A 72089-nucleotide genomic window follows, 5' to 3' on the forward strand; every position below is an offset into this window, starting at 1 on the left:
AGTCTTCTCTTGTGTTGTTGGAAGAGGGTGTTTGCTATGACCAGTGCATTTTCTTGGCAAAACTCTATTAGTCTTTGACCTGCTTCATTCCACATTCCAAGGTCAAATTTGCCTGTTACTCCAGGTGTTTCTTGACTTCCTACTTTTGCATTTTAGTCCCCATAATGAAAAGGACATCTTTTTTGGGTGTTAGTTCTAAAAGGTCTTGTAGGTCTTCATAGAACCATTCAACTTCAGCTTCTTCAGCATTACAGGTTGGGGCATAGACTTGGATTACCGTGATATTGAATGGTTTGCCTTGGAAACGGACAGGGATCATTCTGTTGTTTATGAGATTGCACCCAAGTACTGCATTTCAGACTCTTTTGTTGACCATGATGGCTACTCCATTTCTTCTGAGGGATTCCTGCCCGCAGTAGTAAATATAATGGTCATCTGAGTTAAACTCACCCATTCCAGTCCATTTTAGTTCGTTGATTCCTAGAATGTCAACGTTCACTCTTGCCATCTCTTGTTTGATCACTTCCAATTTGCCTTGATTCATGGACCTGACATTCCAGGTTCCTATGCAATATTGCTCTTTACAGCATTGGACCTTGCTTCTATCACCAGTTCACATCCACAACTGGGTATTGTTTTTGCTTTGGCTCCATCCCTTCATTCTTTATCCAGAGTTATTTCTCCACTGATCTCCAGTAGAATATTGGGCACCTACTGACCTGGGGAGTTCCTCTTTCAGTATCTTATCATTTTGCCCAGGATGGCGGCCAGGAGGAGCTACCCTGCGTCCGAGGCCAGGGACGGTGGCTGTGAGGAGCCATCTCGCATCCGAGACCAGGGGTGGCGGCCGGGAGGAGCCACCCCAGGTCCAAGGAGCGGTGGCTACGCAGGCGCAGGAGGGCCTAGAGGAGCCATCCCACATTGAAGGTCAGAAAGGGCGGCGGTGATGAGATACCACTCATCCAAGGTAAGGAACAGGGCTGCGCCTTGCTGTAGCAGTCGTGAAGAGATACCCCATGCCCAAGGTAAGAGAAACCCAAGTAAGATGGTAGGTGATGCAAGAGGGCATCAGAGGGCAGACACACTGAAACCATACTCACAGAAAACTAGTCAATCTAATCACACTAGGACCACAGCCTTGTCTAACTCAATAAAACTAAGCCATGCCTGCAGGGCAACCCAAGACGGGCAGGTCATGGTGGAGAGGTCTGACAGAGTGTGGTCCACTGGAGAAGGGAATGGCAAACCACTTCAGTATTCTTGCCTTGAGAACCCCATGAACAGTATGAAAAGAGTGAAATTAGTGTATAATAAAAATAATTACCCCTGAATCTTCATGCCTTTGATGCTGGCATGAACCTCTAACATTCATGGAGACACATGGTATTGCTTTTGGTTCACTGTTTCAGGAAGGAGGTGATCGATATTTAAGGGCTTTGACTTGGGCCTTTAATCCATATTAGCCCTAATTCCATGCAGGGAACCAATGTTGAGATTCAGCCTAAGACTGAGAATGACTAATCCACTGTACATTCAGGAGCCAAAGAGCGTAGGTTTGGGGATCCATGAGGCCACTGTGAGATGGACTAAGGCCAAAATTACCTTTATCCCCCAGCCTCTTTAAGCCTCGGTTTTGACTGATGGTCACAGTAGCAGTTTGGGTGCCTGACGATCAGCATCAGCTCAGTGACCCAGTAATTCCTCTAAAGTCTGCTTATTTCCCTTCCCTTTGGGTGAAAGCTAGTAGAATTTATACTGCATTCTTGTGACAATGTCACAGGGAATTTTCTCAAGGGAACTCCACATTCCTTTCATTTAGGAAGTCCTGGGTCTATGAAATGATTCAAGTATAGAAACTGGTGTGGGGGCTGTGTCTCTCTGTTGTGGAGACTCAAGCCACACCTGTGCTCACTAAGTTTAGAGTGAGAGATAGAAATCAAGTAGGTTGCCTATCTGTTTCAGTCCTAGGGACATAAGTTAATAGCCACCATTAATACTTGGGTTTCCCAGGTGGTGCAGCTGGTAAAGAAGACTCCTGCCAATGCAGGATATGCAAGAGATGAGGGTTTGATCCCTGAGTCAGGAAGATCCCCTGGAGGAGGAAATGGCAATGTACTCCAGCATTCTTGCCTGGAAAATTCCATGGACAAAGGAGCCTGGTGGGCTACAGTCCACGGGGTCATAATGAGTCGGGCATGACTGAGCATGCGCGCGCACACACACACACACACACACACACACACACACACAAATACAGATGAAGCTATTCTAATAACGACTCAGGGGAATTCCCCAGCAGTCCTGTGGTTAAGACTCCATGCTTCCATGCAGAGGGCACAGGTTCAATCCCTGGTCAGGGAAATAAGTTCCTGCAAGCCATGTGGCATGGCCTAATAATAATAAATGTCAGACTCAGCTGCCCATTACTATAACCATGTCCATTTTGGCATTTAAGTACTGGCATTTGGCTTCTCAGTTCAGTTCAGTCGCTCAGTCGTGTCTGACTCCTTGTGACCCCATGAATCGCAGCACGCCAGGCCTCCCTGTCCATCACCAACTCCTGGAGTTCACTCAGACTCATGTCCATCAAGTCCGTGATGCCATCCAGCCATCTCATCCTCTGTCGTCCCCTTCTCCTCCTGTCCCCAAATCCCTCCCAGCATCAGAGTCTTTACCAATGAGTCAACTGTTTGCATGAGGTGGCCAAAGTACTGGAGTTTCAGCTTTAGCATCATTCCTTCCAAAGAAATCCCAGGGCTGATTGCCTTCAGAATGGACTGGTTGGATCTCCTTGCAGTCCAAGGGACTCTCAAGAGTCTTCTCCAACACCACAGTTCAAAAGCATCAATTCTAGCAATCAGCAATACCATCATTCCTACTGAAGTCAGAGAATGTATTTCAGAAATGGCACTTTCCCTCCATCGTCCTGAAGGATCAACGTATGTTACCCCAAAGCACTTCACTTTGACAACAAGGATTATTTTGAGCTGCGGGCAATTGAGAAAAAGAAGACACAGAAAGAGCTCTTTGCCCTCCCTCTGACTGCCTAATAGCAGGGAATAAATTTTCCCTGTGAGGCTGTTCCCTCTACTCCTGTATCAGAAAAGGGAGAACAACCCTTATCCCTGAAAACAAAGAAGGAACAGAGATGAGTCTGCATTAGGAAAAAACAAAACAAAAAAACCACCTTATGAAATAACCCTTATCTCTCCCATGAGTTTCTCCCATATGCTTCCTAGTTACTTTCCCACAAAGTATGAGCCCTAGAATCTGAGATTCCCTTTCCTTTGTCCAGTCACTTCTCTACAATTTGTTGTCTTTTGTTAAAATGGTATATAACTCTGAAGGCTAACCATTTCTTCAGGTTTTTTATTTCTTCACCTGTGCATATAAAATTGAAAATATTAACATCAATAAACGCTATAAAGCTCTTCTCTTGATATCTGTCTCTTGTCAGTTTAATTCACAGGTAAAGTCGGCTTAAAACTCAACATTCAGAAAACTAAGATCACGGCATCCGATCCCATCACTTCAGGGCAAATAGATGGGGAAGCAATGGAAACAGTGACAGACTTTGTTTTTTGGGCTCCAAAATCACTGCAGATGGTGACTGCAGCCATGAAATTAAAAGACGCTTGCTCCTTGGAAAAGTTATGACCAACCTAGACAGCATATTATAAAGCAGAGACATTACTTTGCCAACAAAGGTCTGTCTAGTCAAAGCTACGGTTTTTCCAGTAATCATGTATAGATGCGAGAGTTGGACTATAAAGAAAGCTGAGCCCTGAAGAGTTGATGCTTTTGAACAGTGACGTTGGAGAAGACTCTTAAGAGATACTTGGACTGCAAGGAGATCCAACCAGTCAGTCCTAAAGGAAATCAGTCTTGAATATTTATTGGAAGGACTGATGCTGAAGCTAAAACTCCAATACTTTGGCCATCTGACGTGAAGAACTGACTCACTTGAAAAGACCCTGATGCTGGGAAAAATTGATGGTGGGAGGAGAAGGGGATGACAGTGGATGAGACGGTTGGATGGCATCCCTGACTCGATGGACAGAAGTTTGAGTAAACTCTGGGAGTTGGTGATGGACAGGGAAGCCTGGTGTGCTGCAGTCCAAGGGGTCTCAAAGAGTCGGACACGACTGAGCAACTGAACTGAACCAAACAGTCATGAACCTAAGAGGGTAGACGTTTTCCTCCTTACAGTCCACAGCCTACAGAAAACAGCCACTACAGAAATTTTCAAGGATAGATGACCAATGTACACTTAACACTGTATTTCTCAAATATGATGAGACAGTGGTCAAGGGGAGTCACATGTAATAAATAACCTGCATCATTCCTAACACCCTTAGGCTTTGGAGTCTCTCCTCTGTTAATGCAATGGATTTCTAACATATGTCTCACTCTGATGCAGGCCATCAGTGATTCCAGGTTTTCCTAATTTCAGGTTAAACATTTGACAGATTATTAAAGCTACTCCTCACTGTTATGTCCTCAAATTAAAATTTTCTGATAAGTACATATATATTAATAATTTCAATCCCTTCAAATTCTTTAAAAATAATTTCAGGCTAACCCTAAGATATGTTTCTTTCTGCTTGCTTAGCATTCACAGAATCAGGGCAGGGAAAAATTAGCTAAGTCCTATAATCCTAGGCTATCTCATCCCAGGATGGATTCTGTGTTTTCTCCCTGGAGCATGCTCTAATTTTTCTGACAGATCTGATGACACTGAAAGAGTAGAAAGCAGACACAAGGAAGATCAGCACTGCTTTAGAAGGTCTCCACCTTGGGTGAGACAGTGACTGCAGCCACGAAATTAAAAGACGCTTCTCCTTGAAAGAAACGCTATGACAAACCTTGACAATATATTAAAAAGCAGAGACATCACTTGGCCGACAAACGTCTGTATAGTCTAAAGCTATGGTTTTTCCAGTAGTCATGTATGGATGTGAGAGTTGGACCATAAAGAAGGCTGATGCTTTTGAACTGGGTGTTGGAGAAGACTCTTGAGAGTCCCTTGGACTGCAAGGAGATGAAACCAGTCAGTCCTAAAGGAGATCAACCCTGGATATTCATTGGAAGGACTGCTGCTGAAACTGAGGCTCTGATACTTTGGCCACCTGATGTGAATAGCTGACTCGTTGGAAAAGACCCTGATGCTGGGAAAGATTGAAGGCAAGAAGAGAAAGGGGCAACAGAGATGGCTGGATGACTCAATGGACATGAGTTTGAGCAAGCTCCAGGAGACTGTGAAGGACAAGGAAGCCTGGCAAGCTGCAGTTCATGGGGTCGCAAAGTCGGACAGGACTTAGGGACTGAACAACAACAACCTTGGTTGAAGTCATTACAGGATCTCAAGTAACCAAGGACTAATATCTGACCAGGAAGAAAGTGCTGCTTTTCTTGGCTAGAGATATTCAATGGGATTGAGAGATTCAGGTTCTCGGATTCATCCAAATCCATCCAAATGTCTCCATTCCAATTCTTTGGTTCCCACTCTTTCCCAATTAACACCACAATTTTCACTTATTGAGGCTGTGAACTTCAGTGGTAATTCTGCCACGACTTTGGACCAAACGTTGGGCCTCATTTTAAGGTGAGATCTCCCACTACAAGATGTTAAGAGGGCCTCTTAGGGCAGCTAGGAATGAGCGATTTTTCTTTCTGATAGCTCTGCAGGGCAATCAGAAACATCCGTCTCACTCAAGTCTTTGTATTCCTCATTTCTATCACAATACTTCAATAATGCCGCCCCTAGGTCTGCCAAAGACTTTGCTTTCAGTAGTTATTTTGTTCTAGGTGACCACGGTGAAATGTCAGCTCTCTGCTACATGGAAAATAGTATCTCATTTCCCACTGGTCATGAAATTGTCACTGCCTATAAACTCAACTAGGTCAGATAACCAATGCCACATTCTTATCTCAAGCAGCCTGTTTCCTGATTACATTTTGGTACTGAGTACTTCATTTGAAAGATTCACTGCATGCAATAGATACCACTCAACATATTCAGGCAGAAAGAGCTTTAATTCAAAGGATTATACGCTTATACTATTACTGGTAACTTGGAGGCATAAAAGTCAGGAGGCCACCCCCTAAGTCTTTGACTTCAAATTCCCATGACCACATCTGCCATGACTGTTATCACCATTACCACTGCCTGCCTTCACCAACTTGGTGCCAAGATAGAACACGCAGTTCAGCTATTGCCAACATGTATGTCAGTAAGGAGCCTATTCATACAACTGCATTACTACAGAAAGATGGCATCCACCTCCCTTCTGCCTCTCAAAAGTTTCTTACGTGCCTCCCTGAGGGCTTCCCTGGTGGCTGAGATGGTGAAGAATCCACCTGCAACGCAGGAGTCCCCAGTTTGATTCCTGAGTTGGGAAGATCCCTGGAGAAGGGCATGGCAACTCACTCCAGTGTTCTTGCCTGGAGAATTCCAAATACAGAGGAGCCTGAAGGGCTAAGTTCATGGGGTTGCAAAGAGTCAGACACGACTAAGCAACTAGCTCACCTGAATTTGTGAGGGAGTCTGAGAAATGTAATCTTTCATCCCCCAGACACAAAGGGAGGAAAGGACGGAAGGAGATCAGTTCAAAGGGTTAGGAATGGATTCATAGAGTTGTTAACATCTTAGCACACAAACCTAAAGATGGGGCTGGATTTCCAAAGTAGTTAATATGTACGGAAGACTCTGGGATGTAAACTCCAAATTTCAACTCTGAGGATAAATTAGAAATTTGTTCCCCAAATTCAAGTCCCATACTCCCATATGGAACTAGCTCCCATACTCCTTTTCTTTCTGACAAAAAGACCAGACACCACTTTTACAAGGGCTGGTGATAATAGTTCAAGTCTAACGTAAACATGTAAACGTTGTCGAATAAATATATCTTTAATGAGCAACTATCTTTGTGACTGAATAACATCTTGAATTTTCACTATGTGAATTGAACGTGGAAAATATCTGAAATTCACCTATATGTATACAGTTGATAAACCCTAACTCTATATAATCTGCTTAGAAAAATGTTAAAGTTGTGTTTGGTTCCCAGATTTATTGAGGAAATTAGAACATAATCATATTCAAAGGTGAGGTGCGAATGTCGCTAACATAATACTATGCAAGGCTAATAAGCTACCCACCCTTTCATTACCAAATAGCTTGGCAATCATTATTCTTGAAAGACTGGTTCTTAAGATAGCTACCTCACAGGGAGGAGAATCTTAGTCTAAGCCTACAGCATCAGGGATGACAAAGAATGAATCTCAACTGGATGCTTTCCTTTCTCTTCATGGCAAATGAAAAAAGGAAGAAAAAAAAATTAAACGGAGGAAAGGAACTACCTGACTGGATTCTCTAAAATTGAAAGAAGAGGATTCAAGGGTATGTGGAGACTGACAGTGTATAACAGAACACGCCTGTGGGCTGACAAATACTCTTTACAATGCACAGTCTTGTATTTAAAGTGGGATATCCAGTAATTTCAAGATCTTGTCTTTTTAGAAATGGTTGTATTATTTAAACCTTCCCAGAGTTTTTCATCTTAGAATACCTTTTAATGTGGACATATTCTTTGTGGAGATGTTCAGTTACAATGTGACTTTCTGATAGCTGCATTAGGTTATTATAATTAGGTAGATAGACATCAAATGATGTGTTTCAGCATGCATTTATTCTTAAAGAAGATACTGCTTTAAGGACACATTCTTCAGGGAAACCTCACCTATGAGGGTGAGGCTAGTGGTAAAGAGCCCGCCTGCCAATGCAGGAGATGCAAGAAACGTGGGTTCTATCCCTGGGTCAGGAAGATCCCCTGGAGGAGGGCATGGCAACCCCCTCCAGTATTCTTGCCTGGAGAATCCCCATGCACAGAGGAGCCTGGTGGGCTACATACAGTTCATAGGGTTGCAAAGAGTCAGACATGACTGAAGCGACTGACATGCATACACATACTTCTGCGAATGGAAAAAATAAAAAATTGCTAGTTGAATCTCAATTTAAGATCCGATGGATCTCCAAGGAATAAAAGTATGAAGGGAACTTTGGTCACACGTGGACATGTAAACATGTCTCTATGTTGTAAAATGAAAAAGACAAAGAAAAAAGGAGACCTAAGTTCTGGGGTTTCTTTTAAACAGGTAGAAAAATGTTTAATCTCTCAAAAGATAAGCAGAATTTAGACCTGTAAGTGTAAAAGGACATCAAGAGATAATTCAGATCATCCCCCTGCCAGGATGGTAATTACTCACCATCCAAACAAAGCTATTACCATCTTTTCATACGTCACAGTCCTCGCCTGGTATTTGTTCTGTATGTCAATTATAACTTTTAATTTAGACCTCTGAATCTTCAGGAACACAGAATTTTGTTACAGGCTCCTATTATAAATAACTTAAGAAAAAAAGCTGTGCCTTTCAATTGACACTTGTCCCTCTATAAGTTACATCAGGAAAACTGACCTGAAAAATACTTGCGTGATCTGCAGTGTTTTGACACAAGGAATCGGTTTCTACATTTCTTGCTTTTCACAAAGATTCTTCTGGTTCAGATGTCCTCCACCTAAAATTGTTGTCGCTCTTCACTCACTAAGTCGTGTCCGACTCTTTCGCTACCCCATGGACTATATAGCCCACCAGGCTCCTCTGTCCATGGGATTTTTCAGGCAACAGTCCTGAAATAGGTTGTCATTTCCTCCTCCAGGGTATCTTCCTGACCCAGGGATCGAACTCACACCTCCTACATTGGTTCTTTTACCGCTGAGCTACCAGGGAAGTCTCTGCCTAAAGTACCTAAGCTTAATTTAAGGATGGATTGTAAAACCCAGTAGTAAGAACTTGCTTTCTGGGGTTGCCTGTCAAAACTGCTTACATGCTGAGTGGCAGATGACTGATCTCATCAAGCAGGTTTTGTGTGTCCTGCTCAGATGCTGTGTGCCTGGGCGGGTTGCTGAGCCTCTCAGCAATTCGACCCTATTGATCATCCAGCAAAATCCTAACTCTGAGTCACGCAGGTCTGTAGTGAGGATGCCACTTACAGCCTATACATCCCCAGTCATCTTTTTCTCAGTAAGGACACTGTTACAAATACGGCTGGCTGAGGTTAAGGTGAGAACAAGGAAAGAGCGGAGAGACTGTGAACAGTTCAGCATGCTGCCACATTCTAATGGAGGTGAGATTCAAAAGCTCTGCCCCAACAGTCAATACCCAAGGCTTCAATTACATTACTAACAGATATGACAGCAAAATCACCTCCATCTCTAGGTTCTCTTTCTCATTTACAGGGTATCCCTCTATGAAGCCCTTCTCTGGTGACTCAGATGGGAAAGAATGTAATGTAATGTAAATATCTGTAACGTGGGAGACCCTGGTTCAATCCCTGGGTCAGGAAGAACTGGAGGAGAGAATTGCAGCCCACTCCTGTATTTTTGCCTGGAGAATTCCATGGACAAGAGGAGCCTGGTGGGCTACAGTCCATGGGGTCGCAAAAATTCGGACATGGCTGAGCAACTAACCTATATGAAGCAAGCTTTCAAATTAAAATATTCCTGACAAATAAAAAAGCATTGCTAGATTTCATGTTCTAAAATGTGAATATAATTATCTATAGGAAAATATTTTTGAATGCCTCAGAGTATGTGTGGAAAGAGTGAAAAAGAGAATAACTAAATTAATAATGCTAAAACTGGGACTAGTCAGCATCCACCAGCAAAACAGAGCCAGGAGGAACACAGAGAAGAGAAGGAAGAGAGCCACAGTTATCAGTTCAATGGGAAAACGCACTGCTAACATGTCTCAGCTATTCCTAGTCAATGCAGATATTTCAGAAATTCCCTATTTTCTGTGTTAGAAAACTTTTCTTAAGTTAATGACAAACTTTTACCAGAAAGAGGATGCAATCCTCCTCACTGATTTTTACATATGAGGCATGTATATTTAGTGGGGTGACAGAGAAATTATGAAAGCAATCATAAAAGGCTGTATTTATTACATCTTAAAATCATCTTTGGTTAAAGAAAAAAAGCTTAAAGTATAGTAAGGACTGGAGGATTTAAATATCAGAACAGGAGAACTTGCTAACTTTATTTTTAGAACAAAAAACAGCACACCATTAAATAGCGTTACCATGTAAACACTGCTGTATTTAAAATGGAAAACCAACAAGGACCTACTACTGCATAGCACACGGAGCTCTGCTCAATATTATGTAACAACTTAAATGGGAACAGAATTTGGTAAATAATAGATACATGGATATGCGTAACTGAATCTCTTCACTGTACACCTGAAATCAATACATTGTTAGTCAACTACACTCCAATATCAAATTAAAAGCTTCTTCAAAAAAAAAAAAAAAAAGCTTACATTTGAAACGACAAATGTAAGAATTCACAACAAAATATGTCAGAATCCAAAAATTCTTTCAAAGAAACACCTAAGTTTTAAAGTAAAAACATGCTACCATAAAAAAATAAGCTTTTTGCCAGAAATTATTGACACCCAAGTTCTAGTTTCGTTTCTTTTCTACGTTAGAAATTGGCAGCAGGGAATAATTTAGAATATTAACAACTGGATTAAATAAATAAATATCTAGCAGATTTATATTATAATAAACTGAGTAGCCAAAAAAATCATTTTTCCCACAGCAGTAGTATATTTATTGTGCTGAAATCAGGGAGCAGGGAATGAATAGCTCTAGGGAACCAGTACAGAATGTTCACAAAGATTTACAAATCTCTAGTCATTACAAACTGAGCGGTAAAGACAAAAGTATTGAATCCTCCTAGATCAAACTATACGTGCTGCAAATTTTCTGTAGTTCCCATGTCTGCATGCCTTGAAGCGGAGGTGGGGGGGGAGTGTGTAATTTGAATGCACAATAAATATTTCATAGTTTACAAAGTATTCTGAAATAGTCTGCACAAACAGCATTACATCCTGCACATGCAGTTCTGATATGTTAAAGATACGTAGAAATACTCATGCCTTTTAAATTTTGGTCACAAGATCCCTGTGCAATACCCTCTACCAATTTAACCTATGTAATAAGACACAGCACAAGTTCTTTCCTAGTGAATTTCCAGTTGTGTTTTTACATTACATGAAATACTTCATTGGTAAAGAGCAAATTTAATTTTCTGGTTCTGACTACTCTCACTTTGACTCACTTTATGTCTTAGCAATTAACACCGTGTAACAATCAAGCATTGAATTTAATGATCTTTAGCACCAAGGAGTCAAGAATATTGCACCAAAACGGGTCTATACTTCATATCTAGTTACAAATAAGATCTTGCAACTCTGTCACAGAAAAATATCACTCCAAAATTAAACACATTGAAAGAGAAGGATAATTTCACAAAAAAGCTTGCTGTACGGTATTTGTAAAAAAAGAAAAAAAAAAAGAAAGTTAGTGAATTTGAAAGTTAGTATTAAAATTTACATTAGAGGACTCCTTGATTTTTTAATTAAAATTTATTTAATTTTAAATGTTCTTTCCAACAGAAGAGGTAGGTATATTTCCACATATGAAAAATCAGTAACAGCCACAAATCAAAACAAGGAAAGCCTGATAAAATCAACATACTCTCTTCTAACAGCACATAAATGTAACTATTTTATGATGTTACTAGTAGACACATGAGTTGTTTCATGTTCCAATCAGACAGTAATCTTAATTTTCATAATATATACCTAGTAGTAACAGGAGTATTGAAAGGCTGCCTTTTCATCACAAAATTGTTTCCCACAGTGATTTGTGCTGCAGGTCACAGTGAACTTTGAGCCACTGGACAGGATTTCACTGTAAATCTATTTTCACCAACACCATCATCATAAAGCCTCTAAGCGTCTACAAAGATCATCAGATTTTTAAAATTTAATTCCAACCAAAAGGGTATCTTCGGACTACGGGTGGAGAGATTTGATCATTCCAGTCAGCAAATGAATTCAAATGTGCACGTTTTAAAATATCTGCATTTCCAGTTTGGGACCAGAAAAGATAAGGGAACTGATTTTCATCAGTATATAAGTTGCAAATTAGCTAAAAAAAAAAAAAATGCATAAAGACCGTGTTTCTGTGATCATCAAACTGAAGGATGAAGAGAAATGAAAAATCTCATGCACTGCTGGACGTGAATGCAGGGGAGGGGCGCAGGGGAAGGGCCTCCAAAGTCACGTGATGATTGCTTTGGTCTGACAACATCAAGGCTAATAGAAAAAATGTTTAAAATAAAAACTTCATAAATAAAACATCTGGGTGTTGTATTTAACACTTTACTCAATCTAAAGGTTACTAATAATACATAGAGCACATTTGCCTTTTTGCTCCCCACCCTCAAACCCTCATTTGCTTCTGTTTTCCCTGAAATCTTAAACGAAGTGGGAACTTCCTCACTGTCAACACCAGGTAAGGCCCAGCTCGTTTTACTCTCCTTTCGCTTTTCCATTTTTCTGCTTCTTGCCATTTTCTACCACTAGGTGGTTTTCGGATTTGTTCACACCATTTGCTGAAATACCATTCGCCGCTGTTTTTCCAGGTTTTGCTTTCTTAGGCTCTTTGTACGTCCGCACATAGAAGTTAAGGAAGAGGAATATGAAGCTGATCGCGTAGGCAATGAGAGCCCAGTGCATCCATTTGGGGAAGGGGCAATCGGTGTAAAGGGACAGCGCTGTGTGCCCGATGGTCACGTGGAACTGCACCTGGAAAACACAACAGCACAGGCGCTCACTGTGGGCAGCAAGCAGCTTGCAGGCCCTGGCCCCTTCCTGGCTCCTTCTCACGCGGGCCGCTTCTCAAAACCACGTCCTCAACGGGGTCTTCCTGCTAAGACCCAAGTACCCCCACCCAATGGGGCCCTCCATCCCTTTAACCAAAGGGGTCTGGCTTGTGCTGGTTTTCTGTTTCATAGGAATTATGTCTTTTGCATCTGCTGACTTCTGGACTGTCCATCTCTCCCCTCGAGTACCACCTGAGGGCAAAGCTCCGCACTGATCCCCATGATTAATACCAGACCACCTAACCTGCCTCTTGGGAAATCTGTATGCAGGTCAGGAAGCAACAGTTAAAAGTGGACATGGCAACAGTTAGAAGTGGACATGGAACAACAGACTGGTTCCAAATAGGAAAAGGAGTACGTCAAGGCTGTATATTGTCACCCTGCTTATTTAACTTATATGCAGAGTACATCATGAGAAACGCTGGACTGGAAGAAACACAAGCTGGAATCAAGATTGCCGGGAGAAATATCAATAACCTCAGATATGCAGATGACACCACCCTTATGGCAGAAAGTGAGGAAGAACTCAAAAGCCTCTTGATGAAAGTGAAAGAGGAGAGCGAAAAAGTTGGCTTAAAGCTCAACATTCAGAAAATGAAGATCATGGCCTCTGGTCCTATCACTTCATGGGAAATAGATGGGGAAACAGTAGAAACAGTGTCAGACTTTATTTTTGGGGGCTCCAAAATCACTGCAGATGGTGACTTGCAGCCATGAAATTAAAAGACGATTACTCCTTGGAAGAAAAGTTATGACCAACCTAGATAGCATATTCAAAATCAGAGACATTACTTTGCCGACTAACGACCATCTAGTCAAGGCTACGGTTTTTCCTGTGGTCATGTATGGATGTGAGAGTTGGACCGTGAAGAAGGCTGAGTGCCGAAGAATTGATGCTTCTGAAGTGTGGTGTTGGAGAAGACTCTTGAGGGTCCCTTGGACTGCAAGGAGATCCAACCAGTCTATTCTGAAGGAGATCAATCCTGGGATTTCTTTGGAAGGAACGATGCTAAAGCTGAAGCTCCAGTACTTTGGCCACCTCATGCGAAGAGTTGACTCATTGGAAAAGACTCTGATGCTGGGAGGGACTGGGAGCATGAGGAGAAGGGGACGAGAGGATGAGATGCCTGGATGGCATCACGGACTCGACGGACGTGAATCTGAGTGAACTCTGGGAGATGGTGATGGACAGGGAGGCCTGGCGTGCTGCAATTCATGGGGTCGCAAAGAGTCAGACACGACTGAGTGACTGAACTGACTGACTGACCTGGTATCTGGACCCTGAGGATTATTTTTTGGATAATGCTGAATAACACTGTCTAATGAGAGGGAATTAGTGAAGGCTCTTCAGTTTTTGTTTTCCTCCCAAATATATTGATTTCTTTCCACAAAGTTGTTAGCAAGCTGGTACATATACTTTTAAAAATGAGTTTATCAAAATGGTTCATTATCTGTTGCTTATAGGAGACAGGTAAATATGCATTTTAAAATTAATTAAAAATTTAAAAATTGAATTAACACATCCTTTAAAAACTAAGATTCTTGGTAAAACTTAGTAGATATTTGATAATAAGTATAAAAGGAGAGGATGGTTCTCAGTATAAGAATTCATGAATTTCATGGGGTTAAACAACACTTAATTTTTTACAGGGTTAACATACAAGATTTACTGCTGTGAGAACTTCTTCCTTGGAAATACACTACCCTTCACAAAATTAACACCCTATTTAAAATGGGCAATTGCAGCTTCTCCTTTAAGGATAGCATTATCAGTATTATATTAAATATTATTTTTAAAGTTTACCCCATGTTTGGCTCCAAATTTGTATCACACTAAAAAACTTTAAAAGTTTCCCATGGCAAAATCCAAGTTTTAGGGACTTTTGATTTCACAATGATTCTTGGAACCTGCATCGCTGGAAAAGGGTGTGTCTGGGGGGTGACTGAGCGGGGCATCGCTCGAGGAGAATCAGGTGCAGTCTTCCCACAATGTAGATGACAAGAGTTCACATGATCTCTGTCTTCTTCTCATTTTCCTGGGCCCATTTACTAATAACTGAGAGGAACAAATCACACAAACTGTGTAAACAGGTCACACAAGAACTGGAGGAAGCTTCCTGTAGCATTTTACTTACAGATGAATCCTGCACACCCAGCACTCCCCAAAAGCTGTGCTTCCCGTTTGGGTAGCCTGTTGTTTGGCAACTTAAAACAGAGGCGAATGGTATTTCCAAATGTGATTCCACTGATAAAATTGCGCACATGCTATGATTAAAGCAAATTATAATAAATTCCAAGGCTTGAAGAATAGCTACCAGGTTGGTTTTGGATTTCCGGTTTGATTACTGGGCTGGTGCTTTAGCTCTGAAGGTTGCACTGAGTCACCCAGATGCTTCCAGAAGTCCTACTAGGGGTTGGTGCTGCGAACTGTCTCCTCTGAAGATGAACATTTGAGTATACCAAGCTCTGCTCTCTAAGGATTGTGTGTTAGGAAATTAAGAGTTCTTTGATCCTTGGTCCTTTAACTTATTTATTTTTTGGCCACACAGTGCTGCATATGGGATCTTAGTTCCCTGACCAGGGATCAAACTCACCCCCTCTGCAGGAGAAGCATGGAGCCCTAACCACTGGGCATCCAGGGAAGTTCCCCTTGGTCCCATCCTTTACCCGACCCCTTCGCTGGCTCTGTGACTTCTCTACAACCTTACTATTCTAAATGTATAGGATCTGTTCGCAAGGACGGAAAAATGGAAGTAAAAAAACAGAAAGTTTATTTAAGAGAAGAATGAAGAGAGGTAATAATATTTTAAGTGGAAAAAAACTAAGAAAGAAGTTATTTTTCTAATTGTCAGGTGAGTATATGCTCCTCGGTTCTGTCTCGTCCACAACAAAGATTTGGAGTGACGGACATTAAAGCACTTGGCGTGTCACAGCTCTCGGGTCTTGGACAGACCGTGTTCTAGCTCTCAGGGCTCAAACGGACCGTGTTATAGCTCTTAGACAAATCAGTGTTACAGCTCCATGTTACAGCTCTATTTTATTTAGATAATGGCAGGAAAATCCATCCTCGAGGCATGAGAGCACATGGACCCAAAGACGCGAAGAGAAGAACGCCCCAGCGACAGGGGTGGGGCGGGGCGGGGCGGGGCGGGGAGAGCCCTTTGGCTCCTCTTTTTGTATGTTTTTCTGTCCCCCTGGGCCTGCCCTATGCAAACTGGGCTAGCCAAGAGTGCTGTTTGTTTTACGAGGTCCTCAGACCTTCCTTTGGAGAAGGCAATGGCACCCCACTCCAGTACTCTTGCCTGGAAAATCCCATGGATGGAGGAGCCTGGTGGGCTGCAGTCCATGGGGTCGCTGAGAGTCGGACACGACTGAGTGACTTCACTTTCCCTTTTCACTTTCAGGTACTGGAGAAGGAAACGGCACCCCACTCCAGTGCTCTTGCCTGGAGAATCCCAGGGGCGGGGGAGCCTGGTGGGCTGCCGTCCGTGGGGTCGCTGAGAGTCGGACACGATTGAGCAACTTCACTTTCACTTTTCCCTTTCATGCATTGGAGAAGGAGATGGCACCCCACTCCAGTGCTCTTGCCTGGAGAATCCCAGGGACGGGGAGCCTGCTGGGCTGCTGCCTGTGGGGTCACAGGGTCGGGCACGACTGAGGCGACTCGGCGGCAGCAGGCCTTCCTTTATTCTGTTTTTGCAGGGTTTTCCCTTCCTTGTCTTTTAGCCACCACCATTTTGGACTTCTGTTTCCTAGTCTAACTACCTAACACTAATCACCGACTCAATGGACGTGAGTCTGAGTGAACTCCGGGAGATGGTGATGGACAGGGAGGCCTGGCGTGCTGCGATTCATGGGGTCGCAAAGAGTCGGACACGACTGAGCGACTGAAACTGAACTGAACTGAATACTCATCATAAACGAGTATGCATTTTGTGACATGCCTAGATCTTTACTCACCCATTTCACAGAGATGTTTAAAGGACATTCCTATTAGACAGACAGGACCTGCATCTGGTCTTCTAGGGACATTTAGAAAGCAAGAGTCTGTGAACACTCAGCCTATGAACAGGTGGTTGAGAGCCAGACAGCCTCAATGCCTATCGCACAGACAAAGCCAGTCTGGTAACACAGAGTGGGTGAAAGTAACTCAGCCCTCCACAGTGAACGAGAGCCGGACATTCTCAGTCGTTAGTTGAGAACTCACCAGCTGCAGCATGGTCAGGTATCGCTTCCACCAGAGATATTTCTGAATCCACGGGCCGAAGGCAGCCAACCCATAGTATGAGTACATAATCACATGGATGAAGGAATTCATCTGGGCTCCAAAAAATGCTTTAGAAAAAGAGGTAATTACAAGACACAGAAATCTTTATTTAGGTGATAAACCATTTGAACGTAAAATAAATCAATCTACATTATTTTCCAACATTTAATACTGAGTACAGATGAGAAATAAAAGTTGTAAAATAGTTCTAATGGACAAGCCTTCTCTTCAGATCATGCCAAATATTTTTAAAGTTTAAGACTCCGGCTTTTACCATATAAATAAAAATGGGTGTTCTTCAAAGGCAAAGGACTTCCCAAGTGGCTCAAGTAGGCCCTAATGTACTTAAGCAGGTCCTAACACTGCCAATATTATTTTTCATTCTGTTGCTCTTGGGGGATAAGAGCCAGGGTACAGATAATGGTTTAAAGCAGATTTGTAAATCCTTCATTATTGTCTTTACACGTGCCGATACACATAGCTACAACAAAACAGTACTCGCTTCTTAGATTTCTAAATAGTTTAAACGTAAAGTAGCAAGGTGAACTGTAGTATGACTTGTACCCTGGGTTCCCATCAGAGGAATGGTCTGTTTCCAGCTCAGTGGTATGAATTATCTCCAATGTACAGGCATCTGAAAAGCTGGAGGTAGATCTTGGCCAAACTGTGAGTTCAGATTCTCTTCAATACTGAGAAGGCTACATACAATTTCCTTTGAGTAAGAAGCAGTAGGCGCACTGGGGCTTGTTTGAGAGCAAGAGTGGGCTCTGGGCTCAGAGAAGAGGAGGAGCCTTCAGATGGAGAAGTTCTATCTTGGTATCCTCTGGATCAGAACCACTAGAATTGCTCCCTCTCAAAATACTGTTTGCTACACTTGGGATTCATTTATGCTAATCTCTGGGGTAAATCTTTAGGTGTGAAAGTAGTCACAGATAAACAGCTAAAGCTCTACTTCCTTCAAATTTCTTTAAAGTGACATTAACACAGGAATAATTAAGCCTGGAAGTAAGTTATATTTATGTGTGTGTGTTAGTTTCTCGGTCATGAGCCTCCTCTTTGCGATCTCATGGACTGTAGACCGCCAGGCTCTTCTGTCCATGGAATCCTCCAGGCAAGAAAACTGGAGTGGGCTGCCGTTGTACCAAGCCAAATTCTCACCACTTTCCACCCAACACATTTATATAATTCAGTGCACGGGGACACAGTCCTGAAGATGCTCACCCTGTCCCCCTGCAACCCACTTAATTCCAATCCACCACAACGTGAACATGGTACAGTGATGATACACGTGAAGGAAAGAGACTTGGTTGTTTTTCTTCCTCAGGATAAAAAACACCGTGTCCAAATACTCAATTCCTTTAGATATAAAGTACCACCACAGAGCAGCAGCTATCTGCAGAAAGAAAGGGACAGCATTTTATAAACACCAGAATGATACTATCACATGGCTGTCTACTAAAGTTAAGTCTTAAGCAATTTTTACTGCACAAAATGTATGAGGCATAGAATCATTTTTAAGTGGGTGTGAAACCTAGGCATCTTTTCATGGGGAAAATGATGGGAAATGGGAAATAAAAGAGTCCAAATCTATATCTACACTATGCCAACAGTTCAGAGAAAATTTTCAGTCTGTTTCATAGCTGGATGTCATGGGTACCAACCTGCTGATTGCAATGCTGTGAACGCTTTCAACTGCTATGATTTTCAATGTGGTAGAGAAGCTGAGATATTTACTCTATAAAGGTATTTCAGTTGCTCATGCCTAGCCTATATTCCAGCCTCAGAGATTCTTGCAAGTATGACTGAGTGGCAACTGGTCTCTCTTTCTCACTTCAACATGTGCAACAAAATACTTAACCACATTATTTTTTATTAGGCAGTGAAATTTTTAAAACGACAAACTGCAATAAACACAAACACGCAACAAATATTTCCTAGGTCATAAATATAATCCTGCTTACACGAGTAAGTCTTTTCTTTTCCTGGGCTCTAATTAAGACACCAGATGGTGCAGAAAGATTACATTACACGCTGAGATTAAGGATCCAAGGATCCAGTGAGAGGTGACCTGGGTATATGCATTTTAAAGCACTTCACAAGACTCCCACTGCAATAGGAATCTAGATTCACCTTTCTTATGTCAAGCATTTTCTATGGCATCTGCCCCATATACCAACAGCCAAGGCCACGGCACAAACTGAAATCTGATGGTGAACCTGTGTGCCAGCAGTGCGGCAGATGCATTCACAGGAAGGCTTAGGCTGCTCAGAGCTGACGGGGTCTTCCTTCATTCGCTAAGAGCACCTGTTGGATGCCATGGGTTTGTGTTTGTTTGGGTTTGGCTGTTCGCTTTTGAAAAACAAAATTACGATTTTAAAGTGTAGGCAAGGAAAAAAGAGAACAGCCAAAGAGAAAAATAATGTCTTGTATTTACAAACTGAGAATTATTTACTGAGTGTGTTTGCATAATAACATTGTTGAAAATGATAAAAGTTGCGTGAAAACAAACTAGAAATAGGGAACTACTGAAAGCAACACTATATTTAATAGTCAGTATTATGTTAGTATTTTAAAGCGTAACATTTTGGTGCAGTAAGGGGCTTCAGTGGCTCAGCAGTAAAGAATCCACCTGCCAATGAAGGAGACGTAGGTTTGATCCCTGGGTCGGGAAGATATCCTGGAGCAAGAAACAGCAACCCACTCCAGTATTCTTGCGTGGAGAATTCCATGGACAGAGGAGCCTGGTGAGATATAGTCTGTGGACTTGGACATGACTTAGCAACAGTATGAAGGGAAGAGGTCATGTCTTATTTTCCCTCTTATTTGGCACTCTAAATCAGCAATGATTCATAAACAGTAATTAACAATCCTCTCTAGTTTGTGAAAGTGCTAATCGCTCAGTGGTGTCTGACTCTTTGCGACCCCATGGACTGTAGCCCGCCAGGCTCCTCTGTCCATGGAATTCTCAGGGCTAGAACACTGGAATGGGTAGCCACTGCCTTCTCCAGGGGATCTTCCGACCCAGCAATCAAACCCAAGTCTGCTGCATTGCAGGCAGATTCTCTTGCATCTGAGCCACCAGGGAACTGAAGAGCTTCATCAAAGTGAAAAGATCCTTCTTAGCTACATAACAACGGATACAAAGATGAGGCTCTGAGTAAAACACTTATTCTGCCACATCTCAGAATAGCCGAGAGGGAAGAAATGTTCAAATACAATCTGCTGCCACTCTTGTCCTTTCTCCTCCTAGATTCCAGGTCTCATAGCAGCTACATTTCAAAAGAACTGATCAATTTACGCATGCCAGGAGGGCAGGCACACAATGGCCAGAGTGGTATCTTAAAAACTTTATCCCCCAAATGCTGACATGCTGTTTGGCCCGAAGGGTTTATCTAAGCTCACTCCTCAGAGAAAGCAAGGCCGACACGTTTCCTTTTCTCTCTCCAGATGCCAGCAAGACCAGTCGTGCTCCAACCAGGAGAAGGTTCTCTAGCAACAAACCTCAACAAAGGGGCTCCCCTCAGGCAATCTCAGGTCTGAGTTCCCGGCTAACCTTCTGTTTGCATGCCTGCCTCTCCCACCTCTGCTGGAAGGTCAGCTCCACAAAGGCTGGACCCCGTCTGCCTTCCCACTTGGGTCCCCAGCACCATCGCACTATCTGTGTATAGCTGATGTTCAATACACATTTGTTGAAGGAATAAAATAAAACCAACGTGACAACCAAAAGGGGTGATTTTTCATCAGCGTGTTAAGTCTTCCAATGGGGAAATGAAGACAGAGACATAAAATCATAAATACATTAAAGCAATTTAGTCTTGGGTCTTGATGAATACTGGTGTTTATATTGTTGAACCCCAATGCTAAAGAGCTATTTTTCTTCAGGGCCAGCTACTACACATTACATTATTACTACATATATTATATCTAACATAAAACACACACATAGTTAACATATGTTATGGACACATATGTTTAATATGAGCACAGTATACAAGAGGTGTTCAATAAATACTTAACAAAGTAAGATAATTTATTGTTTCTTCACTTGAGTAAAATGGCAATTTTACTGATGTAGGTGACTACAAAGTACAATATGATAACACTGTATTACTACTCTATTTTTCTCAAATATAAATAAAAACTGGGTTTATACCTATACAAGCTGTGCTGTGCCTAATTTACTAAACATTAAATCATTTATATTTGTCTTCCTCATACTTGCTTAACAAATGAATTCAACTTCAAGAGTTTCTATTCTTGACCCCCAAAACCAAAAATCTAAAATATAATCTTTATACTAAACATGGAACTATTAGTATTATTATTTTTTTTTTTTGAGTACTGCATTTCAGTAGCCCAGCACATATTCACTCTCAAATCACCAAATGAGGAAAGATAATGGGGGAAGGAAATGGATTTTAAATTATGTATATTTTTTAAAAAGTAGTTTTATTGACTCAAAACAATCCCACTGTAGTTTTACCACTACATTAAAGCATGCTTTTTTACAGACTAGAGACTACAAAATTAAACCAACTTCTACTGATTAGCAGTATTTTTAATGTACTTACCCTGACTTCATGAACATTATCAGAATAATCCACAGTCTGGCAAATATAGCTATATCCTGCATTATATGATCCCATGAATAACTGGAAAAAGAAAATAACATTTGGAGTAAAGTTTTAGAAGATATAGCATTTAAAAGCACTATATACAATGTGCAAACTTTCAAAATATTTTTAAGAGCAATACTGTCTTAAAAATAAATTTCAAATGCACCAAACATTTAATATGTTGGAATTCCTAAAATTTATCATCCGTCAATTTATTCTTAAGTTGAAATCTAAATTTAAAATGACGTGTAAAATTTGGACTGAGACACTCTATCTATCTTATAATATTAAGAGAAACTGTGATTAACCACGCTGCAAGACTTGCACGGGTTTCTAGTTTTGAACCAGAGTGGACTGCATCTAACAAATTAGGGAAAGTAGCCAAATAAATTAAAGCTTTTTATGATGTTGAGTTTCTGTAGGCTACGCTGTCAGTTAAAGAGATTTTTTAAAAGGAGCATACGGTTCATTTTCTTAGCATCACCAGTTCAGTTTGCTGGGTTCAGGATGAACACTGAGGAGGAGTCTCTTGGAAAACAAATTCCTTTCAGTCTTACAACTTAAAAAGTGGTTGGGTCAGTCTAATTTTTAGGATTTCCTCTTAAAATGCCATAGAGAACTTCTTGGTGTCCAGAAAAGTATACACTGATCAGCAGCAATAGTTGTATAACAGTTAACGCATTTTAGTTCCAACCTAGAATTAACACACTTATATTATGCGGTAGGATTTAAATTTGAAATCGGTATTTCACATCTGCATATTTTCATCAGTTACCAAACCTGAAACTGCTGAATGACAAATAGAAATAGCCACAACTATTTACTGAGGTCTTAATATGTTCTCAACACTATGCAAAAATTATCTCACTTACTTCTGATACCTTAGAAGCTAGATATTATGCTCATTTTACAGATGGGGGAAATGAGCCTCAAAAAAGTTAAGGAACTTCCAATGTCAGAAAAGGCAATGGCACCCCACTCCAGTACTCTTGCCTGGAAAATCCCATGGACGGAGGAGCCTGGTAGGTGGCAGTCCATGGGGTTGCTAAGAGTCGGACATGACTGAGTGACTTCACTTTCACTTTTCACTTTCATGCACTGGAGAAGGAAATGGCAACCCACTCCAGTGTTCTTGCCTGGAGAAGAGTCGGACATGCCTGAAGCGACTTAGCAGCAATGTCAGAAAAATCAGTAAGGGTTATTTCAGAATCCAGTTTGTCTGCTTCCAAATTTCAGTTTAAACAAGTCTTATACTTTATGTATGTTTCAGATTTTTGTTGTCCATGCTTATGCCAGTAACATAAATTCACTCTTAGAGGAGCTAACAGCTATCTCAAGGCACAGCATTCCAATCGTAGTTTTACACATTCTTATTTTTCAATTTGCAACAGACCTGAGGGAGTATAAAGTGAACTTTAGTAAACCTACCTCTCTGAAGATAAAAAGGTTAAGCAAAACCATCCCGAAATTATAGAGAATGAGCACTAAACGCATCTGGAAAGGTTCTCGGTCCTTCATCCATTTTGGACCCAGCCACACGAACAGGAGGTACAGGGTGCTGATGCAAAGTGTAGGCAGTGGAGACTGCATCAGAGGCCAGTTCTCGACACGTTTATCTACAGAGGGGACACAAAATTCGTTACATGATAAACGTTTTATCAAATGGAATTATTAGGAAGTGGCACATTTCAACTTAGCTTCCCTCCGTGACCAAACACAGATCCTCAGAGGTCCAACAAAAACACATGACATACAGCTCTAATGACGTGGATGAACCTAGACCCTATTATACAAAGCGAAGTAAGTCAGAAAAAGAAAAACAAATATTGTATATTAAGACATATATATGGAATTTAGAAAGATGGTACTGGTGAACTTATTTGCAGGGCAGCAATGGAAAAGACTCTGATGTTGGGAGGGACTGGGGGCAGGAAGAGAAGGGGACAATAGCGGATGCGATGGTTGGATGGCATCACCGACTCGATGGACGTGAGTCTGAGTGAACTCCGGGAGATGGTGATGGACAGGGAGGCCTGGCGTGCTGCGATTCATGGGGTCGCAAAGAGTCGGACACGACTGAACTGCACTGAACTGAATGGAGATGCAGACATAGAGAACAGATTTGGGGACACAGTGGGACAAACTGCGAGAGTAGAATGGAAACATGTATGTTACCATATGTAAAAGAGCCAGTGGGAATTTTCTGTATGATGCAGCGAGCTCAGGCCAGTGCTGTGTGACAGCCTAGAGGGGTGGGACAGAGTGGGAGGGAGGTTCCAGAAGGAGGGGACATGAATACCGATGGCTGACTTATGTTGATGTGAGGCAGAAACCAGCACAATACAGTAAAGCAATTATCCTCCAATTAAAAAGACATACGTTTCAAAATACATGACACTTAAGCCAAAGAAACAAGAAGTAATTCCTGGGAGTAGCTTTTGGAAGAGAAGTTGCATTATATAAGGTGCACCTTATATATTTGACAGAGAACCTTGACAACAAAGAGACGAAACAAGGTTCATTGAAAATACAGAATAGGCTTGGGATGAAAAGTTGATCAAAGGTTTCATAGACAGAAAATACTTAAAGGAGAAACTTGACCCTATACTAAATATGTGAAATAAATCAGCACAGTTTGGAAGCTGCTCCCTCCTATGCTAAAAGCAGGAAAACCTTAGTAAACTGAAAAGGTCTGGAGAATGGACGCCATCCCCTGCAAGATATCTGGATGCTGAAGACAAGAGTATGGTAATAACCGAATTAAGTTGAGGATTAAGTTACAGGTCATTACAGTTTGATAATCTATTTAAATGGCAACCACCATATTCAAGACATTTTTCTTTCCTGAGAACATGAATTTATTCTTTTCCCATGAATATAATCAACTTAAGTGCTTTTCTCTAAAGCTATAAATCCTACCTATGTATGTGTAAATATATATATCTCCAATGTAACACATTATTCATTTAAATTGAATCAGCTGTCTTTAAATTCAAATATGTAATCTTGAATCAAATTTATAGCAGAGTTTTGCCACAAATATTTCTGAGATGCATAATAATAAAATATGAGGTAGACAAAAATTTACATTACAAAAAAACACTGAAGTCAATTTTTATATTTCTAAAAGCTAAATGGCATTTTGAAGGTTGTGAATCTAATGTCTAATTTATTCTTGGTAATACATATTATTTTTATGCTGTGTTTTGAGGAAAATAATATATTTCTCAATAGTTAAAAAATTTTAGCCAGTTCCTAAAAGCTAGCCTAAAGGAATGTAATTTGATTGCTCATTACAACGTCTCTCTATTTAAACTGTCCGTTTTATATATATATGTGAAGCAGCTCTGGATAAGTTAATTATCTTTCAAAATACTTTACATAAAAATAAATTAGCCTGTTCTTATATTACTGTCAACAGAAAATAAGACAGAACATGTGAGACACAGGTACAAAAATATCTAATCACATAGCTTCCGAAGCTGGGAAGTAATTTAGTAACTATGGTTTCCATAAAAAAAGAGTTGCTAGAAGAGTGGGATGGGGCTTCCCAGGTGACTCAGCCGATAAGAATCCCCTCGCAATATAGGAGACTTGGGTTCGACCCCTGGGTCAGGAAGATCCTCTGGAGAAGGAAACAGCAACCCACTCCAGTATTCTCACCTGGAAAGTCCCATGGAGAGAGGAGCCTGGTGGGCTACAGTCCATGGGGTTACAAGGAGCCGGGCAAGACTTAGTGGCTAAACAACAGCAAGGATGGGATACTGACTCGAGAAGAAGAAGAAGAAAAAACACACAAGTATGAGAACAAGAATAGAAGACCCAGAGGAACTGATTTTACTTTATAGTTTACAGGGGAAGCCTACCATCTATCTATCCACAGAAATTATGGTTCTGTCACTCAAATCAAAACACATTCCAGAACTAAAAATAAACGAAAATACTTAAAGACGGGAGGGACGGTAGTCCTCTTATAGGGAGGGTAGTTTAAGAGGCGGCGGGGTGGCTTTTGGTGAGGGCACTGTGCCGCCGTGGCCTCACTAGTGGCTGGGCACTCTGCTCTAATGTCACGATGCCATTCTTCTGCACCCGTATCTTTCTATGTCAAAAGGCCCCTTAAAACATGGGGTACTGATCTACTTAGACCTTTATTTTTCCATATTACAGAAAAAGACTAATACAAAGCCCCTAAATCCTAAAGCTTGGCTCTACTTCCGGTCACGAGAAAAGGAGCTGCCGGGGTGTCCCACCTCCATCCACAAACTAGAGGGCTTTTCCCATGGGATGGATGCGAAGAGCAAAAGAACTCTGCTATGAGATAATCTATGTAACAAAGAAAATTACAAAGAAAGATCGATCATATTCTTTGCAGCTGAAGATGGGGAAGCTCTATATAGTCAGCAAAAACAAGACCAGAAGCTGACTGTGGTTCAGATCATGAACTCCTTACTGCAAAATTCAGACTTACATTGAAGAAACTAGGAAAAACCACTAGGCCACTCAGGTATGACCTAAATCAAAATCCCTTACGATTATACAGTGAAAGTGACAAACAGATTCAAGGGATTAGATCTGACAGACAGAGTCCGTGAAGACCTATGGACAGAGGTTCATGACACTGTACAGGAGGCAGGGATTAAGACTATCTGCAAGAAAAGAAATGCAAAAAGGCAAAATGGTTGTCTGAGGGGGGCTTACAAATAGCTGAGAAAAGAAGAGAAGCAAAAGGCAAAGGAGAAAAGGAAAGATCTGAATGCAGAGTTCCAAAGAATAGCAAGGAGAGATAAGACCACCTTCCTCAGTGATCAATGCAAAGAAATAGAGGAAAACAACAGAATGGGAAAGACTAGAGCTCTCCTCAAGAAAATTAGAGATGCCAAGGGAACATTTCATGCAAAGATGGGCACAATAAAGGAAAGAAATGGTGTGGACCTAACTGAAGCAGAAGATATTAAGAAGAGGTGGCAAGAAAACACAGAACTGTATGAAAAAGATCTTCACGACCTGGATAATCACGATGGTGTGATCACTCACCTAGAGCTAGACATCCTGGAGGGCAAAGTCAAGTGGGCCTTAGGAAGCATCACTATGAACAAACTAGTGGAGGTGATGGAACTCCAGCTGAGCTATTTCAGATCCTAAAAGATGATGCTGTTAAAGTGCTGCACTCAATATGCCAGCAAATTTGGAAAACTCAGCAGTGGCCACACGACTGGAAAAGGTCAGTTTTCATTCCAATCCCAAAGAAAGGCAATGGCAAAGAATGCTCAAACTGCGATACAACTGCCCTCATCTCACACGCTAGTAACGCTCAAAATTCTCCAAGCAAGGCCTCAACAGTACATTAACTGAGAACTTTCAGATGTTCAAGTGGGATTTACAAAAGGCAGAGGAACCAGAGATCACATTGTGAACATCCACTGGATCATAGAAAAAGCAAGAGAGTTCTAGAAAAACATCTACTTCTGTTTTATTGACTACACCAAAGCCTTTGACTGTGGATCACAATAAACTGTGGACAATTCTTCAAGAAATGGGAATACCAGACCACCTTACCTGCCTCCTGAGAAGTCTGTATGCAGGTCAAGAAGCAAAAGTTAGAACTGGACATGGAACAACAGACTGGTTTCAAATTGGGGAAGGAGTACGTCAAAGGTGTATATTGTCACCCTGCTTATTTAACTTATATGCAGAGTACATCATGCGAAATGCTAGGCTGCCCAAGTTGGAATCAAGATTGCCAGGAAAATATCAATAACCTCAAATATGCAGATAACACCACCCTTAAGGGAGAAAGCAAAGAGGAACTAAGGAGCCTCTTGATGAAGGTGAAAGTGAAAGTGAAGTCGCTCAGTCGTGTCGACTATTTGCGACCCCATGGACTGTAGCCTATCAGGCTCCTCCGTCCATGGGATTTTCCAGGCAAGAGTGCTGGAGTGGATTGCCATTTCCTTCTCCAGGGGATCTTCCCAACCCAGGAATCAAACCCGGGTCTCCCGCATTGTAGACAGATGTTTTAACCTCTGCGCCACCAGGGAAACCCTGATGACGATGAAAGAGAAGAGTGAAAAAAAAATTTGGCTTAAAACTCAACATTCCAAAAAGTAGGATCATGGCATCCGGTCCCATCACTTCATGGCAAATAGATGGGGAAACAATGGAAACAGTGAGAGACAATTTTCTTGGGCTCCAAAATCACTGCAGATGGTGACTGCAGCCATGAAATTAAAAGATGCTTGCTCCTTGCAAGAAACGTTATGACCAACCTAGACAGCATATTCAAAAACAGAGACATTACTTTGCCAACGAAGGTCCATCTAGTCAAAGCTATGATTTTTCCAGTAGTCATGTATGGATGTGAGAGTTGGACTATAAAGGAAGCTGAGTGCCAAAGAATTGATGCTTTTGAACTGTGGTTTTGGAGAAGACTCTTGAGAGTTCCTTGGACTGCAAGGAGATCAAATTAGTCAATCCTAAAGGAAATCAGTCCTGAATATTTATTAGAAGGACTAACGCTAAAGCTGAAACTATAATCCTCTGGCTACCTGATGGGAAGGACTGACTCACTGGAGAAGACCCTGGTGCTGGGAAAGATTGAAGGCAGGAGGAGGAAGAAATGACAGAAGACAAGACAGCTGGATGGCATCACCAACTCGATGGACATGAGCTTGAGCAGCTGCGGGAGTTGGCGATGGACAGGGAAGCCTGGTGTGCTGCAGTCCATGGGGTCCCAGAGAGTTGGACAGGACTGAGCAACTGAACTGACTATGTAACAAAGAAAGGAAGATAAATTTACCTGTAAGGCTTTTCTAATTTCAAACATTTTACATTATTTCTTACTCTTATACACACAATTCCCATTGACTTCAAAGGCAGTTCCGAGCAGCAAGCAAGGGAAAAATTAAGAGAGGTGGGCCCAAAACTTCCCCCAAATCAATAATAAATAAAAATGCACATTCTTGGGAGGGAGTTTGGATACATGGATACATGTATGTATATGTATGGCTGAGTCCCCTTGCTACCCACCTGAAACTAGCACACCATTGTTAACTGCTGCTGCTGCTGCTGCTGCTAAGTCGCTTCAGTCGTGTCTGACTCTGTGCGACCCCATAGACAGCAGCCCACCAGGCTCCCCATCCCTGGGATTCTCCAGGCAAGAACACTGGAGTGGGTTGCCATTTCCTTCTCCAATGTGTGAAAGTGAAAAGTGAAAGGGAAGTCGCTCAGTCGTGTCTGACTCTTAGTGACCCCATGGACTGCAGCCCGCCAGGCTCCCCCGTCCATGAGATTTTCCAGGCAAGAGTACTGGATTGTTGACTGGCCCTGCTCAATACAAAATAAAAAGTTTAACAAAAAATTTAAAAAGAAAGAATGTCAATGGAATCATGGTGTCACAAAGAGTTGGACACGACTGAGTGACTGAACTGAACTGAATCTTCAAGAGCTCATGCTCATTCTCAATCATGTCTTACTCTTGGGAACCGATGGACTGTAGCCTGCCAGGCTCCTCTGTCCATGGGATTCGCCACGTAAGAATACTGGAGTGGGTTCCCACTGCCTACTGCAGGGATCTTCCGGACCATTAAATGCAAATAGTTCTAAAAAACACACATTGGTTGTTGCAATCCATGAACGTAAGCCTCAAACTTTGCTTAAAATATTAACTTGAATATTATTTTCCTTAAACCTGAATAGCAAGTTTACACATGACATAAATGATTGGTTATATCATCATAATTTTGTAAAACCAAGAACAATGAACTCTGCTTCATCAGAATGGTGGGAGAACTGAGGTTCTCTTTAACAGACTCTCTCAAACAACATAAAAGTTACCATTTCATTCAGGACTTACTTTTCAAGGAACTGAAATCTTTCAATAAAAGAAAGTTCTTTTGGAAAAAAAAAATGCCCACTTAATGCATGGTGTTACTCACACAACAGAGAGATTTAAAGAGACACGAGTAAGAAGCTGAAGGTCTAGACAGGAAGAAATACCGACAGAAGCCAACAGGGGTAAAAGAGGCGGCGGGGGGCGGACAAGGAGAAACAGTCGCAACAGAGAAGGCATGCGAGACTCCACTAGCAGACGGGCGGGCTGTTTTAACGCCAGCTCTGTGGCTGTGGGTGAGACCTTAAGGGCACAACTTGTCCTCATTCCCTTCATCTGTACAGCCTGATGAGGGGCAGGGAAACTGGATCAGCACTTCTCCAACTTCAACAAGAGAAAGAACCACTTGGAGCATAGTTACAATGCAGGTTCTGACGCAGTAGCTTGAGGGTATGGCTCACCTTTAGGAAGATTTTGCACTTTCTAGAAGTTCCAAGTGAGGCTATGCCAGTGTTCCATGGGCTATCCTTGAGTAGCATAACACTAGGTGACCCCTTAGGAATTTTTCTTCTAACTTCCAAAAATGGCTACTTTTTACAACCGCAAGGAGAAGAAGGGTTCCCTGGTAGCTCAGATGGTTAAGAATCCTCCTACAATGCAGGAGACCCCAGTCTGATCCCTGGGTCGGGAAGATCCCCTGGAGGAGGAAATGGCAACCCACTCCAGTATTCTTGCCAGGACAATCCCATGGACAGAGGAGCCTGGTGGGCTACCATCCATGGGTTCGCAGAGTTGGACATGACTGAGCAGCTTTCACTGTTTCACAGAGAGAAAGAATGGGATTGAAGGTAAGGAACACTGGGTTAAGAAAACGAGCAGCTTCTGCTGGCCAGGGACCCACTTCTCACGGTCAGAGCCCAGCACATGCTCTCCTTACAGCGCATCACACTGTCCTGTGGCCGGCCTCCGACACCCCACCCCCACACCCTCTGCCTCTGTGGTCTGACCTCTTCTTCTGCGTTTGGTGTTTATTTTTTTTAATAGTCACTTTTTCTCTCTATTTATTGCTGGCTGTGCTGGATCTCTGTGGCTGTACAGGCTGTCTCCTTCTAGCTGCGGCTGCTAGGGGCTACTCCCTAACTGTGCTACGGGGGCTTCTCGTTGTGGCGGCTTCTCTAATTGCCGAGCGAGGGCTCTAGGGCATGCAGGCTTCAGTAGCTGCAACCCATGGGCTCAGAAGTAGCGGATCCCGGGCTCCAGAGCACAGGCTCAGTAGCCGTGGTGCACGGGCTCAGTTACTCCACAGCAGCTGGGATGTTCCTGGACCAGAGATCGAACCCACGTCTCCTGCATTGGCAGGCGGACTCTTTACCACTGACCCACCAGCGAAAGTGAAAGTGAAGTTGCTCAGTCGTGTCCGACTCTTTGCGACCCCATGGACTGTAGCCTACCAAGCTCCTCTGTCCATGGGATTTTCCAGGCAAGAGTGCTGGAGTGGATTGCCATTTCCTTCTCCAGGGGATCTTCCCGACCCAGGGACTGAACCCAGGTCTCTCGCATTGTAGACTGACACTGTACCGTCTGAGCCACCAGGGAAGTCGCCCTTAAACAATCTTTGGAAGGAATTAAATCCTCTAGTTATTTGAGTTACACGGGATCCAAATACAGATCACGCGTATCAGAGTAAAAGAAGACATGTTTCTGGGATGCTATCAGTACACTGGGTGGGGTTCCACACCATGAATTTATTAGGGGTGGAAAAAAAGAAAAATTCTATTGAAACACTATCCCTCTTGCCAACACTGAAATCAGATTCTGTCATCCAGGCATATCAAGATTCAAATGGGTTTTATGTAACATTCTTGGGGATGCTCTCTATGAAAAGCTCTTACAGGGGAAGGAGAGGGTCAATAAGGCACAAATAGTATATAAACTGAACTCCAGTTGATTCATCATATTGTCTTCTTTCTATATTTTATTTTATTAATATGTTTACTAACATGTCTATGCCTTCATATTCTGCTGATTTCGCTCTTATTTTTGAGTCTATTTATTAACAATTTTGGGCCTTCCTCATGCCTCAGATGGTAAAGACTCTGCCTACAATGCAAGAGACCTGGGTTCGAAACCTGAGTTCAATCCCTGGGTCAGGAAGATCCCCCGGAGAAAGGAATGGCTACCCACTCTAGCCTTCTTGCCTGCAGAATTATAATGGACAGAAGAGCCTGGTGGGCTACAGTCCATGGGGTCACAAAGACAAAGACATGACTTAGCAACTTTCACTTTCATTAACAGTTTTAAGCCTTTCATGTTGCACATCCCTGGATATTCATTAGAAGGACTGATGCTGAAGCTTCAATACTTGGCTACCTGATATGCAGAGCTGACTCACTGGTAAAGACCGTGATGCTGCGAAAGACAGAAGGCAGGAGAAGAAGGGGATGACAGAGGATGAGATGGTTGGATGGCGTCACCAACTCAACGGACATGAGTTTGAGCAAACTCTGGGAGATGGTGAAGGACAGGGAAGCCTGGCATGCTGCAGTCCATGGGGTCGCAAAGTGTCAGACATGACTTAGCGACTAAACAACAACAATAAATTAGATGTGTAGAATTTCAGATTTAGAAATGATCCCTTTATTTTAAAAATGAGATGCATAGAGACCAAGAGACTTGTAGGAGAAGGTGGAGCCCACCTTCTCAGTCACCATGCCCACTCATTTTATATGCCCGCAATTATAGGCATGAGGAAATTTTCAAATAGAACTCTGACTATCCATCATGGCCCTTCAAGGGAAAGAAAACAAAAGAGACTTACAGAAGTCCCCTGAGCAGAAAGAAGGACAAGAGATAAACACACTGAGCCTCGAGCTTTCTCAGGTGCTGCATCCGGCAGACCGGGTCTAGGGTCACGATGCTCTGGAAGACACGACACCAGATACCAAGGAAAGACCAAGGACATGTAGCCTTCGAAAGAGGAGGCCTCATCAAATACTGAAAGACCTAAAGAGGCACCAGATTTATTCTCTACTTCCAGAGAACCCATGAGAAGGGCTTTAGCAAAATAAATTACGCCTATAAATTCAGAGATTTCTAACCATGAGGTCTCTCCTTCTATAAGTAGAAAGCTGTCTCCTTTGGAAATGAGTTTCCTTTATTTAAGTATTAATAATTAGATTAATTTTAAATTAAAGTCAAAAAGTCTAAAATTAAATGTTACTGTAAATCAAGTTTCGGAGCAAGGAAGTTTATTTTAAAAATAAGAATTACCAAGACACATTACCTTAACCTTCCAGACCCTTAAGGGTTAACCTCTTTCTTAAGAAACTGTTTCCCCCTAAAACACTTTGTTTCACAAAGCTCATGCCAAGTGAGACTGGTTTAGAAACACTAGTTTGGTTAACAATCATACAATTTTATCTATATTAAAAGGCCATGTAATGGTTAACAACTATGTGCTCAAGAGAACTCACAAGCTGTTCACTAGAAAAGAGTTCACTTTATTATGTGTAAATTATACCTTTATTTTTAAAATGGTACTCAAAAAATGGTCCATCTGAAGTGGGGCTTCCTTTGAATACCCTCCCCACCAACAGTTTCGTTTATTCTTAACCTGACTTGCACCTTAAAAATCACCCAGCATAGTAAACAGAACAGCCCTTCCATCCCTTCTGAGCTCAGTGACTGGGGACAGGTCATTCAGTCCTTGACCTCTTAAAATGCATCATCTATTAGAGGAGACAGACATGACCGATCAATTGCTTTGCAGGATTCTGAGAGTGGCATCAGAGGCCAGTCTGGGGACAGGAGAGAGGCGACAAGGGCAGCTTCCGGAGCTGACGCCCAAACCGTTCCTTGAAGAAAAGAGGAGAAACCTGGCGAGCAGACAGGAAGGTCGGAAGGCTTTCCTGCAGAGAGAACCATATGTACAAGGAGCCACAAATCAAGAAACAAAACACTTCCTCTGGAATCTAAGCAGGCCTGAGGTAGAGGGTGTGAAGTGAAAGTTCGTGTCCGACTCTGTGCGAACCCATGGACTATACAAGTAGTCCATGGAATTCTCTGGGCCAGAATACTGGAGTGGGTAGCCTTTCCCTTCTCCAGGGGATCTTCCCAACCCAGGGATCGAACCCAGGTCTCCCACACTGCAGGCGGATTCTTTACCAGCTGAGACACACAAGGGAAGCCCGAGGTAGAGGATGTATACAAGGAAAGATGGCAGGAAATGACCAGAGATTTACAGGTCAGATCAGACCTGGGAGAGTCTCACAAACTCTGCTGAAGACGCTGGAACTTGTCCTGTAGATAACAGAGAGATGCTTCCTTGGTTAGACTGGACGCCACATGTGGCTTTCAGCAGATGCTGATGGAGGCAGCAGGGGATGGACTGAAGGGGAAAGGCAGGAAAACCAGCTGCGTCCGTGGTTCTCAAGTATCTGTCTGTTGCCCACAGAAGAACCATCTGCTCATTAAAAATGTAGATTCCTAGTTTCCACCCCAGATCTACTGAATCAACATCTCTGTGGGTAGGGCTCAGCACTACAGCCTTCAAATTTCCCTGCTGATACTGATGGGCGGGCAGCCAGCCTTGGAGACCACTACACTGTGCAAGAAACGAGCGCAACCTGGATTCAACGGCTGCACTGCCAATGGAAAAGATAGGCGGATGTGAAAGTCACAAGAGCAAAATCTACAGGCTTGATGGCTGATGTGGACGTGAGAAGTGAGAGCGAAAGAAAAGCTCGGGGTTACTCCCAGATTTCTGGCCCGGTTGGTGGCACATATGGTGAAGTTGTGGGTCTGGGACAGAGCATAAAGGAACTGGAGCAGGAGGTCATCAGGTGCTTTCTAAACCTCTTCTGTCTGAAGCACTTATGGGACACCCAGCGGGAGGTGTCCAGCAGGCTCTGGAGCTGCAGATGACTGCCAGGGCAGCAGAAACCGAGGAGTCACTGGCACTGAGAACCCCTCCGGGATTTCAGGTCACAAGGGGAAGAACACACAGAATGAAGACTGAAACAAATGAAGTCTGCACCCTGCGGAGCACCTGAGGGAAGAGTGGGATCGACGGCTGCGAAGCAACCAGAGAGGAAGGAAGGGAAAATAGAAAAAGATGTGAGGACCGAGACGGGGGACGGGCAACAGACTCCGTAGACGCAGAATCAACTGTTCTTCCCAACTCTTTTTAATCAGAAGAAATAACTGTCTCACAACGTTGCTGGGTGACAGTTAAATGGGTGCGTGCCCAGCACACGTGGACGCCCCAGGCCCTTCCTTCTGTTGCACCCTGTTCCCTCTGCATCTCCACGCAGGTGGGTCCTGTGTCAGGGATCATCTGAGCCCCTCTGGCTAAGAGCCAAGCCCTCTATGTCTTCCAGGCCTTTTCTTCCCAACCTAGAGGCATTCTCTAGGCTCTGAATATGAACTCTCAAGTCAGACTAGCAGCCTATGACCCCAGCTTTCTCATTCACCATCTGAATAAGCCCCAGCAAGCTACCCAGTCTCTGACTTAATGGGTGATGCTAGGGGTGCCGGGAGGAGTAAAACACAACATACAGTGTCTGACAGAGAATAAGAGCTCAGTACATGTCAGCACTGTCTTTACTATTAACAATAATCAAACCACTAAATCCTCCTCTCTCCCAAGAGAAGAGTTAAAGCAAATTAAAGAAAAATCGCCATCAGCAATTAATCTTAGCAGAAGACTATAAAGTGAGAAGACAGAATATTTTATAACATATGCTGAGAACACAGCAGATTTTATAATTTATTCAGGAGAGCAAATGCATAGCAAGTCTAACTCTAAATTTTTAATTATTTGAAAAAAGTTGTTTTAAAAAACAAAAGCATCCTTTTAAGAACATGTAAGCCAGATCCTAATAAGTAATAAAATATTTTTAGTTCAATAGTTTTGAAGTAACCCAAGTCCTTGGAAACTTCTACTTGTATACAAACAACTATAATTAATTCTTACAACAAACCATGTATAGTAAAGCAATTTTCTTAAAAATCTCTATAGGCCTCTTCTTTCTTTGAAAGTCTTATTTCTTTTAAAGCTTTTAAGAACTTGGGATTTCCACCAGTTAGAATGAACTTTCTTCTGCAAGTAGTCTAAGCTGACAGTTGATTTACAGGGCTTCCCAGGTGGCTCAGTGGCCATCAAAAGAAAAATTAGTAAAAATTTAAAATTTTAGAAGATCCAAATCCCCAGAATTGATAGGGAAGGACACGTGGTTACAGGAGGAAATAATCTTAGTTGGGTGACGGCTTGGGGAGTCACACGAAGCAGAGGGAATACGGCACCAAGGGACAGAGGACAGGACCTGACTTGACAACAGCTGGCTTCCAGCTCTATCAGTCATTTTCCAGCCCCGTGACTCTGAACCTGAAACCCTTGGGCCACCGTTTTCTCCCATGTAAAAGGGGGGTGATAATGTGTGTGTTCAGCTACTCAGTCGCCTCTGATTCTTTGCCACCCCATGGACTGCAGCCCGCCAGGCTCCTCTGCCCAGGGAACTCTCCAGGCAAGAATGTTGGAGTGGGTTGCCATTTCCTACTTCAGGGGATCTTCCTGACCCAGGGGTGGAATCCACACCTCTTGCATTGGCAGGCGGATTCTTTACCACTAGCGCCTCTAGATTACCCAAATCACAGAGCTGCTCTGAGGTTCAAACTGAAAACCCTCTGTAGGAAGCCACTCCAACATGAACCCTTTTTGCACTTGAGATTCACTAAACATGAATATCTTCTGAAACTTCTGAAGCACGCTGCGATTGCCTCTAGCATGCCACGACGCTGTCCTGGCGCTGTCTGCTTAACTATGTCCCACGCCAGACAGGGCAGGGGCCGTGACCGTGACCTCTAAAACCACAGAGGTTCCTACGGTGGCCACATCCACGAATGGTTGAGCCCAAGCACACCGGAGGCCACAAAGTATCTAGAAAATAGCTACTATTATTACGGCTACTGTGAGAATCGACATCCAAGACGTTTTATTTTTATTCAAGTATGGTTGATTTACAGGGCTCCCCAGGGGGCTCAGTGGTAAAGAACCACCTGCCAGTGCCGAAGACCCAGGAGACGCATGTTCAATCCCTGGGTCGGGAAGATCCTTTGGAGAAGGAGATGGCGACCCGCTCCAGTCTTCTTGCCTGGAGAATCCCATGGACAGAGGAGTCTGGTGGGCTACAGTCCATGAGGGCACAAAGGACCTGCCACGGCTGGGTGACTGAGCACACAGGCAGCTGATTCACACCGTTGTGCCGATCTCTGCTGTACGGCAAAGTGACTCAGTGTTATAACTATACAGATTCCTAACATTCAGGATATTTCTAAACTGCCCTTTTGATTCCTATAAAATGAGCAAGAGTCCTTGATCAATATCATTCTAAAAGAAATACAAAGTCTCTGCTGGAGTGGACAAAAACCTAAATATTCTATATAAATCCATGCCATTGCTATGGTTCTCTTAAATAAATTTTAATAACATTATTTTTAAATTCTTAGAAATATTTTAAAATTTTAAAATGCTATTTTGAAATTCTTGTTCTTCTATCATAGTGCATAGTGATTGTGCTGTCAGTCTCTCGGTCGTGTCTGACTCTTTGCGACCCCACGGACTGTCTTCCGCCAGGCTCCTCTGGGATTCTCCAGACAAGAATACTGGAGAGGCAGCCATTCCCTTCTCCAGTGGGATCTTCCCAACCCAGGGAGCGAACCACTGCACTGCAGGCAGATTCTTCCGCCCAAGCTACCAGGGAAGCCCTTGCATATAGTACATAGATTACCAAAAACATTAACACTCCATCCTTGAGCTACTTGCAGTGCGGTCCCAGGCTTTCCTTGTGGTCCAGTGGTTAAGAATCCACCTGCTGGTGCAGGGGACCCAGGTTCAGTCCTGGTCTGGGAAGATGCCACATGCCGAGGGACCACTAGGCCCGAGCACCCCACCTACTGAGCCCGAGCTCAGGGCCTTCAAACTGCAACGACTGAGCCCAAGAGCCCTAGAGCCCAAGCTCCACAGCAAGAGAAGCCACCGAGACAAGAAGCCCGCACACTGGAACTAGCAAGGGGCCCCTGCTCGCAGCAGCGGAGACCCAGCACAGCCAAAAATAGATGCATAATTAAAAAAAAAAAAAAAGCATGGTGTCTGCACTAGCAGAGAAGCACCTCTTGGAAACTTACTCGAAATGCAGAATCTCAGGCCTCACTCAAGACTTACTAAGCCAGAGCTGTGCTTTAATTAGTTTTCTGGGTGATTAACACATTAAAGTCTAAGAACTGCTTTAGTCAATTCAGAAGTGTGGGCCTACTTTCTATAATACATAATCAAGTCATGTAATTTTGATTTGTTTGTTCCTAGAGCCTCCCTGAATAAACCAGCTAGTTTTGTTTTCTAACAACGTCCACCTCTATTTAACCTCCCATTATGCTTAGTCGCTTAGTTGTGTCCGACTCTTTGTGATCCCATGGACAGTAGCCTGCCAGGCTCCTCTGTCCACGGAATTCTTCAGGCAAGAATCCTGGAGTGGATGTCACTCTGTTCTCCTGGGGATCTTCCCGACTCAGGCATCGAACCTGGGTCTCCTGCATTTTAAGTGTATTTTTTACCATCTGAGCCACCAGGGAAGCCCTTAACCTCCCACAGACGAAAGAAAAACACAAGTCCAGCAACCAGCTAGAGACACTGAGCAGCTTCTGTAGTATAGTCAAGACGTCGAGAAGTATGTGGTATACACTGCTCTCTGTGGCCACTCACCCTCCTTAATAAGCCAGAACCAACAGCTGCAAATCAACCCCATGCTTTTAACACCTGGAAGCTAATCACTAATGTTCAGGCGATACTGTTATGAATCCGTCCGCCTCTAAAGACTGTACAAGGTAACACTGACTTCTTGCTGTGCTGTACACGGACAGCAGCCCACACAGGAACTGCTACTTTTCCGAAGGGCGCAGTCAACGTCCTCCTCCCATTATCAGAAGCATCGTGAGGGCCAGGGCTACAGCCCTTGCTCCTTGGTGAGTCTCTACAACAAGACTTGCAAAAACTTGCTAAAAGAAAATTGTAATGAGCAAATGTAGATAACGGTTGTCAAGAAGTCTGAGAAAGATCTTATCTCCGTGACAAGGATAAACTAAATACCACCTCTTCTGGGTACCAGTCTAAAATCTGATGCTTAATACATTCTTCAAGCCAAGGAAGATTTGGGGTATCAGTGAGATGAAATAGGCAGGAGCAGAGAAGAAAGGGCTGGATACAAGGGGACAGGTCATCAGCTGAGATTTACTTTAGAAATGAAACATTCTGAAGATAGTGGAGAACTGGGGGGTGAGTCAGGGTGATGACCAGGGGGGAATGTCTGTCTGCTTTAACCCACTCTGGGCTCAGGGCAGAGGATGCTGCTTTCAGTTTGGAAGAATGCCTAGATGGAGTGAAGGAAAGGGCAGCTCTTGAAGAAATTCAGAGGCTGAGCTAGAAAAGACTAAGAGGCCAGACTGTGATGGGCAGACTGGAGGGAGTGGAGGTCATCACCAGCATGGTGAGGGGAAGCTGCGGGCTCTGAGGGGTTCAATGGCCAGCGTGGAGTTTTATGAACTCAGCTGATACTAGTCACCCAAGAGCCTGCAAGAACGCAGAGAGGAGTTAACAGCAGAGAAAAGAGAATTCTGGTTCCAAGTTTATCTGCACAGAGAACACAATAAAGGTGAAAAGCGAGAGAAATTATAAAATTTCTCATAGAGAGCAGATAAAATAGGGACAGACTCAGAAGCTTCAAAGGAGAAAAGGCAATACCACAGACAAGGTGAGTGAGTCAATGTGTGATGAGAGGTGCAGACCATTTACACGAAGGCTTAACTTGGGAGGGCTGGTCCTAGATGGATATTATCCAGAAGCTTGGTCTATCTGCTTAGAAAATGGGGACAGTAGAAACTAACGCAAGACTGTAAAGCAGCTATACGCCAATAAAAATTGCTCTTGCTGTTGTTTGGGCTTCCCAGGTGGCTTAGTGGTGAATAATCTACCTGCCAATACAGGAGACGCAAGAGACATGGGTTCGATCCCTGGGTCAGGAAGATCCCCTGGAAGAAAAAAATGGCAACCCCCTCCAGTAGTCTTGGCCTGGAGAGGCCCATGGACAGAGGAGCCTGGTGGATTACAGTCCATGGGCCACAAAGAGTTGGACACGACTGAACAATTGAGCACCCACACACGCTGTTGTTTCATCGTGAAGTCATGTCCAGCTCTTTGCGACCCTGTGGACTATAGACTGCCAGGCTTTTCTGTCCACGGGACTTCTCAGCCAAGAATTCTGAAGTGGGTAGTCATTTCCTTCTTCAGGGAATCTTCGTGACCCAGAGATTGAACCTGCCTGGGAAGCTCCAATAAAAATTAATTTAAAAAAAAAAAAAGAAAGAAAATGGGGATAGTAACATACTAAACCCAAAGGAGTATAAGGATTAAGTGTGACACATACGGAGCACTGGTCAGAGAGCCTGGCACATAATAAACATTCAATAAATGTTCAGCATGATGACTGGACAATAAAGCAGTATTTGCAGGACGAGTAAGGAGGCTGTGTTGCTTTATGCAAAGGTCACCAATGAAAGACGGAGGTGAAAGATCTCAATTCCATCCCAGCTCCGTTACTTTCTAGTTGTACAGTTTTAAGTCTATCTCTTCATCATGGTGGTGGTTTAGTCACTGAACTGTGTCTGACTCTTGCAATCGCAAGGACAGCAGCCCACCAGGCTCCTCTGTCCACAGGATTTCCCAGGCAAGAATACTGGAGTGGGCTGCCCTTTCCCTCTCCAGGGGATCTTCCCAACCCAGGGATCAAACCCAAGTCTCCTGCATTGCAGACAGATTTTTTACCGCTGAGCCACCAGGGAAGTCCTCTTCTAAGGACACCAAGAAACATTAAACAATACAAAGTGTATAAAATTCATATCATAGCATTCTATAATTCATAACAGTCCTATAACAGAACTTCAATAAACAGTAGTGAGTCCTACCATGAGCAGACAGTATCTGTATTCATGGTTTAAAAAATTACATATTCATAAAAGCCAGTGGGGAGATATAGGGCAGTCATAGGTCGCAGGGAGAGAAAGATGTATATGCATGTGTAATATATACTTTTTAACCATGAATTTAGACATCATCTTCATATTTTGAAACTCACTGCTATTTACTGAGCTTCTAGTATAGGATCATTATGGACTATAAAATGCTGTAATATCACCTAAGTTAATGTCCACAGTAGGCATTATTTAACAACTCTATGATGAAGAAATGGACTTAAACACATGTACATTTGACAGAGAAGGATAACGCCAGGTATACAGGAAGCCAAGACAGAATGCAGGCAAGTAATCTTCTCACCCCATTTTCACACTTTGCTGGGCTTCTCAGAAAAAGCAGTCATCAAACATCCTCCATGTGCTAATCTGAGAGTTTGAAGTCCAAATACCACCCTGAGTGCTATCAGTGTGGCTTTAAAAAAAACTAAAAGCAAAAAACATTGAGATACTACTGGAGTATGAGGTGTGTTTCAACGGGAACTTTGGTTAAGATCTTCTCTTACTAACTGTTCTATCTGCCGAATATCCATAATGGATTCTGAATTCCTCTTCACTAATTAACTAGTTAAGAAGTTTCTAGTTCTTATATTATGAAGTTTGGCAAACACTTTCATAATTCACTTTGAATATACTTTTTTTTAAGGTCCTAGGTGAGTCCATAATATGGAAGTCACCTTCACCTTCTCAGGCTAAATACCACTACCACTTTTTATATTATATATATGGTATATGAACTTCCCAGGTGGCACAGTGGTAAAGAATCCACCTGTAATGCAGGACACATGGGTTCAATCCCTGGGTCAGGAAGATCCCCTGGAGAAGGAAATGAATGGCAACCCACTCCAGTATTCTTGCCCGGGAAATCTCACAGACAGAAGAGCCTGGCAGGCTACATCTCAATTTAGTTCAGTTGCTCAGTCATGTCTGACTCTTTGAGAACTCATGAACCGCAGCACGCCAGGCCTCCCTGTCCATCACCAACTGCCGGAGTCGACCCAAACCCATGTCCATTGAGTCGGTGATGCCATCCAACCATCTCATCTTCTGTCGTCCCCTTATTCTCCTGCCTTCAATCTTTCCCAGCATCAGGGTCTTTTCAAATGAGTCAGCTCTTCACATCAGGTGGCCAAAGTATTGGGAGTTTCAGCTTCACCATCAGTCCTTCCAGTGAACACCCAGGACTGATCTCCTTTAGGATGGACTGGTTGGATCTCCCTGCAGTCCAGGGGACTCTCAAGAGTCTTCTCCAACACCACAGTTCAAAAGCATCAATTCTTCGGCACTCAGCTTTCTTTATAGTCCAACTCTCACATCCATACATGACCACAGGAAAAACCATAGCCTTGACTAGATGGACCTTTGTTGGCAAAGTAACGTCTCTGCTTTTTAATATGTTGTCTAGGTTGGTCAAAACTTTCCTTCCAAGGGGTAAGCATCTGTTAATTTCATGGCTGCAATTACCATCTGCAGCGATTTTGGCGCCCAGAAAAATAAAGTCAGTCACTGTTTCCCCATTCTATGCAGTCACAAAAGAGTTGGACACAATTTAGCAACTAAACAACAAATATATATACATATATATGCGCGTGTGTGTGTGTGTGTATATAATACTTTAATTTCATACAACGGCCCTTACAGCACCATTAAGCATTTCAGATGCTTTTCTTTAGATTACCTCTAGTGGTATAATGACTCTGTTCAGATTTAGTATTCTAAATAGTGATACTATGTCCATAAAAAAGCAGAGTAAGGTAAGGTAGAATAAGAAGGTACACGTCCGAGGACTTTGCCTTCTTGCTGGGCAAGCACAATGGGAAAAACAAGGGCACTGGGCTAAGAGATGAAACAACCTCTTTTGATTCATTTCCACTACACTGCCACGTGCAAGTTGTTTAACTTCTAAACATGGAAAATATCACTGCCTGCCAGACCTAAATCCCAGAGTTGTGAAGTTCTTGGTAATCCTGTAAAGCGAAATACAAGGCCGAGATTGTAGTCCCTGTCACTTGCTACTTTCTAGCCATCTGCATGCATGCATGCTAAGCCGCTTCAGTTATGTTCGACTCTTTGCAACCCCATGGACTGTAGCCCACCAGGCTCTTCTGCCCATGGGATTCTCCAGGCAAGAATACCGTCGTGGGTTGCCAGTCCCTTCAGGGTACCTTCCCGACCCAGGGGTCAAACTCACATCTCTTACATCTTCTGCACTGGCAGGTGGGTCCTTTACCACTAGTGCCACCTGGGAAGCCCTCTAGTACCATTTGGGTACTTTTTTAAAAAAGCAAGAGCTATGAATACTCCACAGAGAGAGACATTTTATGATTAAAAAAAACCACTTTTAGTGTTTTGGCAATGAACACCAAAGAAAGGTCATTTCTGAAGACGCTATATTAATTTTGCAACACATGAAAATCTTCTTACAATTGTAGTAAAAATACGTAAACTTTACTATCTCAACTGTTTCTAAAGTATACATTTCATTAGTGTTACATGCATTCACATCGTTGTGCAATCAGCCTCCAGAACTTTCTCATCTTGTGAAACTCTATATCCATTAAACAATTCCCTGTCTCCCCATCACCCTCCCAACCCCTGGCAATCACCACTCTACTTTCTTTTTCTATGAATATAACTATTTTAGGGACTTCATAATCACAAGTATTTGTCTCTTCCTGACTAGCTTTTTTTTACTTAGTATAACATCCAAAAGGTTCAGCCATGTTGTAGCTTGTGTCAGAATTTCCTTTCTTTTTAAGGCTGAATAACATTCCACTGTATGCATGTATCACAGTTTATCTATTTACCCATCAGTGGATATTTGGGTTGCTTCCACTCTCGGCCGTTATAAACAGAGCTGTTCTGAATATGGGTAAACAAATATACATGAAATTCTTTAACAATACATGCCTGTGCCTAAGTTTTCATCTGATAAACAAACAAAATGAAAAAAGAGAAGCTTATTCCTTCAAATACTCTAGTTCAAAAATCACAAATGCTTTGACGTGATCACATCTAACAACGAGAAACTGATTCCTCAGTGGATTAATGCATTTGACTTTCAAATTCTAATTAAATGTGATCACAAATGAAGTATTATATTGAGATTTTTTTTAAGAATTACAGTATTCCATGGAGAAGAATAAATGACAAAAGTAAGATCCTTTAATACCAAAGTGCCTAACCAAAGTTAAGGAACACAGTTACACCAAAACCACTTAATTTCTTTTGTTTTCCCTGTATGCTAAAACCTACATATTAGTAGCAATTTTACAAAAAATTTAAGCCATACTTCCAAATTTGTTAGAAATGCTCAAAAACTGCTTAAAAATGAAAACCTTTTCTAATAATGTATGATAAAATCTGCATGTTCTATAGAAAAAAAGTATGAAGTAAGATTAAGTTTAGACTATCTAAGCCATTGCTTTAGGAGATATTCTGAGAATTCAATAAAAAGGCCTTAAGGGGACATGTAGTTTCGAATCTTCTCATTGTACAAGCAGAAATATGAGCCCCCTCAAATCACGAGTAACTTGTCCAAAACCATGTAAAAGCCATCCTCAGAATAATAAACTTATTCTTTAATGTTACTGCTATTATTTTTGACTAAATAGTTAACTCCAGGTTGTTTGGGAAATACCTAGATCATTAAAGTAGAGTAGAGTATTATAGCAACAAACACAGTACTACGTCAAAAACACAGGGGCTTAAATATCTGTATCTCTGTGTTTTTTATTCCTTCACCTATCCCTATGGAGCAGATAAGAGAAAGTGAAAAGGACTAAACATGAACCTCTTATTTTTAACATTTACACAGCACTAATAACAGTTTTACTGGTGAAGATTGGAATTGTTGCCTAGAGTCAGGTTTTCAATTACTTATCAGTATATGTTTATTTGAAATTGCTTTATCTACGTAAAGAATTTTTAAAAGCTGCACCTATATTTAGAATTTAAGAGCCAGGAGAGACCTCAGAGATTACCTGCTGCTGCTGCTAAGTCGCTTCAGTCATGTCCGACTCTGTGCGACCCCATAGACGGCAGCCCACCAGGCTCCCCCATCCCTGGGATTCTCCAGGCAAGAACACTGGAGTGGGTTGCCATTTCCTTCTCCAATGCATGAAAGTGAAAAGCGAAAGTGAAGTCACTCAGTTGTGTCCGACTCTCAGCGACCCCATGGACTGCAGCCTACCAGGCTCCTCCGTCCATGGGATTTTCCAAGCAAGAGTACTGGAGTGGGGTGCCACTGCCTTCCCCACAGAGATTACCTAATTCAACTCAATTTTCAGATGGAAAAAGCTGACCTGGAAAAGCAAAGTGCCTGCTATACACACTCACTGGCAGTTGCAGGTCCAGGACTGAAGCCTGAAGTCTAAGCCCCAGTCCAGGGCCCTCTCCATCTCCTACACCAGGTGCCCGCCTCACTTGCACACACACCCCAGTGCTCATGTGCAGATGATGGAGAGAGAGGAAGAACGGCATCCGGTTCTACATCTCTTGAGAATATTCTGTGCTACTGATTTTATGGTTTGATTCCTTCATTAAATTGCATCAACACTGATTTATTTAGACTAACTTATGATAAAGATCATTCTTAAACGCTCCATAGCTTAGTGTAACCCCTTAAACTCTCCATAATTTAGCGTAATCCAAGCCTTACTAACATTTATCAATCAGAATGTATCTGAAATTTCACTATCTGAAATCAAGTTAGATTAAGGGAGTTGTGTCAAGTCAACAAACGTATGGGCTCTCCCTAGTGTTGGGGAGAAAAGTACAAAGAAGGGAAAAGATAAGTAATAATGAAGGTTAAAACAGTGCAAGAAAACAGAGTCTCAGAAGAAACTGCACCAAGGAGGTACATGAGCGATCGCTCAGGGTAATGGGGTCAGATGGAGCAATGAACTGCGCTGGGTACCCAGGCTGAGAAAGGCTCCACGTGGGAGGGAGACTGAGCCAGGGCCTGGTGAAGGGCATGTGGGAAGGGAACCTGGGAAAAGGGCAGGAAAGGCAAGGGCAGTGTGACAGCCGACATCACGTGCACCTGTTTAACTCAAGCGCGAGCCTTCCAGGCTGGCTCGAGCTGCAGGCCTGTGGGCAGGGACCAGCACAGACAGGAGAGCTGGAAACTGGGTTTTGAGAGGCTAAGTATTTCTTCCTCCCCTCTCTTCTCTAAAAGTCAAGATCCATATAATTTTTTAACATATATATTGTAATACATTCTCATTCTAACGGAAAATGAAACAACGGCACCTTAATTGAACAGGAAAAAAATGTCCTAGTTAGGAAAAAGAAAAAAGAGCCACCTCAACGTGAGAAAAGACAGATTCTGCTATCCAACTCTTCTCTATGTGACCACAGACGTCCAATTCGAAATAATAAGTGACTCAATAAGATAACACTTTGGTTAACATTAAATCATTCACTAATGACATTAGCATAGGACTTGAGAAAAAAACAAAACACTGAATTTTAAAAGGATGACCAACTTCTTGTGGCTCTTAAGATCACAAAAGCACTCACTGATATAATTATCTATGTAATTCTTAAAACCTTGTTTCCCAAAGCCAAGACTCTAACTGTGTAAAACTGTGTCCCGATGCCAGTTTTAGAGCATACATTGTTTTCCCCTCCTGGCATTTCATCTGTGGTTGGACATTTTGGGGGAATGGACGAGAGTATCAGGCATTAGAGACCAGGACCAAACAAACAAACCAACAAAACCCTACCGCGGCATGGACTTCCTGGAGGCTGCAGAGAGGCTATGAAAAAAGGTAAGAGGAGGACGTCGCTGAAAACATGGCCTCAGGGAGACACCACGTCAGAAGATGAACGTGTATTTGTCTTTCACTGTCTTGAACTTAGAATGTCTTTTCTCAAAGGAACACTGAAAATGATGAGTTCCCACGCTAGTCCAAACAGAAAACCTATTTTAGATAATGACGTGGATTTTAAAAAAACAACTATACATTAACTGTGACAAATAACAAGATCAATGCAAAAAATGCTCTGCTGTGCTCAATCGTGCCCACTCTTTGCGGCCCCATGGACTGTAGCCCGCCAGGCTCCTCTGCCCATGGAATTTTCCAGGCAAGGATACTGGAGTGGGGCACCATTCACTACTCCAGGGGGTCTTCCTGACCCAGGGATTGAACCCTTGTTGTCTCTTGCTTCTCTTGCATTGGCAGGCGACTCTCTACCACTAACGCCACCTGGGAAGCCCCAGTGTAACTGAGTAGCCTGCTTAAGACCCATGCCCCTCTGGGGCCCAGGCAACTGTGGAACAGACCCCTGCCTTTCTGAGCTGAGTTAAACACCCCCTTCCGTGAGCCCTCAAGTTTCGGCACACCTGTCTGACTCACTGGCCCTGAAACTCATTCTTAGTTTCCATGGACTTTTAGTTCTGACATCCATTTTTAGTCGACCTAATAAACGCTCTCCAACAGCATCCACATCAATTTCACATGGTGAAACAGCTTAAATACTCTAAAGACAGAGCCATACACTCCTCTCACGACTCAAGACTGCCAGGCAAGTGGAAGTGGAGACACGGAGAGCAGAGGAGCATCCTGACCTTCCCCAGGCTCTAGCGAGGCCTGACCCTGACTCTGAACACACTGCTGTGAGACCGTGACAGCAAGGAAGTTGGAATGGGCGTCATCCCCAGACTCCACAAGCTGCCTGGGGTGGTGACCACTTGTCCTCATTCTATCCCAGAGCCCAGAACAGTGCCAGCACATGGCAAGTGATGAGATAAGAAGAAAAGCTTATACAAGCCTCGTCTCCAGATTTCAGCATCACCCCACAAGAGGCCTCCATCCTCCTGGACCACACATTCTCTTCTCCCATCTGACCCTCCAAAGTGAGGGGGAAGGTCAGACAGACTGGCTTTTCACACTCTGATCTCAGGTCCTACTCATTTACGCACTCTGATCTCAACTCCCAAGTAGACAACTCATTTTTCACCCAACTATAGTCTGCTATATTAGTGAACATAGAGCAGTACTCCTGTCTGGAAAATCCCATGGACAGAGGAGCCTGGTAGGCTGCAGTCGTTGCTGAGAGTTGGACACAACTAAGCGACTTCACTTTCACTCTTCACTTTCATGCACTGGAGAAGGAAATGGCAACCCACTCCAGTGTTCTTGCCTGGAGAATTCCAGGGACGGCGGAGCCTGATGGGCTGCTGTCTATGGGGTCGCACAGAGTCGGACATGACTGAAGTGACTTAGCAGCAGCAGCAGCAGAGCAGTGCCTTGCCCAGCACACATGAAATGTGCAAACATATTCCATGAACAGTGGCTGTTTACAAACAAACACGTGGTCAAAAAGAAATATAGTACCTTCAGAGACAACTGGCCTTAGAGTGGACATGCTGGCTATTAACTTTCCAAGAGATTTCTTTGTTAATGCTACTAACACAAAATGCTACTAATAAGTAATTACTAAAATAACAAATGCAATGGAAAATATAGATAATTACGGTATTTGTAAGTCGGGGATCTTGACTCATCAGTTTTGAAATCGTACATACAATTTTTCTTCAGTAGATATACACTTTAAGCCTAGGATCCCAGTCCAATGATTTTAATGTATTCATAAAATGAAAAAACAGAAGGAAAATACCACAATGACATCAGAGTACCTACTCTCATGCCACCAACTGGTATTAAAAAATAACTGTATCAGTCTACACTTTCCTTTATATTATAAACTAAGACTCACTTCCTTGTTCAAAATACCTAAAAATACAGAGGAAAAATTATTTTTGCAGGTTTTCTAAGAGTATAGCTCTTTCACAGTTTCAATTCCAAGGTATACACTGTTAATTACATGGTAAAAATAACATTTTGCATATTCATACACTGCAGGACATATTCTGCATTTGCTAGATATGTGTCTTTGAAAAGCCCGGTTTTTATGCATTGCTTTGGACATGTGTTATTAAATACCATCATTTAATATAATAGCAAAATTTTTAATTTTTCCAGACATCGCCCTAGGGCAAAAATCTTTGGAATCATCAAACGTACTCCCCAAGTGTGTAACTATTCCTATTAGACTGCTCAAAGTAGATAGAGTTAGACAGAAACCTTGACACTAACTTTACACTTAGGCAGACACTTCAGGGGAGAGAAATATTTAATGACCTGATAGAACAGAAAGCAAGAAGCCCACAGCTACCGCGTGGGGATGAAAGCACTCCAGGGCAGGCAGCCTTGTTCATCTCTTGCTCTCCCAGGAGGATCTGCATCCTTTCACCATACTCACCACTATTTCTCAAGACCATCTTTCTCTCTGCCCACTTTTATCTTACCCTCCTTCCAAATTCATCAACTTTTTCTTCAGCCTCATCTCCTAAGCTACTTTTCTGCTTTGAAACTCCTTCACCCAGATATTCATGAAATTATAGGAAGGAGGGCCTCCTGGAATCAGTCGTGTGAATCAAGACAGGAGAGCACAGAAGCGGGGGTGTGGCGACAGGGTGAGAAGAAGTGGGGCAGCGCTGGGTTCAGACCAGCTCTTCAGCCTGAGTCTGAAATAGTCCTCCTTACACAGCAGCAAGGCAGAGCAGACTATATCCCACTAAGCCTCTAAGTTGGTTAAGAAATACCATCTACCTACACTAGGTAGCTCATTACAGAAGGCAAGGAAGCAGTCTCAGGTTTCGTAAGCGGATAGCCAGAGCATGGGCAAGTACCTTCCCTCTGACCTGCTAGTGAGAAGGCACTTCTTTCTGGTGGCTACTCTCGTTTCTCAGGCTCGGTCCACAATATGTTATTTTATTTGCCCTTCACAGGCCAGTGGAAAGCTTTCACATGAGGCAACTGCACGAGATTTCCCACTTCATTTGTGATTTTTTTTAAATACCAGCATCATTAGGAAGGAGCTAACCATCACAGAAAGGTGCATTCTACCTTTGCTCTCAATGGTTCTGAAATTGGGCCTTCCCAAAGGTGGGAAAGCTCTGAGGGAGGGAAGGCAGACAGGCATGAGAAGTCCTGGGTGTGGCTGGCTATATGGAGATTGGAGGACCTTGACAATGTCTGGAGTCTGAAATATGCAAAGTGCAATTATCTGCCAACCAATTTGCCTGATGTTCAGCTCTGCACAATTGTGTAATGGGAAACCCTGATGCAATGTTTAAATAACCAAAATCACAGAGATGAAGGAAACGATACATCTCCCCCAGCTTTTATAGGCACCACAAAACCTCAATGGACACTACATAGAAGGGAGACTTCAAAAATGAATGACTCCATTAAAAACTGCTTTTTAACCATTTTCAAGTGCAACAGCTAATTAAATCGCTTATTTCTCACTGTCAAACTCAACATCTTCTGAAAAAGAACTTTGCTGAAGAAGTTAAAACCGAGGGAATGCCAAAGAATCATTTTGTCTCCCACAGAAATAATTTCAGAATACGTTTTTTTTTTTTCCCACAACATATATCCATGTATTCATGCTGCAACCATTGCCTCTAACAACAAACACCAAACTATACAACAGACACCAAACTACAGGAATATATTTCCATTTCTAGGGAAGGGAGGCACGATGGTAACATGTCATGTAAACCTCCTCCACTGTTGGCATGCAGGGCAATACTGCAAAAAGGATTGGCAAATGATAAAACATAAGATCCCTCCTAAAATCCTGTTAGCCTCGTTTATTATTTCAAAATTTTGTAAATGCTTTAAACCCAAAAGTAACTGAAGCAAATAAAGAAAATAAATGATAAAGTGTAACAACTGCGTCCCCTTAGGCAGGAAAGCCGCCTAGCTCAGTTAACTAAGGATCCCTGTCACACTGCGACGGCGAAAGAGAAAAGTTGGCCAATTTAGGAAAATGATACCCATGCAGGTTTCTGGGACCACCTCTAGGTGCTGCTGTAGAGAACCCCCCCATCCTACAGATTCCCCATTTCTCTCCCGGTTGTTTTAGCTTTCCCCCCTCCCCCTGACCGCACTGCACTGCGCAAAGCCTTCGCAGACAATCACTTGGAACCTCCGTGCAGATGAAAAAGCCTCAGAAACTAACCCCCTCCCAGGTTCAAGGAGCCGAACAATGGCTTCCGACTTTTCCTTCCAAACGATGTTGCAAACGGACTAGCCAGACAAGAAAATTACGGGCAGGTGTGTCAAGGCAACGAGGAGCCCAAAAGGACAGCGATCCCCAACCCCCACCCCGGGGCCCTGGTTCCCTTCCCCGAGCCCCATCGCGGAATGTTCCTAAAGGTTACAGCAGACCCCAGAGCCGGAGAGAACGGTCAGAGCCTGGCAGGTGCGCGGCCACAGGGTGGGGCGGGCCTGCGCCAGGCTCCAGCTGCGATCGCAGCGCCTGCATCCGAGAAACCTGCCGAGACCCGCTGGAAGCAGCTCAAGAGGGAAACCGTGCGGGCGCCGGGGGAGGGGAGCGCCTTAACGTTCGGATCCGATTTAACCAGTGCCCGCCCGCCCGCCCGCCCGCCGGTCCTCGGATCCGCAACACCCCAACAGCCGCCGGGCGGGGGGCGGAGGGCAGTCGGGGCTGAGGCCGAGGTCCCCCCGGGGGAGGATGGAGAGGACGGCGAGGATGGCGAGGATGGCGAGGAGGCGGCGTTACCTGTGATGGTCAAGGTCCAGCGGTAGAACTCCACGGTGTCGTTGAGCGCCGTGGACATCACGTTCAGGACGCTGCCCGGCTTCGAGTCCAGGAGTCCCATCCCGGCCGAGAGCGGGCGCGGCGGCGACGCGAGGAGGAAGCGGAGACCCCGCGGGAGGGCTGGCCTCGGCAGCGGCGGCCGGGGGACTCCCTTCCCCCGCGAGTCCCCCCGTCTAACGGCGGCGGCGGCGCCGCAGCTGCGTCCTCGCCTCCTCCTCGGGGCGCCGCGGCGGCGGGGACGAGGCGGCGAGGAGCCGGGCGGAGGACAAGGGACCGTCGAGGCTCCCGGGAGGAGGAGGAGGGAAGGAGAAGCAAGCGGAGGAGATGCCGCCGCGCGTGCCGGGCGCTGCACAAGTCTGCCGCCGCGCGCCGCCGCCGCCGCTCCAGTCTCCTCGGCCGGCGTCACGTGGCCGCGCGGGGCGGAGGGGCCGGCACGCCCCTCCTCCCGCGCGCGCGCGCGCGAGGGGACCCGGCGCAGGGATGCTGCGGGGGGGAAGGGGGGGCGGCGGCCGCGCAGGCGCCCGGATCCCTGCTCTGGCCGCCGCGCCCGGGGAGCCCCGTACGGCGGCTTACCTGCGTCCTCTCCTCCCTAGGCTCCCGCCCCACCGCATCCCCAGCCCCTTCTCCGCCTCCCTCTCCCTCTAGGCCGCTGCGGAGAAGTCCTCCGCCTGCCCACAGGTGACCTCGCATCCGCCCGGGATGCGACTTAGGAAACAGGACAGGGGAAGGATGGACGTCTTGTGGGCAAGGCTGAGATGGGAGACGTGCTTTGGTCCTTACCTGTCAATCATTTCGATGTCCCTTGGGTTTTTGCTTTTGATTTTTGGTTGGTTTGTTTGTTTCACCTCCGCCTGCACTGATGTCACCACGATAAAGGAGATGCTGAAGTTATCCTTCTAAATAAGTAAAAGGATATTTGTCTCCTGAGCTGCGGTGATGGAGAATGGACTTTGGGGAGCTAATCATTAACAAGTTAACAAATAATTTGAATGAATACTTGCGTTTATTGTTCGGTAGAGTCTTCGGTAGAGTTCAGGGAGTAATCAAAGCAGTGTAATTGTTAAATGAGGTTATAATAATTAAACGAGGTCATTAGGAGAAGAAAGAGGGCCTAGAGGGGCCTGACGGAGAAGTCTGCTCAGACCTGAAGGAGTGGTGGTGAATCTGAAAGGATGATTACTCAGGAGACAAAAGACAATCTAGGCAAAAGAGGGAAGAGGTGTTTATGTGTTTATTTATTATTTAGATAAGAAGAAGGTAGGAGGCCACAAGATAATCTTACCCCTGAAAAGTGAACCTCTAAAAAGTAGCAAAACTACACTACACTCAGTTCATAATTAGCTTCTGACATCAAACAAGACCTTTGAGAATAGTCCGATAACCTTTTCACCTACTTGATATTTAAGCATGTCACCTACTTTTTGTGTAATCTTTTCCCCAATTGTTGATTTAGGATGCTCCATTTAAAGGCCATTGATTGATCAACAAATACAGGCCTTTGAGTGCAGTGTTAATTTCTTGTGCTCTTTGACAGTATTAATCTGAATACTATCTTTTGTCATAGTTATTTGTTTTCCAATTGACCTGTTATATGATCTTTGATTTTATTTTATATTGGAAGCATCCTGGAGGATAAGAATTATTTTGGGTTCCTTTTCAAAGACCCAACCCAGTGCTATAAATAAGTATTTATGATGATGTCAAAATGATAATATATTTTTTCAGAACATAAAAAGAACTGTAAGTGGCAGACATTTTAAGGAAAGAAGAGAGAACTAAAAGTAACTGATTTATTGTATCACACAAGCAACCATAGTCTTCATTAAATGCTCTCTGGTTTTTTGAAATTAACCAAACAAAATGTAATTTATCAAAAAAACAGATTGAAGGTTTTTGTATTGAAATTATGGTTTCTCAAGTCTCAACCTAAATTTATGTGTATCTGTCCAATTCTAGAAGCTATACACTATGTATAAAACATCCTGTCAAGTTTGGAGAGTGGATTGTTGTTTTAGTTCCTAAGTCCCATCTGACTCTTGTGTGACCCCATGGACTGTAGCCGGCCAGACTCCTCTGTCCATGGGATTTCCCAGGCAAGAATACTGGAGTGGATAAGAGTGAATAATGATCAACAATTTACTCGTCTATTTTGATGGTCTGGCAAGGTTCAGATTAGTTTGAATTTCATCTAGAAAATTGACTACTATTTCTGCATTGTGAGATCCTGAATACTTTCTATGGAGAACAGATCCCTCCCCTCTTTTCCTTTCACATTTGCAAAATCTCGGCATCTCCGCTTGTTTAATAAAGTATCAAATTCTTAAAACCATTTCAGATGGTGTTTCCCCAGCCCCTTTTTTATAGCGAGGCCAACTTGAGTGCCTCTGTTCACTAGGGGGCGCCTGTCACATATATTAAATTCCTAGGTGAGTGATGACAGATATGTCAGGCAGGGCGCTTGCACTGCCTCCATGACCTACCTGGTAGAGTAGTACGTTTGTTTGCATTTATGGGCTATCCAAACATACACCAGGAACCAGAGCCCTAGAACTTACCTGCCCTGGCCTATCACCCAGCATGGAGACTGACAGGCCAGTCCTCAATTCACAAGGTGTGTGCAGACACTACTGGCTGACCAAACCCAAAGTCTACCTACCCTATTTGTGCAACAGAAGGAGACTTGCATGTCCACTCAGCTAGAGTGGCAGCCATCTAACCAAGATCTTGGTGGCATTATGTCAGAACAAAATCAAATACAAGCATCCATGGTTGGTATCTGCAAAATTTCGAGAATGAAGTTCTTTCTTGGGGAATGAATATAAATACAACACAGTTACCTACAAAAACTAAAGGAGAGGATATGATTATAAAAATATCATTTTACATAAAATAGAAAAATATATTTTAAATGTCTTCCAGCCCATACAGAACATAAATCAAGCTATCCACTCTTTTCCCCTGGTGTTTCTATATTTCCATGTTGTCAATATTGTCAGCAACCTATGCTTTCAAACAAAGCAGAACCTAAAAATCTGTTGAGTCAGAAGTGAAAGGAAGTCTGATAAAGAGCAGTAGAGAGACGCTGAATCTTACAGAAGTAAATGTTGCCAAGTGGATCATACTCACAGAAAATGAAGAAAATCAATGGTAATAGTAATTGCTGCCTATTAGTTCCAGTTTTCTGTTCATTGCACTGGCCATTCCACCCCTACTCCAAAAAGGTAAAAAAGTATGTAGTATCCATTACACCATGAAAGGAAGTGAAAGTGAAAGTTGTGTGACCTCATGGGCTAGTCAATCCATGAAATTCTCCAGGGCAGGATACTGCAGTGGATAGCCTTTCCCTTCTCCAGGGGATCTTCCCAACCCAGGGATCGAACCCAGGTCTCCCATATTGTAGGCGAATTCTTTACCAGCTGCTGCTGCTAAGTCGCTTCAGTCGTGTCCGACTGTGCGACCCCATACACGGCTGAGCCACATATATTCTTAGCTAGTTTGGAATTACAATTTTGCCTTAACGCACTGTTCATTAAAAGATTTTTAGGATGTTTACTTTTTTGTTGCCTTGTATATAATTATTTTTATTATATGAAGTGGATATTGATTCTCCTGATAATTCTTGTGTATTGAAAAAATTACAAATAAAACAGTGAAGTGAAAATCCCTCACAATCTCGTTTCTCTTCTTTTTCCAGATTTTTACACATCTATTGGAGAAGGAAATGGCAACCCACTCCAGTATTCTTGCCTAGAGAATCCCATGGACAGAGGAGCCTGGTGGGCTGCTATCCATAGGGTTGCACAGAGTTGGACACGACTGAAGTGACTTAGCATGCATGCATTACACATCTATATAAGCTCTTTTCTCTCTACACAAATGTTTATTTATTTTAATGCTATTCTATAATCTGCTTTCTAATAATAGAAATCTATTTCTTAACAATAGATTAGGAGCACTTTTCAATGTAAAAATACTGACTTGTAATATTCCATTATATGGATATACCACAGTTTATTTAGTCTCTGAAATTTAGATTGTTTCCAACTTGAGCTATTATAGCAATGTAACTATTAGTACCCCAGTATGCACAGTTTTGTGAACTTGTCTAACTATATTCTTAGCATAAATTTCTACAAGGGAAATTTCTAGGTCAAGGAGCTTTAATTTAAAATTTTGGGTATCTGATGACTGATTAACCTCCAGAAGCGTATCAGTTCATAATTCCACTGAAATTATGAAAGTGTGCTCATTTCTTTACACCCCATTATTCTTGCTGAATTTAATTATGTTTTATAATTATTACCAATGAGATAGGCTGATAATGATATTTACTGTTGCTTAACAGTTAATCATGTTTATTGGCATTTAAGCTTCTTTCTTTTGAAAACTGTCTACTTGTATTCATTGCACACTTTCTATTAGTTGCATATATTTTTCTTACTGATTTATAAGAGATTTTATGTAATAAATTATTGCTCTGTGTGTGTGTGGTAAGTTGCTTCAGTCATGTCCTCCTCTTTGCGACCCCATGGACTATAGCCCTAATAGTTTGCTATATATGTTGCAAATGTATCTTCCCAGTTTATTTATATTTCACTGGATTTATTATAATAATTTTTTTCTGTTTGTCTTTTTTATCTTTTCTTTTTTTCGGTGGCCAGACCACTTAGCATGTGGGATCTTAGTTCCACATAAAATACAATGCTCAAAAAAATAAGTACCAAGAAAAGAATCTTTGAAGACAGAATTAAACGAAATGAGAAAGTCATAAATGCAAAGGCCTTGGTTAGCTCTGATTTCTCCTCAATCTAGAATCACATGTTTCTACTGTTTATTTATTAATTTGGCTGCACCAGGTCTTAGTTGCAGCATGCAGGATCTTTTTGTTGATCATGGGGAATCTTTTAGTTGTGACATGCAGGATCTAGTTTCCCAACCAGGGATCAAACCCACACCCCCTGCAGTAGAAGCCTGAAGTCTTTAACAACTAGACCACCAGGGAAGTCCCTATAATAATTTTCAACTGCACATATTGGAGGCTGGGGATAAAGTATATGTTAGGCTCACTCAAGGCTGTATATTGTCACCCTGCTTATTTAACTTATATGCAGAATACATCCGGAGAAGGCAATGACACCCCACTCCAGTACTCTTGCTTGGAAAATCCCATGGATGGAGGAGCCTGGTGGGCTGCAGTCCATAGGGTCATGAAGAGTCAGACATGACTGAGCGACTTCACTTTCACTTTTCACTTTCATGCATTGGAGAAAGAAATGGCAACCCACTCCAGTGTTCTTGCCTGGAGAATCCCAGGGATGGTGGAGCCTGGTGGGCTGCCGTCTATGGGGTCGCACAGAGTCGGACATGACTGAAGTGACTTAGCAGTAGCAGCAGCAGCAGAGTACATCATGAGAAATGCTGGGCTGGAAGAAGCACATGCTGGAATCAAGATTGCCTGGAGAAATATCAATAACCTCAGATATGCAGATGACACCACCCTTATGGCAGAAAGTGAAGAACTAAAGAGCCTCTTGATGAAAATCAAAGAGGAGAGAGAAAAAGTTGGCTTAAAGCTCAATATTCAGAAAACGAAGATCATGGCATCCAGTCCCATCACTTCATGGCAAATAGATGGGGAAACAGTGGAAAAAGTGGCTGACTTTATTTGGGGGGGCTCCAAAATCACTGCAGATGGTGATTGCAGCCATGAAATTTTTAAAAGACACTTACTCCTTGGAAGGAAAGTTATGACCAACCTAGATGGCATATTGAAAAGCAGAGACATTACTTGGTCAACAAAGATCTGTCTAGTCAAGGCTATGGTTTTTCCAGTAGTCATGTATGGATGTGAGAGTTGGACTATAAAGAAAGCTGAGTGCCAAAGAATTGATGCTTTTGAACTGTGGTGTTGGAGAAGACTCTTGGGAGTCCCTTGGACTGCAAGAAGATCCAACCAGTCCATCCTAAAGGAGATGAGTCCTGGGTGTTCATGGGAAGGACTGATGTTGAAGCTGAAACTCCAATACTTTGGCCACCTGATGTGAAGAACTGACTCATTTGAAAAGACCCTGATGCTGGGAAAGATTGAGGGCAGGAGGAGAAGTGGATAACAGAGGATGAGATGGTTGGATGGCATCACCGACTCAATGGACATGGGTTTGAGTAGACTCTGGGAGGTGGTGATGGACAGGGAGGCCTGGCATGCTGCGGTTCATGGGGTTGCAAAAAGTTGGACACGACTGAGTGACTGAACTGAACTCATCACCACCTCCACCAGAATTATGAATCAGAATGGTCTTTTTCAAACTGTGTAGCTTCTGGAAATTCTGATCTACAATTCCAGGAGCAAACACTACTCCCTTCCCAAGAATCTCAGCTCCAAACATCTTGCACTGAATATTCATTATTTTGAGATGCCCAGTACGTCTAGACTCTTTTATAGATCAGTGCTACTGGTCCTCTCTCTCTTCACATAGCTATACTTCGAGGCCATATTGTGCATTCAGGGACATAGTGATGAGTGCAAAGCACAGTATTGCTCCCATTTCTTCTGGCTTGGTTATAATCCAGAAAGATTCTATCACACGCAACTGAGTATTTCTAGGTTTACAGTTCTTCCATTTACTACATCCTATAATATCACCATCTTCACCAAGGATATTGACCTTGACCACGAAATCTGATGACAAATGCAAAGTGTTAAGGTGAACACTTCTTCACCTTGCTCTTACCTTCCCGTTACTGACAGTCAGTCTGGTTTCATCATAGCAGAAGACAAAAGAGACCCCTGAGAGAAAACCAATTCACGTGATAAAGAAAGAGACTGGCTGAATTTCAAGGACTTAGTACTGAAAATCTGACTCTTGATTCCAGGCCAGCATTTAGCTGACTGCAGAAGGCATCTTTCACCAGCCATCTTGATATTTATTCTGGGGATGCCTTTAGGAAAATGGCCATATGTGATTGAATTTAAAGAAAGTTGCTAGTGATGAGCTGAAGTGTTTGGGGCCCAGCAGCTATTCAGTAGGACATTCGCATGAGAAGAACAACTGCACAAAAGTGAATGACCTGCCTTAGACCTTGGAGAAACAGCCGTGACCCTGAAGAATCCATGGACAAAATTAAATGGCAATAACTGAAGGAGAGTTTTGGCTTCTCTGCTGTCATTTATATCTGCTCCCCCTTTCTCATTCTTTTTCACTAGCTCCTCCTCATCTTTCTGATCTTTGAATATCAGAATTCTTATATTACACCTCCTGCCTTTTGATCCATTCTTCTGGCATTGGTTGCCATCTCTGTATAACTCCCAAATGTGTATTTCCAGTGTACAGCCTTCTTTCAAGTTCATAAATCTCACAGCTTGTGTGGTACTTTGTCTTTGATGGGCCTCAGGCGTCTGAACCTGAGATGTTAGAACATATTTCCCCCACGTCTGTTCTTGCTTCATATTCTTTCATTGCTACACATGCCCCAAGCCATCACCGACACTTTGCCCTCCCTTACCACCCATATCCAATCCATGACCAAGTCCTATCACTGCTACTGCAAAACGTATCTTGACTCCTTCCGCTTCACTCAGCTCCACTGCATACACTTTAACCCAAGCCTCCATCATCTCCTCCTCACCTTAATCACTTCATCCACCCCTTAACTGCTCTCTCTGCATGCATTTCTTTCCTCCTTCTCACACAGACGTTTAAATACTCTTTTAAAATTGCCCATCAGATCATGGAAAATGATGTATCTGATAAGGAGTCAATAACCAAAATATACAAAGAATTCAGTATCAAAGAAACAAGCTGATTAAAAAGTGCTGAGATTTGACAGAAAACAAAATTCTGTTAAGCAATTATCTCTTAATTTAAAAATAAATAAATTTTAAAAATAATGTAATTGAAAGAAAAATAAAATTCAGAAGTCAATAAAAAAATAAAAAGTGAGCAGAGTATCTGAATAGACGTTTTTTTTCTGGAGATGACATACAGATGGCTGACAGGCACATGAAAAGATGCTCAACATCTCTATCATCAGAAAAATGCAAATGAAAACCACAGCGAGATAGCACCTTGCACCTGTGAGAATTGTTGTTATCAAAAAGACAAGAAATAATACAAGGGCTGGCAAGGATGTGGAGGAAAGGGAACCTTTGCACACTGTTGGTGGGAATGTAAGGTCACTATGGAAAACATATGAAGGTTCCTCAAAAAATTAAAAATAGAACTGCCATGTGACCCAGCAATCCCATTTCTGGGTATCTTCCCAAAGAAAATAAAAACACTAGTTTTATTGCAGCATTATTTACAATAGCCAAAATATTGAAGCAATCTAAGTACACATCAATCAGTTCAGTTCAGTTCAGTCGCTCAGTCATGTCCGACTCTGTGACCCCATAGACTGCAGCATGTCAGGCCTCCCTGTCCATCACCGACTCCCGCAGCTTGCTCAAACTCATGTCCATAGAGTCAGTGATGCCATCCAACCATCTCATCCTCTGTCTTCCCCTTTTCCTCCTGCCTTCAATCTTTCCCAGCATCAGGGTCTTGTCCAATGAGTCAGGTCTTTGCATCAGGTGGCCAAAGTGTTGGAGTTTCAGCTTCAGTATCAGTCCTTCCAATGAATATTCAGGACGGATTTCCTTTAGGATTGGCTGGTTGGATCTCCTCACAGTCCAAGGGACTCTCAAGAGTCTTCTCCAAAATCACAGTTCAAAAGCATCATTCTTCGGCTCTCAGCCTTCTTTATAATCCAACTGTAACATTCATACGTGACTAAATGGACCTTTGTGGGCAAAGCGATGTCTCTGCTTTTGAATATGTTGTCTAGGTTGGTCATAGCTTTTCTTCCAAGGAGTAAGCGTCTTTTAATTTCATGGCTGCAGTCACCATCTGCAGTGATTTTGGTCTGTCACACCCATCCATAGATGACTGGGTAAAGAAGATGTGTATAGCTAGACAGATGATATAGCTATAGATATAGATGGGCTTCCCAGGTGGTGGTACTGGTAAAGAGCCCACCTACGATGCAGGAGACTGGGGTTCAATACCTGGGTTGGGAAGATCCTCTGGAGGAGGGCATAGCAGTCCACTCCGGTATTCTTCCCTGGAGAATCCTATGGACAGGGGAGTCTGGTAGCTGCAGAGTCAGACGCAAGTGTAGTGACTTGGTATACATGCACTCACAGATAGAGATACATCTACACACACAGTAGATTTATTATTCAGCCATAAAAAAGAACGAAATCTTCACATTTGTGACCACATGGATGGACCTAGAGGGTATTATGCTAAAAAAAAAAAAATCAAATTTAGAAAGACAAATGCAGTATGATTTCACTTATATGTGGAATCTAAAAGCAAAACAAATGAAAAAATGTAATAGAACAGTCATAGATAAAGAGAACAAATGTGGTTGCCATAGGGGAAGGGCATAGGGGGTGAGTGAAATAGGCAAGGGAGATAAACTTCCAGTTACCAAAAAAAAAAAAAAATTGAGTGACAGGGATTAAATGTAAAGATGGGGAAATACAATTAATAATATTGTAACAACTTTGTTGGGTGACATGGTAACTAGACATCATGGTCATCATTTTGTAGTGTATGGGTATATTGACTCACCTATGTAATGCACCTGGAAATAACATAGTCTTGTAGGTCAGTTCGGAGAAGGCAATGGCAACCCACTCCAGTACTCTTGCCTGGAAAATCCCATGGATGGAGCAGCCTGGTGGGCTACAGTCCATGGGGTCGCGAGGAGTCGGACATGACTGAGCAACTTCAGTTTCCCTTTTCCCTTTCATGCATTGGAGAAGGAACTGGCAATCCACCCCAGTGTTCTTGCTTGGAGAATCTCAGGGACGGTGGAGCCTGGTGGGCTGCCGTCTGTGGGGTCGCATAGAGTCAGACACAACTCAGGCGACTTAGCAGCAGCAGCAGCAGGTCAATTATACTTCAGTTAAAAAAAAAAGAGAGAGACCTAGACTAGCTAACACAATACTGAAAAAGAACAAAATTGGAGAACCTACATTGCTTGACTTCAGGAGTCGCTATAAAGCTACAGTAGTCAAGACAGTGCAACACTGAGAAAAGGATGCATACACAGAACAATAGAAAAAGTACCCCAGAAATAGACACACATATAGTCAACTGATCTTTGACAAAAGCAATTCAATGGAAAAGGAATAGCCTTTTCAACAAGTTGTTCTGGAAAAAATTGTGTCCATATACAAAATAAAACAAAAACATAGAGACCATACATCTTTCACCAGAATTAACTCAAACTGAATCACAGATCTAAGTGTAAAATGTAAAATAATAAAACTTCTAGATGAAAACATAGGATACAATCTAGGTGACCTTGGTTTTGGCGATGAGGTTTTAGGTACAACACCAAAGTCACAATTCATGAAAAAAAAAAATGAAGAGGCTGCCCTGGCAGTTCAGTGGTTAAGACTCTACACTTCCACTGCATGGGTTCAATCCCTGGTCAGGGAACTAAGATCCTGCGTGCCACATGGCACAGCCAAAAACAAACAAACAAACTGACAAGCCTTTAAAATTAAAAACTTCTGCTCTGTTAGAGGCTGTTTAGAAAATGAAAAAATAAGCCACAGACTTGGAGAAAATACTTGCAAAACATTTTTCTGATAAAGGACTTGTATCCAAAATATAAAAAGAATTCATAGCATTCAACAAATTCTTAGTATTCAACAATAATAAAACAATTCAGTTTAAAATTAAGCAAAAGAATTAGACACTTCACCAAAGAAAATATACAGATGGCCAAGAAACATGTAGGAGGCTCAGTATCATGTGTCATTAGAGAACAGCAAATTAAAACAATGAGATACTGCTAAATGCCTATTAGAATGGCTAAATTTTAAAAAAAAAAGAACAAGGAAAAGAAAACTTGGTAATACCAACTGCTGGTTAAGGTACACATTAGAAGAAACTCTCATTCACTGGTAGCAGAAATGCAAAGTCGTATAGCCACTCTGGAAGGCAGTTTGGCAGTTTTTTTACAATGCTAAACATAGTCTTACCATGCAGTCTAGAAACTGTACTCATGAATATTTCCCCAACTAATCTGAAAATTTATGTCTACACAAAAAGCTGCACATAGATATGTAAAGTAGCTTTTTCATAACCACCAAAAACTGAAAGCAACCAACCTGCTCTCCCATAGATGAATGGATACAGAAATTGTGGTACATCCATACAGTGGAATATTATTCAGCAAAACAAAGAAATAAGGCATGAGAGACATGGATGAAACCTAAATGTATATTGCTAAGTGAAAGAAACTAGTATGAAAAGGGCTACATACTGTATAATTCCAATTACTTGACATTTCTGAAAAGGCAAAACACTATGAAGAAAGTAAAAAGATCTGTGGTTTCCAAAGGGCTCAGGGAGATAGGAAGAGGCTAAATATATCTAGTACAAGAAATTGTGTGGGTGATATAACTATTGTATATGATACTGTGATGGTAGACAAATAGCACTATGCATTTCTCACAATCCATAGACCTTTAGAGCAAAGAGTGAGCCTTAACATATTATTCATTTAGAAGGTTGGGGAATAGCAGGATGGAATACAGGCTGTGATAAAAGAATGTAATTGTATTACAGAATGCTTGGAACAACCACATTGAAGAGGGTCAGGGTAAAATTTGCTGCCCTAGTAGATTTGGAAGTGAGTAGAGTCTATAAGACTAAAGGCAAAAGGAAACGCTCATAAGCAATGTACTCTAGTTGCTAAGGTTGTTTCCCACAGGAGTACAAGTCAACAGTTCTGATACTCTATATGAGTCCGCTGGAACTGAACAATTAAGTAACTGGATGGAGAATAGCATGAGCCAGGTTTCTCATTGTTGAGGTGGAAGCTTATAAATAAGCAAGGAAAAGATTATTATAAATTAGCCATGTGGTAATAGAGTTGGAGAAATCCATATAAAATCATGATTAGCTTAGTTTATTGATAGAGATGTGTATATACACATGTATCTTTGCTCTGTCAGCGGAGAGGGCTTAGAGGCACTGACACCCTTCTGGCAACAAGCACACCTAGTACCCAGATTTTGGTTCCTAACACTATTCTCCTATCAAAGTAAACAAGGATAAAATGACTGATTCTAGGACTTGGGTAGGAATGTATAAGATGATCTTGGAACATCTTTTAGTACCAGGAAGTCAAGAAGTGTTCAAGAAAAGAAATGCAAATTGGTGTGAGTTTTGACAAAGGGACACAGGAAACGACTGGAAGAGCTCCCAGTGCGCAGAGCTGGAACACTTTGAGCAAAAAAATAGAGAAAGTAGTATTGCCTCGTAACCCAAAGTGTAAAATAAGATCCACGAGTCCATACAGATAGAAATGAGTGAACAAATAAATATACAGGGAAGAAGAGAGAAATCCCTTGCAGAAGAATTATAAAAAATTAGGTAGCTACTCCCCACTCAATGGGATGGGGTATAACACCCCATTCCCTAAGTGAGGGGTGCTTGTAGTAACTTCTTTCCAGAGAGTACAATGTGGAAAGGGAAGAAAAAAAGTAACTTTTTGGTAGATAAATCTGACAAATACTACCTAAGCTAGTTGATCAAGGTCAACAGTGACAGTGATAAGAAAGACTGACAATATGTACCCTTGCTTTGATGTGAAAAAGATGACACTTCACCTCTGTGGTCTTATTCCCCCAAGCCCACAACCCCAGTCTAATCACGTGAAAAACATTAGGTGAATTCCAGTTGAGGACTAGTCTACAAAAAAATAGCTTGAAAAGGTGAAGTCGCTCTGTCGTGTCCGACTCTTTGTGACCCATGGACTATAGCCTACCAGGCTCCTCCATCCATAGGATTTTCCATGCAAGAGTACTGGAGTGGGTTGCCATTGCCTTCTTCAGGAGATCTTCCCAACCCAGGGATTGAACCCAGGTCTCCTGCATTGTAGGCAGACACTTTACCATCTCAGCCACCAGGGAAGTCAAAATACCTTAGTTCTCCACAAAACTAAGTTCATCAAAAGCAAGGAAAGTTTGAGAAACTGTAATAGACAAGAGGAGTTTAAGGAGACCTGAAAACTAAAAGTAATGTAGTATTTTGGATGGGATCTTGGAATGGAAGAAGAAACACTGAGAAAGTTTGAATAAAGTACTGACTCAATATTGGCTTAGTAACTGTGACAAATATGCATTATTAAAGTGAGATGTTAATAATAAGGGAGACTGTAGGGTATATATGGGAACACTGTACTTTGCAATTTTCATTTATATTCAATCTATTCTGAAGAATAAAGATTATTTTAAAGTCATCAATAAATAAAATGTGAAAAATAATTATAGCCTTTTGAAATCATTTCAATTATGTGGTTTATCTTAAAAGAAATGACTACCAAATGTATCTTATGGTAAAATCAGTTGAATAATGGTACCTAAGCATACGTATGTTGTGAGATTTAAATGAGGTCAGACACGTAAAACAGTGTGACTACACAAAGAATATTGGTTGCTCTTGTTATTGTAGAAGCTGATTACTCAGATGTAATCCACAAAGAATCAACAGTGCAGCAGAGAGACGAGTAAAACGAGTATAATAAAGGGTAGTAAGTGATGACTAATGACGCTTCCTTTACCAACCTTGGAAGATGAGTTAATCTCACTGCCTCAGTCTCTGGCAGCCCCAGTAAATGTAGTAATAAAAATGATATGAATCTCAACAACATCATTGATGACAAATTGCTACGGAAGTATGTTGAGGTGCGATAGAAACAACAGGATCTCCTAACCTAGACTGTGGATATCACTGGTTTTCTAGAAAAGATAAAAGCTAAGATATATGTCATGAATACATGTTAAACTAATTCATATACAAACATTCAGTGAGTTTCTACTACATATATTAAGCTCTACCCCGTTATTTTTTTGAGACTCAAATCAAGAGTAATTTCCCCATCACATCTCTGCCTTCTATAACTTTTACTTTTCTTTTAAATGTTTGACATCATTCTATTTTATATCTGGAATCAACAGGCATTCTTTAAAGAAAAAATGTCTTTGTAAATTGGACAGTGTTCTCCCTAGCCAGAGCAAGTATAGAATAAAATTGCAAGGGTTTAGCAGTGAATAGGGCCTAAACAATCATTAAATTATCCCTAGTTCTAAACTCAAACTAGAAAGTGAAAGAAACATTATTTTCTCATGCTCTACTGAGAAGATCATTTTTACCAAGAAACTAAACCATCTGTAAGTCATAAGGCCTATTGGGTGGAGCTAATTTAATTGATCTGCAATGCCACAAATTTTAATTATAAAAAATGAATCAGATTCAGCAATATTTCTAATATTACTAGAACTATTTTGGTCCAGAATAATACCAAAGATTTCCAAATAAAGGGCGATATATGAATTAGTACTGGGCACAAAATCCTCAAAACTGTGAAATAACCAGTTTCTTGGTAAATTTCTGGTAGTATGAATTTATTTATTCCTTTTTGATCTAGAATAAGTAAGAACAAGACTGAAGGAAAACAACATAGTTTGATCATATTTTGTTAGATTCCCAACTAGGACATTGCTCATTTTACTGACAGAATTTTTCTTTGGCACTTCCTTTGTATGCAACAGATCACAGGTTTTAGGAGCAACTAGGGGGCTTCTCTGGTGGCTCAGTGGTCAAGAAACTCTATCTGCCTAGCAATGCAGGAGACATGGGTTTGATTTCTGGTCTGGAAAGATTGCACATGCCACGGAGCAACTTAGCTGGTGTACCACAACTACTGAGCCTGTGCTCCAGAGCCCGGGGTCTGCAACAGGAAAGCCACCGAAGTAAGAAGCCCAAGCACCACAACCAGACAGAAGCCCCCACTTGCCGCCACTAGACAAAAGCCCACAGCAATGAAGACCCAGCACAGCCAGTAAATACATAAGCAAATAATTTTTTTTTAAAGAGCAACTAGGAAGATAGATAGTATGTTATAATGGAAAGCATCCTGGTCCAGGAATCAAGAGACCTCAGTTCTGTTTTTATCTCTGGCCCTAAGATGTGTGGGCATGGACAAGGCCCAAGGCATGTACAAGAGTCTCTTTAAGGCTCTCCTTATCTGATAAATGATGATAATACATTCCTTATCTTCTTCAAATAGGTGTTGTGTGTGTCGAATGAGATAAAGACCATTAGAATTAAATTATGACATTTTACCACTGAAATTGCTATCAATGAATATACTTTAAAGGGAACAAATTCATCAATAGATATTGAAAAATGTTTTAAAAAGCTACTGTGATATACCTCTCTTCATTAATAATTGAATTCAGTTTAGTTCGGTTCAGTCGCTCAGTCGTGTCCGACTCTGCGACCCCATGAATCACAGCACACCAGGCCTCCCTGTCCATCACCAACTCCTGGAGTTCACTCAGACTCACGTCCATTGAGTCAGTGATGCCATCCAGCCATCTCATCCTCTGTCATCCCCTTCTCCTCCTGCCCACAATCCCTCCCAGCATCAGAGTCTTTTCCAATGAGTCAACTCTTCTCATGAGGTGGCCAAAGTACTGGAATTTCAGCTTTAGCATCATTCCTTCCAAAGAAATCCCAAGGCTGATCTCCTTCAGAATAGACTGATTGGAGCTCCTTGCAGTCCAAGGGACTCTCAAGAGTCTTCTCCAACACCACACTTCAAAAGCATCAGTTCTTTGGCACTCAGCCTTCTTCACAGTCCAACTCTCACATCCATACATGACCACAGGAAAAACCATAGCCTTGACTAGACGGACATTAGTTGGCAAAGTAATGTCTCTGCTTTTGAATATGCTATCTAGGTTGGTCATAACTTTTCTTCCAAGGAGTAAGTGTCTTTTAATTTCATGGCTGCCGTCACCATCTGCATTAAGTAACCACAGACAATGTTCTAAATTTTACTTTGTAAGTACAAAAAAATGACCATTGCAATAGCTAGTTAACAATAGTTAACCATTACTAACTATTTCTTCCTGTGGGGGAAAAATTGTAGCCCTCTGAATACTCTGTAGTATATTCTCATGTTGAGAAAAACACACCCAAAACCAAGATAATTAAAAGAATTATATAGATTGACCACCACAAATATAATTTTAGGTAGATTAGCATTGTTAATGGTCAGTATAGTTCCTAAAAAGAATAACATGAGCTACATTCTCTAAAATTTGATGAAATACTGTATTAACATTATTTTCTCTCATACAGAATTATCAAGGGATTATATTGGGAAAATAAATTATAAATTTTCTTTAGAATTGTATCTGTCCCCTGACAGCAAATGTTTTTCTCCCTTTCCTTTATATCGTTTTCTGTCCATGTCATTTCACTACAGGTGGGAGAAATACACAATTCCTCTAAGAAGTCATCTAAAAAGGAGAGGCCAAGAAATGCTACTTAGCAGTTCTCAGCTTCCTAGAAAGTGAAAGTGAAAGTAGAGTCACTCAGTCGTGTCTGACTCTTTGCGACCCCATGGACTGTAGCCTACAACGCTCCATCCATGGGATTTTCCAGGCAAGAGACCTGGAGTGGGTTGCCATTTCCTTCTCCAGGAGATCTTCCCAACCCAGGGATCGAACCTGGGTCTCCCGCATTGTAGGCAGATGCTTTACCATCTGATCCACCAGGGAAAATAGCAGACAAAGATATCGCTGTAGTTCAGTCACTAAGTCATGTTCAACTCTTGGTGACCCCATGGACTCTAGCAAGCCAAGCTCCTCCGTCCTTCACTATGTCCCGGAGTTTGCTCAAACTCATGTCCATCGAGTCAGTGATGCCATCCAATTGTCTCATCCTCTGCTGCCCCCTTCTCCCGCCTTCAATCTTGCCCAGCATCAGGGTCTTTTCCAATGAGTCAGCTCTTTGCATCAGGTGGCCAAAGTATTGGAGCTTCAGCTTCAGCAACAAACCCACCAATGAATATTCAGGACTGATTTCCTTTATTTATTTTTTTTAATTTAAATTTATTTATTTATTTACTGGAGGCCAATTACTTTACAATGTTGTATTGGTTTTGCCATACATTGACATGAATCTGCCACGGGTGTACATGTGTTCCCCATCCTAAACCCCCCTCTCACCTCCTTCACCATCCCATCCCTCTGGGTCATCCCAGTGCACCAGCCCCAAGCATCCTGTATCCTGCATTGAACTGGACTGGCGATCCGTTTCACACATGATAATATACATGTTTCAGTGCCATTCTCCCAAACCATCCCACCCTCGCCCTCTCCCACAGAGTCCAAAAGACTGTTCTAGACGTGTGTCTCTTTTGCTGTCTCACATACAAGGTTATCGTTACCATCTTGAAATATCAATAACCTCAGATATGCAGATGACACCGCCCTTATGGAAGAAAGTGAAGAGGAACTAAAAAGCCTCTTGATGAAAGTGAAAGAGGAGAGTGAAAAAGTTGGCTTAAAGCTCAACATTCAGAAAACAAAGATCATGGTATCCGGTCCCATCACTTCCTGGGAAATAGATGGGGAAACAGTGGAAACAGTGTCAGACTATTTTTCTGGGCTCCAAAATCACTGCAGATGGTGACTGCAGCCATGAAATTAAAAGACGCTTACTCCTTGGAAGAAAAGTTATGACCAACCTAGATAGATATTCAGAAGCAGAGACATTACTTTGCCAACTAAGGTCCATCTAGTCAAGGCTATGGTTTTTCCTGTGGTCATGTAGGATGTGAGAGTTGGACTGTGAAGAAGGCTGAGTGCCAAAGAATTGATACTTTTGAACTGTGGTGTTGGAGAAGACTCTTGAGAGTCCCTTGGACTGCAAGGAGATTCAACCAGTCCATCCTAAAGGAGATAAGCCCTGGGATTTCTTTGGAAGGAATGATGCTAAAGCTGAAACTCCAGTACTTTGGCCACCTCATGCGAAGAGTTGACTCATTGGAAAAGACTCTGATGATGGGAGGAATTGGGGGCAGGAGGAGAAGGGGATGACAGAGGATAAGATGGCTGGATGGCATCACTGACTCGATGGACGTGAGTCTGAGTGAACTCTGGGAGTTGGTGATGGACAGGGAGGCCTGGCGTGCTGCAATTCATGGGGTCGCAAAGAGTCGGACACGACTGAGCGACTGAGCTGAACTGAACTGATACTGTATTGGTATTTTTCTTTCTGGCTTACTTCACTCTCTATAATCGGCTCCAGTTTCACCCACCTCATTAGAACTGATTCAAATGTATTCTTTTTAATGGCTGAGTAATACTCCATTGTGTATATGTACCACAGCTTTCTTATCCATTTGTCTGCTGATGGACATCTAGGTTGCTTCCATGTCCTGGCTATCATAAACAGTGCTGCGATGAACATTGGGGTGCACGTGTCTCTTTCAATTCTGATTTCCTCGGTGTGTATGCCCAGCAGTGGGATTGCTGGGTTATATGGCAGTTCTATTTCCAGTTTTTTAGGGAATCTCCACACTGTTCTCCATAGTGGCTGTACTAGTTTGCATTCCCACCAACAGTGTAAGAGGATTCCCTTTTCTCCATACCCTCTCCAGCATTTATTGCTTGTAGACTTTTGGATCACAGGCATTCTGACTGGTGTGAAATGGTACCTCATTGTGGTTCGGATTTGCATTTCTCTAATAATGAGTGATGTTGAGCATGTTTTCATGTGTTTGTTAGCCATCTATATATCTTCTTTGCAGAAATGTCTGTTTAGTTCTCTGGCCCATTTTTTGATTGGGTCCTACCTCCTTTCGAAGACAATGGGCTGCCTTCCTGGGTGCCTGATGTCCTCTGCCAACATTAAGAAGTTGTTTTGTGGAATTTGCTCAGCATCCAAATGTTCTTTCAATGAATTTCTGGGGGAGAAAGTGGTCTCCCCGTCCTATTCCTCCACCATCTTAGGACCTGGTAGCCTGATTTCCATTAGGATTGACTGGTTTGATCTCCTTGCAGTCCAAGGGACCCTCAAGAGTCATCCCCAGAACCACATTTCAAAAGCATCACTTCTTCAGCACTCAGTCTTCTTTATGGTCCAACTGTCACATCCATACGTGACTACTGAAAAAATCACAGCTTTGACTAGACTTTTTAGGCAAAGTGATGTCTCTGCTTTTTAACATACTGTCTAGGTTTGTCACACTTTGCTTCCAAGGAGCAAGCATCTTTTAATTTCATAGCTGCAGTGATTTTGGAACCTAAGAAAATAAAATCTGTCTCAGTTTCCACTTTTTCCCCTTCTATTTGCCATGAAATGATCGGACTGGATGCCAAGATCTTCATCTTCTGAATGCTGAGTTTTAAGCCAGCTTTTTCACTCTCCTCTTTCATCTTCATCAAGAGGCTCTTTAGTTCCTCTTTACTTTCTGCCATTAGACTGCCATTATCTGCATATCTGAGGTTGTTGATATTTCGCCTGACAATCTTGATTCCAGCTTGTGATTCATCGAGCCCAGCATTTCCCATGATGTAGTCTGCATATAAGTTAAATAAGTAGGGTGACAATATGCAGTCTTGTCGTACTCTTTCCCCAATTTTGAACCAGTCAGTTGCTTCATGTCTGGTTCTAACTGTCGCTTCTTGACCCACATACAAGTTTCTCAGGAAACAGGTAAGGTGGTCTGGTACTCCCATTTCTGAATTTTCCAGTTTGTTGTGACCCACACTACAGTCAAAGGCTTTAATGTAATCAATGAAGCAGATGTTTTTCTGGAAGTCTCTTACTGTATCTGAGATCCAATGGATGTTGGCAATTTGATCTCTGATTCTTCTGCCTTTTCTATTCCCAGCTTGTACATCTGGAAGTTCTTGGTTCACGTACTGCTGAAGTCTAGCTTGAAGGATTTTGAGCATTACCTTCCTAACGTGTGAAATGAGTGCAATTGTATGTTTGAACCTTCTTTGGCGTTACCTTTCTTTGGGATTGGATTGAACACTGATCTTTTCCAGTCCTGTGGCCACTGCTGAGCTTTCCAAATTTGCTATCATATTGAGTGCAGCACTTTAACAGCATCATCTTTTCTGATTTTAAATAGCTCAGCTAGAATTCCATCTAGGTTTGTTCTAGTAGTGTTTCCTATCACAGCCTTGACTTCACAGTCCAGGATATCTGGCTCTAGGTGAGTAACTGCACAATCACAGTTAACTGGGTCATCAAGATCATCTTTGTACAGTTCTTTTGCCACTTCTTAATTTCTTCTGCTTCTGTTAGGTCCTTACCATTTCTGTCCTTTATTGTGCACATCTTTGCATTAAATGTTCCATTGGTATCTCTAATTTTCTTTGAGAGAGCTCTAGTCTTTCCCATTTTTTCCTCTATTTTTTTGCATTGTTTTCGTATGAAGGCTTTCTTATCTCTCCTTGCTATTCTCTGAAACTCTGCATTCAGTTGGGTATATCTTTCCCTTTCTCCATTGCCTTTTGCTTCTCTTATTTTCTCAGCTATTTGTAAGGCCTCCTCAGACAACCACTTTGCCTTCTTGCATTTCTTTTTCTTTGGAATGGTTTTGGTCACTGCCTCCTGTACACTGTTATGAACCTCTGTCCATAGTTCTTCAGGCACTCTATCAGATCTTATCCTTGAGTCTACCGATCATCTCTACTGTATAATCATAAGGGATTTGATTTAGGTCCTACCTGGATGGCTTAGTGGGTTTCCCCTACTTTCTTCAATTTAAGCTTGAAGTTTGCAATAAACAGTTCATGATCCAAGACACAGTCAGCTCCAGGTCTTGTTTTTACTGACTGTCTAGAGCTTCTCTAGACTGTGTAGATCTTCTCCATCTTTGGCTATAAGAACATAGTTGTATTGACCATCTGGCGATGTCTATGTGTACAGTCATCTCTTGTGCTGTTGAAAAAGGGTGTTTGTTATGATCAGCCTGTTCTCTTG

The 72089-nt window shown here is 42.4% G+C and overlaps 1 protein-coding gene across 1 annotated transcript; it reads right to left on the minus strand.

The window, feature by feature from the left end:
* Positions 1–10131: 10131 nt before the first annotated feature.
* On the minus strand, positions 10132–51636 carry ELOVL4 (ELOVL fatty acid elongase 4). Its single transcript, XM_015097304.4, has 6 exons — positions 51190–51636; positions 23106–23293; positions 21633–21713; positions 18283–18454; positions 17002–17129; positions 10132–12717 (listed from the first exon to the last, which is right to left on the minus strand). The coding sequence occupies exons 1-6, from the start codon at positions 51287–51289 to the stop codon at positions 12442–12444; spliced, it is 945 nt and encodes a 314-aa protein (XP_014952790.2). The 5' UTR covers positions 51290–51636; the 3' UTR covers positions 10132–12441.
* Positions 51637–72089: the final 20453 nt, after the last annotated feature.

The sequence above is a fragment of the Ovis aries genome, chromosome 8 (genome assembly GCF_016772045.2).
Source record: "Ovis aries strain OAR_USU_Benz2616 breed Rambouillet chromosome 8, ARS-UI_Ramb_v3.0, whole genome shotgun sequence".
Taxonomy (NCBI): Eukaryota; Metazoa; Chordata; class Mammalia; order Artiodactyla; family Bovidae; genus Ovis; species Ovis aries.

Excerpts from the sequence above, each read along its gene's own strand:
- ELOVL4 (XM_015097304.4), bottom strand. The coding sequence starts at position 51,289 with ATGGGACTCCTGGACTCGAAGCCGGGCAGCGTCCTGAACGTGATGTCC. Across the intron at positions 21,714-23,105 it reads ACCTTTTTATCTTCAGAGAG|TTATTCATGGGATCATATAA; the intron begins GTAGGTTTACTA and ends TTCTTTTTCCAG. Across the intron at positions 17,130-18,282 it reads GTGGGTTGCAGGGGGACAGG|CATTTTTTGGAGCCCAGATG; the intron begins GTGAGCATCTTC and ends CTTTTTCTAAAG.